The sequence below is a fragment of the Bos grunniens genome, chromosome 21, assembly GCF_055505025.1.
Source record: "Bos grunniens cultivar Pamir isolate PY7600 chromosome 21, Bosgru_T2T1.0, whole genome shotgun sequence".
In the NCBI taxonomy this organism is placed as follows: domain Eukaryota; kingdom Metazoa; phylum Chordata; class Mammalia; order Artiodactyla; family Bovidae; genus Bos; species Bos grunniens.
Genome location: NC_141185.1, coordinates 61,891,939 through 61,953,745, shown reverse-complemented (window position 1 = coordinate 61,953,745; position 61,807 = coordinate 61,891,939). Strand labels below are relative to the sequence as shown.

At 42.5% G+C, this 61,807-nt stretch overlaps 1 long non-coding RNA gene across 1 annotated transcript; it reads right to left on the bottom strand.

Moving 5' to 3' along the window:
- Nucleotides 1-24,904: 24,904 nt before the first annotated feature.
- On the bottom strand, nt 24,905-47,429 carry LOC147349804 (uncharacterized). The gene is made up of 3 exons (XR_015150206.1): nt 47,281-47,429; nt 46,755-46,884; nt 24,905-25,463 (listed from the first exon to the last, which is right to left on the bottom strand). It is a non-coding gene; the product is annotated as an uncharacterized LOC147349804 (long non-coding RNA).
- Nucleotides 47,430-61,807: the final 14,378 nt, after the last annotated feature.

Here is a 61,807-nt window from a genome sequence, read left to right as displayed (position 1 = left end):
TCAGAGCTCTCATCTCTCTCATCAACAAGAGATGACTCAGAGCTCTCATCGTCTCTCATCTCATCTCATCTCATCATCAATGGGACTCAGAGCTCAGATTGTCAGAGTTCTCATCATCTCTCATCTCATCTCATCTCATCAACAGGACTCAGAGCTCAGATCGTCAGAGCTCTTTCTTCTGCAGGAATGTAGCTAGGACTAACCTTGCAAACCCAGAGGACACCCTGGATTTCTGAGATAAATCACAAGATAGTGAATACCGAGGAGGAGAGAAATATTCTCTTATTCTAGGTAAGGCAGGATCTAGCACTCACCTTGTTTTTTGACCTCCATTTTATTTCCTCTTGGGTCTTCATTGTTTCCTTTCTTCTACTGACTTCAGGTTTTGTTTGTTCTCCATCTAATTCTTTTAGGTGGTAGGTTAGGTTGTTTGAGATGTTTCTTGTTTTTTGAGGAGGGCCTGTGCTACTATGAACTTCCCTCTCGGGGTTGTTTTTGCTGCATCCCATAGATTAACGTGGAGAAGGCAATGGCACCCCACTCCAGTACTCTTGCCTGGAAAATCCTATGGATGGAGGAGCCTGGTAGGCTGCAGTCCATGGGGTCGCTAAGAATTGGACATGACTGAGCAACTTCACTTTCACTTTTCACTTTCATGCATTGAAGAAGGCAATGGCAACCCACTCCAGTGTTCTTGCCTGGAGAATCCCGGGGACAGAGGAGCCTAGTGGGCTGCCGTCTATGGGGTCGCTCAGAGTCGGACACGACTGAAGTGACTCAGCAGCAGCAGCATAGATTAACGTGGTTGTGTTTTCATCGTCATTTGTCCTGAGGTATTTTCTGATTTCCTCTTTGATTTCATTGTTGACCCATTGGTTTTTTTAGTAATGTGTTGTATAGTCTCCATTTAATCATTTTTCTTTTAACTTATACCCCAAGCTGCTTCCCAGACGCTGCTAGTGGTAAAGACCCACCTGCCAATACAGGAGACTTAAGAGATGAGGGTTCAATCCCTGGGTTGGGAAAATCCCCCAGAGGAGGAAATGGTAACCCACTACAGTACTCTCACCTGGAGAATCCCATGGACAGAGGAGCCTGGCAGGTTACAGTCCATGGGGTTGCAAAGAGTTGGACACAACTGAAGTGACTTGGTACACGTATCCCAAGATACTTAAGTGGGAATATTAGCTCCATATAGACAAGGAAACTGAGGGCCTGGCAATGATAAATAACAAAGCTGTTTCAGATTGTAGAAACTACAATTGAACCATCCCCTCAGTAAATGGTGGTTGTTTTTTGGCATGTGGTAGTGATACACCAAATGAGAAAGAACAGTTCTAAAACAATTCTTATGCAGGAAAAGAAAAGACAACGGTCAGAATGCCACCTCAGCACTTGCTTTGCTCAAAGTCTTTTTACCACCTTACCTTTTTGTCCTTCCACATTCTCCAATGGGAAAGCCTGAGTCATGATAAAAGTTCAATAAGCCTGACACATTTCATAAACTATCACTTTAGTTCAGTCATTCAGCCATGTCCGACTCTTTGTGACCCCATGGACTGCCGCACGCCAGGCTTCCCTGTCCATCACCAACTCCCAGAGCTTGCTCAAACTCATGTCCATTGAGTGATGCCATCCAACCATCTCAGCCTCTGTAGTTCCCTTCTCCTCCTGCCATAAACTATGTTCAGCCTCAAAGCCTGAAGTGTCTTCAGTGACCATCAATGCTGATAGATATGCTTTGTTCATAACAGACCTCTCCATAAAGGAACTCTTGGGAATTTTGCTAGTGATTGGGATTTGATACATTTTTTTCTCTTGTACACAAAGACATCTGATGGTCCAACTTTGAACATTAACGTATTTAAAGTTTAAGTGATGGCCCATTTTCTTCTTTTTTCTTTATTCTGGAAGTTTGTACCCTTTCACCACCTTCACCCATTTCCCCCACCTCCACCCTCTGCCTCTGGCAACAACCAATCTGTTCTGTTTCTATGAGTTTGATTTTGTTAGATTTCACATATTAGTGAGATCATACAGTATTTGTTTTTCCTCTGTATGACATTTCATTTAGCATAATGCCTTCAAAGTCAATCTATGTTCTTACAAATGGAAGCATTTCATTCTTTTTATGGTTGTATATCATTTTATGTAAATATCTCACATTTTCTTTTTTAAAATTAATTTTTATTGGAGTATGAGATCAGTTCAGTTGCTCAGTTGTGTCCAACTCTTTGCGGCCCCATGGACTGCAGCACCCCAGGCCTCCCTGTCCATCACCAGCTTCCGGAGTTTACTCAAACTCCTGTCCACTGAGTCAGTGATGCCATTCAGCATAGTTGCTTTACAGTGTTGGGTTAGCTTCTGCTGTATAACAAAACGAATCAGCCATAGGTGTATACATTCCCTCCCTTTTGGACTTCCTTCCGTTTCAGGTCACCATAGTGCATTGGGTTGAGTTCCTTATGCTATATAATATGTTCTCATTAGCTATCTATTTTATACATAGCACCGATGGTAAATATGTGTCAATCCCAACCTCATAATCCCTCCCACCCACCTTCCTCCTTGGTGTGAGAGTGTATGCATGCTACGTTGCTTCAGTCACGTTTGACTCTTTGCGATCCTATGGATTGTAACCCTCCAGACTCCTCTATCCATGGGGATTCTCCAGGCAAGAATACTGGAGTGAGTTGCCATTCCTTTCTCTAGGGGATCTTCCTAACCCAGGGGTCAAACCTGTGTCTCTTATGTCTCCTGCATTCACAGGCAGGTTCTTTTTACCTCTAGTGCCACCTGGGAACCCCATTACTCCTTGGTATCTATACATTTGTTCTCTACATCTGTGTTTCTATTTCTGCTTTGCAAATAGTATCATTTATACCATTTTTTTCTGGATTTCACAAATACATGTTAATATACGATACTTAGGAGAAGGCAATGGCACCCCACTCCAGTACTCTTACCTGGAAAATCCCATGAATGGAGGAGCCTGGTGGGCTGCAGTCCATGGGATCGCTAAGAGTCAGACAGGACTGAGTGACTTCACTTTCACTTTTCACTTTCATACCTTGGAGAAGGAAATGGCAACCCACTCCAGTGTTCTTGCCTGGAGAATCCCAGGGATGGCAGAGCCTGGTGGGCTGCCGTCTATGGGGTTGCACAGAGTCGGACACGACTGAAGTGACTTAGCATATACAATACTTGTTTTTCTCTTTCTGACTTGTTTCACTCTGTATGACACCCTCTAGGTCCAGTCACATGTCTCCCGATGACCCAGTTTCATTCCTTTTATGGCTGAGTAATATTCCTTTGCATATGTGTACCATATTTTCTTTATCCATCCATTTGTCAATGGACACAGCTTTTTCCTTGTCTCAGATATGAAAATAATGGTGCAATGAGTATGGGGATACAGATATGTCTGCAAGTATATATGCATTTCCTTTGAATATATCGATTCTTGGGTTGGGAAGATCCCCTGGAGAAGGAAATGGCAATCCACTCCAGCACTCTTGCCTGGAAAATCCCATGGACGGAGGAGCCTGATAGGCTACAGTCCATGGGGTCGCAAAGAGTCGGACACAACTGAGCGACTTCACTTTCACTTGCATATATACTCAGAAGTAGAATTGCTGGATCATATGACTGTTCTATTTTTAATGTTTTGAGAAACATCCATACTGTTTCTTACAATGGCTTCACTGATTTAAATTCCTATCAACAATGCACAAGGGTTCAAAAGTAGATGTTTTTATGGAATTTCTTTGCTTTTTCTGTGATCCAATAGATGTTGGCAATTTGATCTTTGGTTCCTCTGCCTCTTCTAAATCCAGCTTGTACCTCTGAAAGTTCTCAGTTCCTGTACTGTTGAAGCCTAGCTTGAAGGATTTTGAGCATTATCTTGCTAGCATGTGAAATCAGTGCAGTTGTGTGGTAGTTTTACTCATCGTATGCAGAGTTCCAAAGAATTACAAGGAGAGATAAGAAAGCCTTCTTAAGTGAACAATGGAAAGAACAAGAGGAAAACAATAGAATGGGAAAGACTAGAGATCTCTTCAAGAAAATTAGAGATACCAACGGAACATTTCATGCAAAGATGGGCACAATAAAGGACAGAAACAGTATGGACCTAACAGAGGCAGAAGATATTAAGAAGAGGTGGCGGGAAAGGTGGCGGGAATACACTGTAGAGCTGCCCAATAAAGGTCTTAATGATCCAGATAACCACGATGGTGTGATCATTCACCTAGAGCCAGACATCCTGGAATGTGAAGTCAAGTGGGCCTTAGGAAGCATTACTACAAACAAAGCTAGTGGAGGTGATGGAATTCCAGCTGAGCGATTTCAAATCCTAAAAGATGATGCTGTTAAAGTGCTGCACTCAATATGTCAGCAAATTTGGAAAACTTAGCAGCGGCCACAGGACTGGAAAAGGTCAGTTTTCATTCCAATCCCAAAGAAGGGCAATGCCACAGATCAAAGGGCATGTGCATTTAAAATTTTGATGGATGTTGCAACATTACTTTGCAAAGATTTGATGGTGACTTGGGATGCTGACGAGCTATGGGATGCTAACCAACTGTTCCAAAGGCATTTTTAGATAGAACTTGATCAAGTGAAATTTGTTCAGACAGTAAGAGAAACACTGAACTAGAGGCTATGGTAGCAGGAAGACTAGGGAAGGCTGATGGTCTTTCTATCAGGCATAAAGGGGAGGAGTTTGTCCTGTAGGCCCCAAAGGCACTGAAACTCACAAGCGGATGAGACATACTAAGGCTTAGTGTGAAGAAATAAATATTTTTAAATATTTAAAAACTTGTTAATGAATTATAGTTGAATTACAATGTTAATTACCACTGTAGAGCAAAGTGACTCATTTATACATACATTCCTTTTCAAATTATTTTCCATTATGGTTTATCACAAGATATTGAATGTAGTCCCCTGTCTTTGCAGTAGGATCCTGTTGTTTATCCATTCTATATATACTGATTTGCCTTTGCTAACCACAAATTCCCAATCCATTTCTCTCCTACCTCCCACCCCAGCAATCACGTCTAATCTCTATGTCTGTGATTCAGTTTCTGATTTATAGATAGGTTCATCCGTGTCATATCTGAGAGTCCACATATAAGTGGTATCAATGGTATTTGTCTTTCTCTTTCTGACAAAATTCACTTAGCATGATAATTTCTAGGTGCTTACATGTTGCTGCAAATGGCATTATTTCATTTTTTTTTTTATAGCTGAGTAGTATTCCATTGTACTGTGTAGACCAAAATATTTGTTCATATTTTTCTATAACATCCCAAAACCCGAGTGAACTTTTTGGCCAATCTAATATGTATGTACCACATGTTCTTTATCCATTCATCTGTGAATGGATATTTAGCTTGTTTCTCTGTTTCGGCTACTGTAAATAGTGCTGCTATGAACCTCGGGGTGCATGCACCTTTTTCAATTACAGTTTTGCCTGCATACGTGCCCAGGTGTAGGAATGCTAGGTCATATGGCAGCTCTATTGTTAGTTTTCTGAGGAATCTCTCTACTGTTTTCCGTAGTGGCTGCACTTAGATTTTCCATCAATGATGGGCTTCCTTTTTTTCCACACCCTCTCCAATATTTATCTGTAGACTTTTTAATGATGGCCATTCTGACTGGCATGAAGTGGTACCTCACTGTAGCTTTGATTTCATTTCTCTAATACTTAGCAATGTTGAGCATCTTTCCATGTGCCCATTGGCCATCTGTGAAGAAATACTTTCTAAGGGTGTTTTCAAATGTTAAACTGTCTCCAAGGGAGTCAGACTGCTCTTACTATATGTGTCCAAGTCAAGGCTGGTTGCCTCTGGTCATGTGTGTATGTGAGTGTGCATATGTGTTTATGTGCACGCAGGGCAGTTGTGTAGAGGGGGCATGGATATCAGATGAGAAGTTGCAGTGGATGACTTTAAAATCCTAAGTGTCTGAGACATTGATCTAATGAATGAGTCTAAGTATAGAAAGTTATTATTTACGCAAGATAGAAGTTTTTGTTTGGCTGAGTTGCTCCAGTCTAAATACCCCCAGAGACTAGTTTTACTGTAATATTATGCTATTTATTCATTATTTTCATGAGCATGTATTGAATACCTTACTGAGAGGCAGAAAGAGGATAGAGTGGACAGTCAGACGAGGTCCATGACCACGGGGAGCATGCACAAGGCTGAATGACAACACACAGTCCAGGCAAAGGCTGGTAAAAATCTGTGTGTCTTGGGAGGGCACAGGTCATACCCTGTGTAGGATAGCGGGTGGGATTAAAATCTGAAGGCTGAGTACAGGAGAACTCCTTGGTGGGCATGGGCAGAAAATGCTGTCCAGAGACCCAGAAGTTCAGGGAAGTGAAAGACTCTGGTGTGGACATTTGAAGCGTGGCAGCTACAGGGAAGGTAGAGAAGAGTGTTTGCAGATGAGGCTGAGAAGGCTGGGGACAAAGGCTGAAGGACCTTGGGGACTTTGTTCTAGGAACAATGATATTTGAAGAGTTATGTAGTAAGATTTATGTCTTATGACTCTGGCATCTTGGCAGGGAGATGTTTTAGGGCAGGTTTCTCAGTCTCACTGCTACTGACATTTTAGACTCCTTCTTTGCTGTGTGGGTTGTCCTGTGTATTGTAATGATATTTAGCATCATCCTTGGCCTCTAACCATTGAATGTCAGTAGCATCATCCCAGCCTTCATCAGTGACAACCAGAAATGTCTCCAGACATTGCTAAATGTACCCTGGTGTGCATGTGTGTTGGGGGGAGGGGGGAGAAACATGAAATTGCTCCTGGCTGAGAACCTTTGTTGTAAAGACTAGATACCATGATGATCTGAATTGGAAGGAAGATCATGGCAGAAATGTGGATCAGAAGGGAACAGGTAGCATCAGCAGATCTTGGGAATGGGTTGACACAGAGAAACAGAGAGAACTGAGAGATGAAGCCCAGGTTTGGGGATGTGGCAAATAAGTGATGGATGGTGTGATTCCTGAGTTGTGGGACCCAAGACAAGTTTTCCAGAGAACATTATGAATCCTGTTTTGGAAATACTGTACTTAAAGTGCCCAGGGGACAGCCAAGTAGATAACTGATGGGGATGAGTCTATTTGGGGTTCAAGGGAGTCTTGCAAGGATTCTGAATTGGAGAAGACTTTTGAGAGCTGCTCTCCTATCGGTGGAGCTTCCCAGGTGGCGCTAGTGATAAAGAATCTGCCTGCCAATGCAGGAGATGTAAGTGACATGGGTTCCTCCGTTGGGTTGGGAAGATCCCCTGGAGGAGGGCTTGGCAACCCACTCCAGTATTCTTGCCTGGAGATTCTCATGGACAGAGGAGCCTGACAGGCTGCAGTTCATAGGGCCGCACAGAGTCAGGCACGATTGCAGCAACTTAGCACACCTGCAAGTCCTATAGGTGGTGGTTGATATTTCGTCATTACGCTCCTCCTGACTCCACTGATAACACTGTGCATGGTGCATGTTGGATGCCCAGGTGTTTGGGGTGCTTGCTGGGCCCTGTACGTAGGAGTGTGTGGCTAATTCCAGGTGCTCAGAGCTCCTGGCGATTCAGCAGGGCCACCCTGCAGGAAAGAGCTCCACATGACTTCCTGACTAAGGAGGGGCGGCCCTACCAGGTTGACCTTTCCTGCTCCAGGCAGCTGAAGTGCTTCTTAAGTGATGGCTGAACGGCTGAAGCTATTACTCTAACTGTAATTTGTAATGGCTCTCTAACGCTTTAGAGAAAGCTGGGTTTGTTGGGATGAAAGGTGACTTTTAAAAGTCAGTAATTATACTTCCAGTGAAAATGTGTCTTCGGCACGGTGCGTAACCATAGCATGCAAGGCAGCCAAGAATTCACTCCTGGACAGGGTTTATATTAATCATAGTTTCAATGCCCAGAGACCGTGTTCTCAGTAGTTAACCATCCTCTTTCCCCCTCCTTTAGATGTGGGCCTTGTAATCAAAAGAAAGACACACCCTTAACTATAACAGGGCTGCTGTACTAAATAAAAAAAATTATAGTTATTATACAAGGACTTCATACTGAGCAGGGTCAAGTAATAACACATCTGGTAACCTCCATTAAAGAACTGAGTTATGTTCAGCTTGTGTTTTAATTAGCCTGTGATAAACAAAGAATCAAAGGCCATTCCGCTCTGGTGGTTTTTATATTTACAACTGACTTCACCTGCACTTAGATACAGGTTTATGAAGTATAAAAAAGCGAGGAGTTCCAGTCGCGCTGTCTAGACCATTTACTGTAATAGATCAGTTAGGAGGCTGTATTTCTGAACTAGCCAGATGTTTACAATGCCTGCAGAGCTGCTCAGCTGCTTGGTTTACAGAAACGTCTTGGACAAACATGGTGTCATCTCCCAAGAAAGGATTTGCTATCAATACTTTCAGATTCCTCAGGAGCCTTCTCAGTTTGTGAAAAGGTATCTGAACGATGGGGTTTAGGAAAAGAAGTTGTCATCTTATGAGCTGAGAACTAAGTCTTCCTCAAGACTGAGAAAGGTTAGAGGATCCAATGGAAAAACATTTTTATAGGGGTGGGGAGTTCAGCCAAAAAAGACAGCTGCCTGGCCCACCTTGCCAAGTTCCCAGCTGAGATAAATACTGAGATGGTTTACGGGGAAGGCTCTAAGAAAATTTGTTATAAGTTCTTCTTCTGAACTTTAATGATCTCCCTGGTATGTTCCAACTCTATAATTCTCATGTAAAAGATTAATACACGTGTTGTACTCTTCAGCTTATTTTACAGCTTCATGGGTTGCGCCTGTGAAATTGGCCTGAAATAAGCATCTGCAGTGACCCTGTTCCTCTCTGTCCCCTGGGAGAGCTCACCACCATCTTCCTGTCTGTTCCTGATGGGTATCTGGGTCAGCTCCCAGGACAAGGACTGCGATAGATTCAGCTCAATGTCTGTTTTCTTCCTTTTAACCACTTAAAAAAAAAAAAAAATAGAAAACCCCTCTGTATTTTGAAGTATAATATACATGCAGAAAAGTGTGAAAAGGTCAGTAAGCATACTCTGCAGCTCCCACCTGGGTCAACAAGCAGAATATCAATAGCACCTCCAGAAACTCCCCTGAAGTGCCCTCACTTACTTTATTCCCCAGAGTAACTCTTCTGGCCTCCAAAAGAGATCTGTTCTGCCTCTCTTTGAAGTTGGTATAAACGGACTTTAACAGAACGTGCTCTTTCGTGTCTAACTTCTTTCACCAGCATTTGTGAGATTCATCAATGGTGTAGCATGTGGCTGTAGTTGTTCTTTTAAAAAAAATACTATATAATCTTTCTTTGCATGAATATACACCTCAATATACTTATTCATTTTACTGTTGATGGACATTTGTCCAGTTTGGGATCATTAAGCATCAAAAAATGGGCATTTTGGTACATGTCATTTGGTGCTCACAGGCACACATTTCTCTTTTACCTTGTACCTGAGTCGACCTCTGACAAATCATTCACCTTCTTAAGATCTTTATCCTTCTCTTTGAAATAAGTTAGTGAAGTCAGCCTTGACAGACGCGCTCTGCCCCACTGTCTGCGGTATGTTTACAGGAAGCTTGTACTGTCCACAATCGCATCCTTCTTCCTGTTTCCTCCCTGTTGCATATGTGCGCAGTAGGCTCCATGGAGTCAGGGGAGCCACATCAAGGTTGTTTCTTCAGGCCAGTAGTTCTCACGGTGCGGCCCCCGCCTCTGCAGCATCAGCATTACCAGGGAGCTTGTTATAGATGCGCATGCTCAGGCCTTTGACCTACACGATCAGAGGGTGGGTCTGGAGTCCAGTGCTCTGTGTGTTCACAAGCCCTCCAGGGAGTTCTGATGCCCACTCACATTTGACGACTGCTGTTTTAGTCAACTCTTCTTTCCCATTACCTTTTTACAGCTTTAACATAGTACAAAGCACTTGGTAGGAAATGCATTCATTTGCTATTCATTTATTTACTCAGTACTTGCTGGGGACCTGCTAAGTCCTGGGTAACATTGGGCTAAACACTGGAGTTGGGAAGGTGCATTCTAGACGGTCCTGGCTCTTAGGGAACCCAAGATCAGCCAGTGGATGTGATACTGTAGATAGATGCATGGAGATAAGAGAAAAAGGACTGATCAACTCTTCCGGGGAGGTTGAGGAACATTTCACTCAGGAGGTGAGACGTACACTCAGATAGGTGTAGAACTAAATCATTAAATGGCATGCCCTTAAGTGAGAACTAATTAATGCTGGCACACTGCTCAGTTCAGTTCAGTTCAGTTGCTCAGTCATGTCTGACTCTTTGTGACCCCATGAATCGCAGCATGCCAGGCCTCCCTGTCCATCACCAATTCCCAGAGTTCACTAAAACTCACGTCCATCGAGTCGGTGATGCCATCCAGCCATCTCATCCTCTGTCATCCCCTTTTCCTCTTGCCCTCAATCCCTCCCAGCATCAGAGTCTTTTCCAATGAGTCAACTCTTCGCATGAGGTGGCCAAAGTACTAGAGTTTCAGCTTTAGCATCATTCCTTCCAAAGAACACCCAAGGCTGATCTCCTTCAGAATGGACTGCTTGGATCTCCTTGCAGTCCAAGGGACTCTCGAGTCTTCTCCAATACCACAGTTCAAAAGCATCAATTCTTCAGCGCTCAGCTTTCTTCACAGTCCGACTCTCACATCCATACATGACCACTGGAAAAACCATAGCCTTGACTAGACGGACCTTTGTTGGCAAAGTAATGTCTCTGCTTTTGGATATGCTGTCTAGGTTGGTCATAACTTTCCTTCCAAGGAGTAAGCGTCTTTTAATTTCATGGCTGCAGTCACCATCTGCAGTGATTTTGGAGCCCAAAAAATAAAGCCAGCCACTGTTTCCACTGTTTCCCCATCTATTTCCCATGAAGTGATGGGACCAGATGCCATGATCTTCGTTTTCTGAATGTTGAGCTTTAAGCCAACTTTTTCACTCTCCACTTTCACCTTCATCAAGAGGCTTTTGAGTTCCTCTTCACTTTCTGCCATAAGGGTGGTGTCATCTGCATATCTGAGGTTATTGATATTTCTCCCGGCAATCTTGATTCCAGCTTGTGCTTCTTCCAGCCCAGCGTTTCTCATGATGTACTCTGCATATAAGTTAAATAAGCAGGGTGACAATATACAGCCTTGATGTACTCCTTTTCCTATTTGGAACCAGTCTGTTGTTCCATGTCCAGTTCTAACTGTTGCTTCCTGACCTGCATACAGGTTTCTCAAGAGGCAGGTCAGGTGGTCTGGGATTCCCATCTCTTTCAGAATTTTCCACAGTTTATTGTGATCCACACAGTCAAAGGCTTTGGCATAGTCAAGGAAGCAGAAATAGATGTTTTTCTGGAGCTCTCTTGCTTTTTCGATGATCCAGTGGATGCTGGCAATTTGATCTCTGGTTCCTCTGCCTTTTCTAAAACCAGCTTGAACATCTGGAAGTTCATGGTTCACGTATTGCTGAAGCCTGGCTTGGAGAATTTTGAACATTACTTTACTAGCGTGTGAGATGAGTGCAATAGTGCAGTAGTTTGAGCATTCTTTGGCATTGCCTTTCTTTGGGATTGGAATGAAAACTGACCTTTTCCAGTCCTGTGGCCACTGCTAGCAGTCCCTTAGATATAGAAATGCAATGTCATCAGTTTTTAAACCCAGATGATTGGATCGTTTGTTGTTGTTCAGTTGCTCAGTTGTGTCCGACTCTTTGTGACCCTATGGACTGCAGCACTCCAGGCTTGTAGCCACCCATTAAATATGTGTTGGGTTTCTGAATGAACCGGTTATATTTGTCTATGCATTTTTGGTCCTGTGTTATATTCATTCAACATGCATTTATGGGGCACCTGCTGTATGATGGGAACTCTGCTGTATGCTGGATTAACGAGGTGAGTGGAAAGAGAGCTAATTAGCACAGCAGAAATAGACAGTCTTCATTTCCTGAGACCAGGAGTTGAGGCCATTAAGGTGAAGTGTTTGAACGGCGGGCAATGGTAGTGATTACGCTGTGGTCTTGGCTGGTCCCAGAAAGCGAATTCAATGCATCTAAGTGGTCAGATCAGTCTAGATGGCTGTGGAGCTAGAAGAAGCCTGTGTTTAATCTTCTTGTATGAAAAAATGGATCTCCTTGGTCCTTCAGGCTGTTTTATAAAGTTTAAAAGTTCTTTCGATGGCATGACAGAACACATGGATGCTCACATAGATTCAGGGCACAACGCTTCATTATTTGTAGCTCAAGACAAGAGAAGGCTGCTAGTCAGGCCATGCAGGGAGTTGGACCTGGGGGTGGGGTACAGCAAGGTGGGGTACAGCGGGGTGGGGTACAGCAAGGTGGGCTGTTGGGGCAGGCGTGGCGTGGCCAGTTGGGTGCGGTTAGCTTGGTTTCTCATGCTCCATGTAGACTAGCCAATTTGAATAATCTGTGGGCTCTGGGGTAGGGGGCTACTGCTAATCATCTGGTGCCTGAGTCTCCCCAGGGGAACAGGTGTATAGTTCCCTATTCAGCCAAAAAGGCCCAATCAGGGCAGTGATTGGTGTGTGCACTCAGCTGCTCACAAAAGGGATCCAACTGACCGGACTCTATCTAGCCAGGGTCTAAAAACTTAAAAGTCACAATAGATGTTAAAGAAAGAAATCAGGGGAAAGTTTGAGAATGACAAAATCCTATTTTACTGCAGCAGAACACTTGTTCAGCTTTGAGGTGGCTGTCGCCAGCATTTCCATCTGTCCTTGTCTATATAGTGGGTTTTTTTTTTTTTGTTTATTTTCATAAGGGAGTAGATTTGGGAATTCAGCATCAGGATGAGTGAGGTAACATTTTCACCTCCATGACAGGTAGTATGTCTAGCCTGGTGAGAGGGATGATGTGTTAACAATAAACCCTGCAGATCCTGTTTAGTTATTCCAGTTGAAGTTACCAGTGATGGAAGATGGTTCTCAGAATAGGCGTGGCCAGACGCTCCTGACGTGTGTTGTCAGTAATCGGCACATTGCATAAGAAGTGTCTGTGATTATCTGATGGGACTCCTGCACAAAACTTGCACGCCCTTTCTGGAGAATAGATTTATCAGAGGCGAGTAACCACTTAAGCTGTCTAAAAGATTCCAATTAATGTTACTGTGGCCTGTCAAGCAGTATGGTTTTTTTTTTTTTTTTTTTTTTTTTTTCTGGAGTGAGCCAGAATAAAATCTAGTGAGGCCTAAGAGAGGAGTCAGGTCAGAGATGAACTTCTGCTATTTTGGAGCCCACTTTTTTCCCCCTGGAAGTCGTATGCATGGATTACAGCAGTGGGGGCTGGTCTCTCTTAGAAACCTGCGTTGTGAGCTCTGTCTTCAGAAGGCGACTTTTCTCTTGAGCTCTTACTGAGCCATGAGGATGTCTGAGTCTGCTGCTCTGAGTCTGAGTCTGAGCTGGCTGTGTGCAGGAGTGCACACAAACAAAGCTGGGCTGTTGGGCTAGACACCTGGGAAGAGCAATTAGGTCCATCCCAGCCTGCAGACAACCTCTTTTCCCAATAAAGCTTACGTTCTGCCAGAGCTGTCCTGAGATGCAGACGTGAAGTTCATTAAGAGAGACTGAAGAGCATCCATATTTAAAGCACTGGTTGTCCCAGGACGCACAGGTAAAGTGGTGGGCTGTTATTCTTGGCGGCTGTGCTGTCTGAAACCTCAAACAATCCTTTCATATAATCTGGGTGCAGTAATTCATTGTTTATTTTTTTTAAAAAATTTCAACTTGCTTCTACATTAAAAAAAAAATACCACAACTACTGTGCTTATTTTAGCGAGCTTCTTTTCTAAAAAGACAAAAATCAATATTCTCCCTTGCACGGCTGATGTCCTGGGGGATGAACTACAGGAATCATTGTTAAATTGCTGCTAGTCAGTCTGTGTGAGAGAAAAGGTCAATATTTTTCTTTTCTAGAAAGAAAGCCCTCTGCTTTCCTCTTGGGGGACAAGAGAATGCAGCAGTGGTAAATTACTGGATTCTGTGCCCACATGATTGCTGGGGAGAATTCTACTCCTTGAATGAAAATACCCCTCCTCCGCTACACGTCTTGCCTCTCCCTTCTCACGCTCTTAACCCAGAAAGCAGTCCCTTTGGCCCAGGTCACTTGCTTGTCCCTGCAGAACTTCTCTGTGAGGACTTCCCCAGCCCCTCAACCGAATCCTGTAAGAGGTCAATTCTACAGGTCGTCTCTGAAGAGTTCAGAACTAAAATGTCATTGTGATCAGTAAGGATAGCCTGGGTTATGCGGAGGTAACAAAAAATCCAGTCTTGGTTACTTAAAACTGCTGAGTTTAATTCAATTTCTGCTCATACTCCTCATCCACTGCAGGCCAGCAAGCGCCTCTGCTCCTTGGAAGAGTTCAGAGATCCAAGTGGAAGGAGACCCTCCCCAACACTGACCACCGAAGTGGTGGAGACGGAGCAGGATGAGCTGCATGCCAACCCTAACGCTTTGCCTTAAAAGACACACATCACATCTGGTTATGTTTCATCAGCCAAAACAAGGCATAAGGCACACCTACCTTCCAGATGCCCAAAAGGCAGAACAAACTTGAATGTCTGTGCAAAGCCTTGGCGATCCCTGTGGTCACCAATCCAACACTCTGGAAAGTCGGAAAGGCTCTGAGAGGCCGTCTCCTCCAGATTTCCTCCTGAGGGAGACAGCTTTCCTGCAGTTCGTGGATTGCCCCCTGGTGCTCAGCCTCAGAGACTGCAGCGTCTCTGGAGAGGTGGACTCACAGCTGCTCTCACAGAGCCCATCATGCTCCGGGGGAGCCCTTGTCCAGCAAAAGCGGCTTAGAGCCAGAGCGTCTGGAGCTTGGTCTTGTTCTCTGGCCATGTTACCCTGCCTATGCAGCTCACCATGCTAAGTCTGTGTTTCTCCTTCTGTAAAATAGGAGTATTATTTTATTTAAATTTGAATTGACGATTCAATGAGATAAGTTCTATGAAGCCCCTCTATGGTTGTCACATAACCAAAGACAAAGGCTTGCTCCCTCCCTCTTGTTCCTGCTGTGGGATTGGATATATTAAAACTTCTCTGCTCATTGTAGATAGTTAAAAAAAATTAAAAAAAATTAACTTGACTCTAAGCACAATTAAAAAAATACCAATATTTGAGTAGAAGTGGCTGTGGAAAGTGTTTGAAGTCCAAGGGCGTAAATATTTATAAATTGTTCAATTACAACAGACATTTATTTATTTAAAAATAGATGGATTTTTACTTTTATCTTTTCTCTGCTTCCAGTTTCTTGCCTGGAGTGTATCCATCTCCTTCTTTTACTCTGAATTGCTTTTCCTGTCTCCATCTCTCTTCAGTGTTCACGGACAAAAGTGGCCTGCATTTTCTCAGATTGTAGCATTTATCCGTGACATTGCAGACAATATGAGTGCCTGGGCATTGTGTTTGAAAACCACTGTGTTCGCCCTTGCTTTTTGGGATGAATGAGTACATGGCATCTTCAAAGTGTCCATCAAGGTCTCTAGCACTTAGTAGGTCCTCAACGTATGGTCACTCTTCTCCCTTCCCCTTGGGTCACCTTGGAGGACAGTTCTCATGGCTGGAGCTCAATATGCTAAATGAAATTCAGAAACAGGTTGCTTGTCAGTGCCCTTCATAAAATATTACCGTCATTTCGGACAAATGTCTCAGAGGACATCTGGCTATTCCCTGTGAGTTATGATGATCTAGCAAAGCAATGGCTATTTGAAGAATGGCTAAAGGCATTCAAGAACAGTGGGTAAGCAGAAACTACAACAGGGTTGAGAGAGTGCTAGGGAGGAAGGAGGCAAATAACTCTCTGACTTTAAAATACATAAGTTGATATAAATAGTACTTTCCTTCAGACATGCTTTGTTGAATGAATACAGTGTTTTACAACTTCACTACTTAATTGGACAGTGAATCTGGAGAGCTACTCTGAATTGCCACTTTAAAAAGAAACACAATACAATCCCACTTTGGTGAATTACCTTACACTCTATCTTCTGCACTGGGTGATGCCTTTTGGTCTGAGTTCAGCCCTCTCATTTTCCAGTTGAGAAGGTGGGCCCCCAGAGAAGACACAGAAATTCAAATTTGGAAATAGGCATCCACTCAGATTCTCTCTGTCCTTCCCTCTGAAGTCAGATGTAGACTCTGGGGCCGGCTGGGGAGTACACTGAACAGAGTTCCCACAGGTGAGACTTCCTTCCGTCTGGTTGTTGGGTCAGGATGGGAGGCTCCAAAATGCCTTTCCTGGGAAGATGGTGGGACAGAGAGATGAGACCTTCCTGAGATGACCTCCTGACCTTCCAGTTTTGCCCTTGGGATCTGCTTCAGCTCAAGGCGGCCTTGTTCCCTTCAGATGTATAAACATCCTAGATCTGAGATTTTGATCAAGAGGCAAAAGAACATTGGATGTTTTTAATTCTTGGGCTGGTAGGTTTCAGGAGGAAGAAAAAAAACTCATGCTGAGTGTTCTTGTATGAAACTGAGGCCATAAAAATTGAATATGTTTGATGTTGAAACTCACATTCTGGATTGATATTCTTACTGTCAGAGACAAGGACGAATGTCTCTCGTTTGTTCCTCTGTTTTCCATTTGCTCCCCCTCCCCTCATCTTTTCTTTTTCTTTTTGGAAAAGGCGCTAGGATAGGACGCCTTCTGCTTATTGTAGGAATTTGCCTCGAACTTCAGGTGCAAACCTTCCTTGACTTCTTTCTCCGACCATATGGAAGGATAATGTCTCACTCTCAGCACTCAGAGGGCCTCATATCAGTGTTTCCCTGTGAAAGCCTGTCACCTTTAATTCTGCGTAATAGGTGAGGCTATTCAGGTAGCATTTCCCATTGTAGAATATGAACTCCTCCAAGGATGTGTCATCAACCGATTTATCCTTGAATCCCCCACAGTACAGTGTGTCCCCTTAGCAGTAGCTTAAAAATGTGTTGAGAAGCATTTTGTCAGACACTATTGTTAGGTTGCCCCAGATTAACAGGTGGGCTGTGCTGAAGCCCATGCAAATCTCAGCGGGTGGCCTTCACTCCAGGGAGACGAGGGTAACGTGCTTTGGAGATAACAGATCTTTCTTCTGTGGTTCTGACCAATATGGCTGCTGTTCTGTAGAACAGTGTCCGGCAGAACAGCGTCCGCACACGGCAAGACCTGAACTAAGTGCACGGCACACTTGGAAAAAATGTGCAAGAAACCAGTATCTCAAGGTGAACCTGGATGAGGCATGGCAAGTTCGGACATCGGGAGGTCACATTAGAGACTGCCAGGGTGCAGGATGGTAAGTATTAATAGTAAGCTGCCTGTGGCGTGGAGGTGGCAGGGGGCCCTGATTTGTAGCATTTGCTGATTTCCATGGTGTGAGTGCTCTCAACGAGGCTGGCTTCAAGGTCAGCGGCTTTAGAGCTGAGAGGAGATGCAGGTAATATGAGTCTCCTCCAGCACACCCCAGACTGACCTTATTCCTTTTCGGGCCCACAGACCCAGCAGGGTGGTGGGGCTGCCATGAAGTCAAGGCTGTGTGGGGTCTGGGGTTTCGGATGACCTCGTTTTCTGTGGCTCCATCAGGCTATCCTTCTAGCAGGTAGGGCTAGTATTTCCAAGTTTATGATTTTCCCAGTCATGAGCCTTTCTTTGGACCATATTAATTCTGCTTGTTACTGATATGGTGCCTTGGATGTCAGAATTAACACCTAAACACTTGGAACTGAAAGCTGGCTGCATTCTGAGCTCAAACAGCTGGTAGCAATGCAAAGAAAAAAAAAAATCAGTTGCATCATGCTTTTGATGTTATCTAGCTTTATAGAATTTGAATACTTCTAAAAGCCAAATTAAGTCCAACTGGTCTGGGTATGAGATGGCAATAATATGGGGATAATTAAAACTGTGGAAATCCCCACCTAGAATGGTTGCTTATCTTCATTCACTTCCATGTACACTATCTGGATGAGCAAAACTGCTTGGGATTGTTAAATTAGAAATTAATCTCAGAGTATGAAATGTGGAGTCAGAGAGACCTAGATTCAAGATCTAGCATTGTGACCTTTGACCACAATAATAAGCATTATTGTGCTTATCTACAAAGATGGGTATGATGATGATAACAATAATGATGATGATAATAAATTCTTAGAGCAATTATGAGGCTTACATAAGGGAACGCGTCCACGTTGTTCAGCACATACAGCGTCCTATATGTTGAACTGGTGATGACCGAGGAGCCTGAGATGCTTCAGTAACACCAGAAGCCTCGTGATACTTTCCTGGTTAGTGCTGCTTTGGTGCTTTCTTTAATACAGACGTTCATCTTTGTGAAGCAAATTATATTGTTTGAATTGATGCTTACAAAATCCTGAGATATAGACACTTACCTGATTTATTGCCGTCCACTAAACCAATGTGCTCACTGCAGGTTGTTTGAGTGTGAAGCTGGGATGTCCGCTCAGTGTTCTTCATGCCCAGGACTGACCCCTGCTGCCCCAGAAGGTGGGAACTGTCACAGCACAGAGACCACTTGGCCCAAACTCTTCCAACCAAAGCAGCTGCTCTTCAGGGAAGGATTGTCATCTGAGGATGTTTGGGAGGTGAAAACCACAAGTTGACTCCGAGGGCGAATGAATAGTTATTATTGGTGATTGAGGATGACTTAACACTGCCTTTTCCTTGAGTTGCATTTTTTCCTCCAGCTGTCCATCAGTGCCCACAGCATATACTTGTGGGGTGTCTCTACAATTCTATTAATTTGATCACTGTGTTCTTTAATCGTATCAGGGGAAATTTGTACTGATATCTACTGATTGACAAGAAAATCAAATCAACCAAAAGCCAAATTAAAATGTAACTCATGTGGCACAGTGGCTTTTCTCCAAAGAGCACAGTGTAGAAACCTGATCCACATGACCTCAAGGTCAACATCAAGGTCAAGATGAACAGTGATTAGTCATGTTGATAGTACATATCCTTGATATGATGTGATGAGAATGGCACTTTCCCGCTGTGATTTTCCTTCCAGAACACATAACTGTTCTCTAAACATGAGGAAAACAGCAGACATCACAATTTGGGTGTATTTTAAAAAAATACCTGGCCAGTATTTCTCAAAACTGACAAGGTCGTCAAAAACAAGGAGCGTCTGAAAAAGTGTCCCAGGTAAGAGAAGCTTAAAGACACATAACGACTAAATGTAACGTAAGATCCTGGATCAGAAAATGAGCATTAGGTAAAAAGTAAGGCAATTAGAAGGAATTTGGTTAATACTGTATCAATATTGGTTCATGAACTGTGATGAAATGTGCCACACTCATGGAAGATACTAGCAATAGGAGAAACTGGATGAGGGAATATACAGACTCTAAACTTTGCAATTTTTGTATGAATCTGAAGTTATTCTAAATTTTTAAAAAAATCCATTGAAAGTAGGCAGCTCAGCCTTGAGGCTTGTTTCACTTATTCACTTATTCATTTATCTATTTTTGAGAATAAAATTAAAAGTCATAATTGTGGCTATAAAGCTATTCAAAGAATTGGGAATTCTCTGATGGTCCAGTGGTTGAGACTCTCTGCTTTCACTGCCGAGGGACCAGGTTCAATCCCCGGCCAGGGAACTAAGATCCCGCAAGCCCCAGACAAAGAAACAAAAACTATTCAAAGAATAAAGAGGTGAAAATATAACTCTTGATCATATACTTTTGACCATCCAAGGGGAGAGATGAGAATGTGGAGGGAGAATGAAAATGCTGTGAAAGTGAAGAGATGTCTGGAGAGATGGCGGGAGTTGGGGCAGGAGATGGCCATAGACTGGAAATCTAGCCCGGTGCAGAGCAGAGGCTCAGGTACCAAATCCCACTTGAAAGAGAAACATAAAAAGCTACTGGGATAATGGAGACAGCAAGGTTTCCATCTTGCACCTAGTCTGTTCTGGCTGCTAAAGTAGAGACACATCCATTGCCTTTTTACAGCCATAGTCTATAGCTTTATTGGCTGTGGGACTGAGGACTGTTTGTCCCGGGGTCGGAAGTTCCACCTTGCTACATCCCATAGGCTCTTTCAAAATAATACTTTATCAATATAATAATTTAAAAAATGACTTTGTGTAAATAAAACTTGCCACACACAACATTATGACAAAAATAATAATTGACTGGAAGTTCAGCTGTTGCCTAACAAAATTTACAGGAAGTGAGAAATGAGCATTTTAGTGCTTTCCAAATAGCCTACTTCAAACCCAAGTTTATGCACTTAGTAAATGAAGAGACCTTAGCCATAGATAATAATTAGTTTACATTCTTGATGGTGCCAGGAACATCTATGGGCCTGAGTTTTGCAATGCCTCTAAGCATCTTTCACCTTTCATTTGGGGACAAAATACCATATTGGTCATTGCCTGGCAGGACTTTAGCATGACAGCAAGAGCTGGTGAACAGACAAAAACGCCAGCAGAATTACACTTGAATTTGTGGCTCTGCTGCTGCTGCTGCTAAGTCGCTTCAGTTGTGTCTGACTCTGTGCAACCCCATAGACGGCAGCCCACCAGTCTCCCCTGTCCCTGAGATTCTCCAGGCAAGAACACTGGAGTGGGGTGCCATTTCCTTCTCCAGTGCATGAAAGCGAAAAGTGAAAGTGAAGTTGCTCAGTCTAGGTGGTGGCTTTATGTGTTAGTCGCTGTACGTGACTTTTGCTTATCTATCGTGAGTGCTTGCAAAATAATTTGTATTTGAGCACTTCCTTTCCTGCATCATTTTTAGTTTACTGGAGTTTCTCGTTCTCTTTTCTCACTGAGAAAACAAACATATACCCTTTGTATCATGTTTCTTGACTTTCGGCTGCTGAATCACATTGTTGAATAAAATCACCTAAATTTTCTTACGTTTCTCCAAGCATGGTAGGACTTCCCTTGTCTTTGGATCAATTTCTAGCTTGTTACACAGCATGGATGCCAGGGGTTCATTTTGTTTCATCCAAAGTTAATTCCTCTGTTGTTTTAGATCCTAGTTTTCTTTCATCCTGCCTTTGTTTTCATTTTCCTGAAGTATCTCAAACAATTTTAAAAGATTTTATGTGTTTTTTTTTGGGGGGGTGTCTAAAAAATTATTCATTTTATTACTCCTGATTGACAGTTTGGATAATATGGAATTCAAGGTTTGAAATAACTTCTTTTTATAACTCTTAAAGGATCTCTTCATTATCTCCTAGCAGTTAATTTTTCTGATGGTAAGTCTGATGCCAATCTGATTCTTATTCCTTTGCAAATAAACTATTTTTCCATCTCTCTAATAGTTTTTAAGACTTTTTTTTTAATCCTGGCATTCTGAGATTTGTTTACAATCTTTAATTCACTGCTTAGCATTCAATGGGATCTTTTAATCATAATCCTATTTCTTTGGTAATTTCTAATTGTTTTGATTAATTTTTTCTTCCCTATTTAAAAAAGTTGTATCTTTTGAACTTCCTGGATTTACCTGTGTTGCTTTTTATTTTGCCTTAATTCCTCTTTTTGAACAATTTTATAGAGATGTCTTTGACTTTATATTTCAGTCCTTTTTTTCCTGTTTAAAATTCATGATATTTATAATTTCCAAAAACTCACTTAGTATTCCTACTTTCGTTTTTTGGATTTCATAATGGGACTTTTCCCTGGGATGCTAACAGCTCTCTTCTATTCCCTGACTTCTTCTTTCCCCTAAGGTTGAAAGTTATATTTCCTCATGTTGGTTTTTCTCATTCATGCTAGTTTTTTTTTCCCCCTCAAATATCTACTGATGTTTGCTGTTCTCATTCATGCTACTTTTTTTCCCTTCAAATATCTACTGACTCTTGGCTGTTTACTCATATTTGTCAATGAAAAGGTATGTTGGTAAGTGTATCAGCTGGCTTGGCTTTCCTAGGTTGTTGATCACTTCTGTCTCTATACAAGGGCCAGGGTGACTACAACCCACCTTCCCGAGGGTAGGCAGGTTGACAGGCTGATGTCACCTTCTCTGTGCACCCCTCCATGCGACAACATGGGGGGCTTCAGTGTGGAGACACATCACCCACCAAAGAAGCCCTCATATTCTCCTGGCCAAGCCTTCATTTGCTTTAGAGTAGTCCCTAGGTTCATTCTGGAGGTAACAAACATTGCTTCCAATGGCCTAGAAATTGACCCGGAATGTCACAGTGCTTAAGGGAGGGCTCCTATCCCCCAGACCTATTCTCCCATGCTCCCTTTTCCTCTTGTTCCCTAAGTTTCTTCCTCTCAGGAAAACTGGCTCTAACCTCTCCTCCAGTTGACTTTTGCACTTATTATGGCAGATGGGACCTTCTGAGATATATATACATATATATACATACACACACACACACACATATATAATCAATATCTAATTTTAACCAGCCTAATTTCTGTGTCTTAGAGTAAAGTTTATGTTTTGCTGATTGCCTTACCTTTCAACCCTTAGTATCTTAACACAGTCCTGGATTTATTTCCTTTTTTCTACATCGGTTCTGTACTTTGAATGGGAGATTTTTGTGGAAGTGAATGTAAATGAGTGTGCTCTGTCTACCATATGGAACCAGAAATCCTTTTAATTCATTTTTAATAGTACAGGTGGGACCAAAGCATCCAACTCTCCTTGGACTGTGAATAAGAAAATGGAAAGGGGCGTTCACTGAATACTTTAATCAAGAGAAAATTCTTATCATGCACGTGTGCTAAGTCACTTCAGTCCTGTCCAACTCTGCGACCCTATGGACTGTAGCCCCCCAGGCTCCCCTGCCCATGGGATTCCCCAGGCAAGAATACTGGAGTGGGTTACCATGCCCTCCTCCAGGGGACCTTCCCCATCCAGGGATTTGACCGACACCTCTTCTGTCTCTTGCATTGGCAGGTGGGTTCTTTACCACTAGCATCACCTGGAAAGCCCCCAATCCTTATACAGTGGTTAAATGAGGAAGTTTAATTCCAGGCCCACTACTCCCTAAGCTGAGGGCCTATGGGCTCATTTCTTAAAGGCTCCCTGACTCTCTTTCCTCATCCTTATAATCAGAGATAAAACCAGTATCTTACTTAAGGGATGGTATGAGGGTTGAGAAAAGGCCCCGTGCCTGACACGCAATGCACTATCAGCAAATGTGTACTCTATAATGTGTGCCTTCTCCGATGGCTGTCTGCAAAATTTTTGTTGAAAATGTGCAAGGTTAAGTCTGATATAGATATTGTTTATATCTCCACTTCAACAAAGAATCATACACAACTGGTCTGAAAAATGGCATCTTAAGTGACAAACCACAGGTTAACCATGAACAAGGCTGGAAGGGACTGTCAAGCCTAGCATATGCAATCAGCTGATTTCTCCAAAGAAGAAAACATGACCCAAGAAGTAGGAGTTGGTGACCATGTTTCAGAGCCCTCATCTGTATCTGTATCCAGGTCTCCCAATTCTCCATGGAAAGGGGCAAAGGGCTCCTAGTTTTTGCCAGGCATTGCTCGAGTCTCCTTTAACCCTCCCAACCAAAAGCTACTTCTGCTACTTCTGTATTTTATTGAGAGAAAATTGAATGTAGTAGAGAAGCAGCTTATGTGGGGCTGAGTCTTAAAGTCAGCACGGAGAGTGAAAACTACATACTGTTGAGTCATCCTGAATCTCCTGCCGTGAATTGCTACAGTGGAGAACAATATATTAGACCACCCATAAATCCAGCAGATGTCCTCCATCCCACCTTGAATCAAACCACTATTTCTTCAACCAAACATCAGATAAAGCAGTGGACTTGCAGTTAGCAAGGTGTGATGTATGGGGCAGAAAAGTAAACTTTATCACAGGAATCTCTTGGTTGGAAGAGCAGCCTGAGATCTCAGCTGAGGATGGCAGAGTTGTCTGGTCTGTGTTCCTGTTTCTCTGGGACAGTCACTTACTGAATGAAACAGTGGGCTTTTCATTAAACCTTTCATTAAAAGGGTTATTACCTTTTAATTCTCTTTCTTTTTCATGGATTCCTGCAGTTGAACTGTGAAGTTCAGCTAGTATAGGATGGAAGCCCCCCGCTATTTGAATAAGTTACACAGCTGGAGGACAGGAGGTTTGGGGATTTGTACTCGTCCTCCGAGGTCCAAGCTCTTTTCCTGGGCTCCTCCCTATGGTCCCAACGGGGACTGCTGTTCTCTAGTTCACCATGCTGGGCTAATTTAGTTCAGTTTGACATTCAACACACATGGCTTCTGTTTTCTGCTATAAATCTCCAGACGTTTTATGGACCAATAATGTCCAATGTGTACATGGACTGTTCTGCTGCTTGGTAATTACCACTGACCTCTTTCCAAGACCCTTCTCCATAAAGAGGCCACCTCTTTGGGGCAGCTCTGCCATCCCCTTCTCTCCAAGGCTGTAGGTGGAACAACCAAGTTCTTAATTAGGCAGCCTGCACAGGGAAGCTTGGTGTCAGATTTCCAGGTCAGCCTTTGATAGAGGGGTAATCAGGGGAGGTGATGCATCGACTTTGATTAAAGAGCTGTGATGAATCAAGATAAAATTGACATTTAATTTCTTTCGGACGAACTAATCTTGTAGACCAAACTTAAAGGTGAATTGTCTTCTGTTTTGGTCTGTGGGGCAGGGGCAGTTGTCCATGATGGAAAAGGTAACCCTGAAAAAAAATTGCTATAATTTCTTTCTTAAATCGCTGATATTTAATTGAACACGGGCTCATGGGGTGACTTAGTGGAGTTAGAATTCCTCCCAACATTTTTGTCCTAACAGAATTCCACCCAAATCTTTGTAGCACTCAAGAACAACTTAAGTGCGTGCCCCTGCTCTCCACTGGGGACCCTATCCATGAGGGACCCTCAGCACTTCTTGAGCATCTCATTTACTGCCATACACGCCTCACTCCTTAAGTCAGTGGGAAAATGATCTGTTGTAATTCAAAAGACAAAAACAAAACTAAATCAAACCAAAATAAAATCCTGGGTGTACAGCAGCACAGGTAGAGTAATGATGTGCTTTGAAAAAAACTACCACAAAATGTGATTTTTTTTCCTAATTGGACTGATACACGTTTTCAAAGAGGAAAGAACTTCAAGAGATAATTGTGCTGACTTTATTGTCAAATAAAAATAATAGGAAAACAGTAACTCACCAATCAATAAACTAGGATATTGTTAGATATTCTTAGCATGCACTAGCGCGCGCGTGCGCGTGCACACACACACACACGCACACACACGCACACACACACATCAGTGCCCTGAAAACCTCCAAGGTGAAGTGACTTATGACAGCAGTGGGTTCTCAGGCTTTGGTTGGCTTAGACGTGGCGAGGGCAGGCAAGGAGCTCCCGGCGAAGTAGCAGCCTCTTATCAGTAGATGGGAGTAGAGCAACGCGGATGGACCGCCAGGCAGCCAGGCTGCAAATGTTGCCCGGATTTCAGCCTCCCCTGCTCTTTTGGCGATACTGCAGGGAACAAAATGAAGACAAGCGGAGCTGGTGAATCAGATAAGAGGACTTTTAAACCCTTGTCACACAAGGACTTGGGAGATCGAGGCAGTAACGTAGGCAAATTCAGGAAACTGTATTTTCTGCTAAGATGTGCATTTCATTTTGCACTTTAATTTGCTTAGGAAATACAATAGTTGCTTTTTGCTTTAATTCTCACATTCTTATGGTGTGTCCTCTCTTTCTCTTCCCTCTCTTCTTGTCTTACTCTTTTCCTCTTAATATAGCTACAATTCCTTTCATAGTCATAACATCCTTTTTGGAGTGAAGTATAACTAAAAATTTTTAAATGGCTATCAATGTTTCTTGCGAAGTGTCTGATTATGAAACTTTTTCTCTAAAGTACGGAAGGAAATGAAGTCATAAAATTTCTAGTATAACTTTTCTATTTTCTTTGGAAGAAGATCAGGTAGGATTTAAAGTATTGTCCTGGTGTAGTTAAAATACCATACCCTAGCATAGATATTACATATATAGAACCAATAAAAATATATAATAAATTTGGATATAAACTTGCAAATGCTCCTCTGTTCTTGGCATATTTGTTAACATGAGTGAGTATGAAGATTTTCTTTTAATTAATTCATTCATTTTTCTTTATCCCCATTTCTTGCTTTCATGCCAGCCATCACCCTTGTTTCTTCACAGGCAACTATGCTCATGTAGTACGTATACCTACATATATATATATGTATATAGAGTATGTGTTCTTAGAAAATATGTATTGCTGCTTGCGAGCATGTTTTCTAATTTACATTCATGATATTGTGCTATGGACCTCATTCTATTTCTTTTTCCACTCAGTATTCTGATTTAAGAATCTATCCACGTCGTCACTTATACCTCCAGTCTCTTGCCCCCAGGGGCTGCAAAGGATTCTAGCTATCAAATGATGCATTTCCATTCCCTCATGAGTGGACAACTAGATTGCTGATAATTATCCATGTTCCAAACAATACTGTGATGAACATTCTTACTCCTGCCTTCTTGTGGACTTGTGTGCCTCTCGAACATATGCCAAGAAACAGCATTGCTGTGTTGGTGGATATACCATAATTAATTTGATGGCTCCATTTTGTGTTCTTACCAGCAGCTCCCTATCAGACACCTCTGTATCCTTGACTATAAATTGTCTAGAGAGCAGGGAAGTTCTCTCTGCTTATTCAGATATTCTTTTATATTCTTTGTTAGACTTGAAAAACATTATTCATAGAAATATTGTATATTCCTGAGTAGATTTCCAGATGTTTTATAATTTTTTCAATTATTGTGTCTTTTCTTTAAAGATATATTTTCTGGTTGTTTATTGCTGGTGTTGGCAAATTCTATTAATCTGTAAACAATTTTGCATTTAGCAAATTTTCTGAACAACCTTAGTGATTCTGATAGCTTATGTGTTGATTCTATTGTATTTTATTGGTAAGGATTTGTATTTTATTGCCTGCAAATAACAATACTTCGCTTCTCTATCCTTACACATTTTACTTATATATCATTTCTCAAAGTATTATGCTAAATAGTGACAGTAATAATGGGAATTCCTGTCTTGTTTCTAGTCTAAAGGCAATGTTTGCAATTTTCCCATTAATTTTAATGTTTGCTATAAGTTTCTAGTTTTATATATGTATATGCTGCTAAGTAGCTTTAGTCATGTCCGACTCTATGCAACCCCAGAGACAGCAGCCCACCAGGCTCCCCTGTCCCTAGGATTCTCCAGGCAAGAACACTGGAGTGGGTTGCCATTTCCTTCTCCAATATATGTATATATGTGTATATATATATATATATATATATATATATATATATAACACACACACATAGTCAATTTAATGAAGTTCCTTTCTGTTTCTAGTGGGATAAGATACATTTCTGTATCTATTGACATGATCATATGATTTTTGGTCTATGGATTAAATTGATAGATTTCTCAAATATTGAAATATTCTTACATTTGGGGGAGGGATGTTTTGGTGATAGCAAAGTAGAATGACTCTAATAAGAAGTTCTCAGCAGTAAATTTCTCTCATACACTGTGCTAATTTATTTTGCAAGTTACATTTATTTATTTATGCCTTTAATCAGTTAATATAGCTTGTGATTTGTCTGTATCAGGCCTTCGATTGGATACTGGGGATATACTTTTCATCAATATTGAGTCTAGAAAGTGAGTGACTTGGCCCTACGGTATCTGGGGTTTCCACTGGCTCTCAAGTCCATTGGACGAGAAGCAGTAAAGGCTATGTTGACTTTTGTCTTGGCCATAAAAGGTAGGTTGTCAGTTCTTACTGCCATTTAAGAAGGTGAGGGTGGGGGGAGGGCTAAGATGGAAAGCAGGTAGCCTTGGGAAGTAGGAGCTGAAGAAACTACTTTGCATATGAGCTAGGCATCCATTCAGGTTCACGGCCAATAGTATATGGACCAGTTGCTGGATTCACCAAGACTTTAAATAAAAATACTGTGATCTCCTTGTTTATTGCTCAATTGCTTTGGTCACTTTGACACAGTTACAAACCAATGAGAATGATACGCAAGCCCATTGCAAAACAAGTGTTAAAAAAAAAATCCCAACTGAAAATTACTGAAACAATGAAAATAGAACTGATTCTTAGCCAAGTATTTTTTTTTTCTGAGAAAATATCTTAACTTAATGCATACTATGTCCTTGAAGGGAAAAAGGATGCGTTGTGAAAAAGATTCCAGCTTTGAATCTGAGCTGTGAACTGCAGATGCAAACTGCATGGTCACTGGAGGCCCACAAGGAGGAAGTATTAGGTGGCATGTGGTCAGGGTGCTCCTGTCACTGAAAATGGTTTGGGAAGAAATAACAACTTAGGATACCTGAGATGAGGTAATTGGGTTTTCGGCTCCCTCCTCTCACCTAATTGAATGTGTGAATAATCTGTCTGCACGATGAGCTCATGCCCACGGCTCTTCTCTCCGGCATTTGTATGCAGTGAGCATGTGCATGTGTGTGAATTCACACCAAATCTCACAGGCTCTATTTTCCTGCAGTGAGATCTCTGTACCCCCAGAACAAAATGAAAAATGGCTTCTTAATCGTGATAATCTTCGCAACTTTACCATGCAGTCTCCGGTTGTTTTCTCTGACCTGTCATAAAAGCGGGGGATGAAGATGAGGCGGTGACCATTCAAGGGGATTGTTAAGGAGCGTCTGCTGCGTTGGTATATGTGTTGCACTCAGCAGGGGCCACTTGATTATGTATAACTGTAATATTTGCCTGTGTGTCTCCTACCCCGACATTTGAGACATTGATTTTCTTTCAGCCACTCCCCTATTGTGAGGCTGCTAAGTATAGGCTAGACTCTGATCCTATGGGAAAATCTCTCCGTGGTCCGAAATCCTTTTAAGGATTAGCATCTCAACTAATGTCATTGCATATTTCCATATGAGCTGAACTAAACTACTGGATCAATTTGCCTTAATAATCTGTGATTTCCTCCCACTTTTCAACCTTACCATGTCTGCAGCTTTGAGCAGACTTAATATACCCTAGAGGGTGAACATGGGGGAAGTCAGGATGCATTTCCTGGAAAGGCAGCTTTATATCAGAGTCTTAAAGAGGACTAATGAAGAGGGGGAAGGGTGCTGAAGGCAGGGGCATAGAAAGGGCAATGACTTAAAGATGCAAGGGCAATGGCCCATTTGGAGAGGTGAGGGAAACAGCTTGGTAAAAAGATGGGAAGCAGCAGAGTGTGGGGAAGATGGGGCGGGCAGACCATGCGTTTAATGTCAGCTATTGTCCTAGTTGACTCGGAAAGCCTCGGCAGTGTTTTAAGCCCTACCTTTGCACACACTTTGGCTCTTGCAGCTTTCTCGTCCTGTGAATCTGCCTGGTTAGCTTCTGTTTTTATCGGAGGTTAGCTTAAGATCAATTTCTCCAGAGTTAAAATATGTATCTAAACTTGGGGCATTTGTCATTCTTTAGGTTAGAATCTTTCCTCCCTTATCACCTCTTATTTAGGCATACCCCTGCAATAGTAACTTTACCTAAAACTGATAAGTAAATAAATGCCCCTAAGGCAATGGCACCCCACTCCAGTACTCTTGCTTGGAAAGTCCCATGGATGGAGGAGCCTGTTAGGCTGCAATCCATGGGGTCGCTAAGACTCGGACACGACTGAGTGACTTCACTTTCACTTTTCACTTTCATGCATTGGAGAAGGAAATGGCAACCCACTCCAGTGTTCTTGCCTGGAGAATCCCAGGGACGGGGGAGCCTGGTGGGCTGCCGTCTATGGGGTCGCACAGAGTCGGACACGACTGAGGTGACTTAGCATAGGATTCTCATAACATTAAAAAAACGAAGATCATGGAATCCGGTACCACCACTTCCTGACATATAGATGGGGAAACAATGGAAACAGTGAGAGACTTTATTTTCTTGGGCTCCAAAATCACTGCAGATGGTGACTGCAGCCATGAAATTAAAAGACATTTGCTCCTTGGAAGAAAAGCTATGGCCAACTTAGACAGCATCTTAAAAAACAGAGACATTACTTTGCCAACAAAGATCCATCTAGTCAAAGCTATGGTTTTTCCAGCAGTCATGTGTGGATGTGAGAGTTGGACCATCAAGAAGGCTGAGCACCGAAGATCTGATGCTTTCAAACTGTGGTGTTGGAGAAGACTCTTTAGAGTTCCTTGGACTGCAAGGAGATCCAACCAGTCCATCCTAAAGGAAATCAACCCAGAATATTCATTGGAAGCACTGATGCTAAAGCTGAAACTCTAATACTTTGGCCACCTGATGTGAAGAGTCAACTCATTGGAAAGACTCTGATGCTGGGCAAGACTGAAGGAAGGAAGAGAAGGGGACAACAGAGGATGAAATGGTTGGATGGCATCACTGACTCAATGGACATGAGTTTGAGCAGGCTCCGGGAATTGGTGAAGGACAGGAAGCCTGGCATACTGCAGTCCATGGGGTCACAAAGAGTCAGACACGACTGAGTGACTGAACTGAACTGAACTGAATTGATAATTCTCAAGTTATCAATTTGTTAAAAGTACAGGACTCCAACATCCTCAGACTGCTGTTTTTCAGTTGCATTCCTGAAATCCACAGTCATGAGTCATGGTGATGGTGTCATACCTCATGAAGGTCAAGAGAAGAGTTAGCTTTGGGGGAGAATGCTTCTTCTGGCCAAGATGGAATGACGTGGACTTGATTTTACCCTCTCACCCAAAGCTACTGAATTTACCTTTGAACTCTATGGTAATTCAATTATTCTCACCAAGGACTCAGAGTATGTGTGACTTAGACTCATGGTAACAAGATCAATCATGAATTTTGGATTGTATAACTTTTTATGGCTTATCAAGCATGATACTATAATGGAAGGGGGCTTCCCAGATGGCTCAGTGGTAAAGAATCTGCCTGCAAGGCAGGATATGTGGGTACTATCTCTGGGTCAAGAAGATTCCCCTGGAGGAAGAAATGGCAACCCACTCTAGTATTCTTGCTGGGAAAATCCCATGGTCAGAGGAGCCTAGTGGGCTACAGTCCAGGGGGTCACGATGAGTCAGACATGACTGAGCGACTAGCATGCATGCACTGTAATGGAAAGAGCATTGATTTACAAAGAACTCTAGGTTCTTGGGAAAGGCAGAGCATGGAAAGGAGAACCAGTGTTTGCTGAATGCTTCTTATGTGCCAGGGATATGAGAAGCACCCCCCATGTATTATCTCATTCACTCCTTACTAAAATCTTGTGAGGAATGAGTTATTGTTTCTGGGCACGGAAACTGAGAATCAAGGGACTTGTTCAAAGTCAAACAATGATAAAGGCTCACATTGTGCCCACTATTCTACTGTACTAAGCTGAGTGACGGTGGTGCTTTTTATTTTCCTAATTTATTTCAGGCCAGTTTGTAAATAGACACACAGAGAATAAAACATTAAATGCTCATTGAAAGCCACGATCTTGTCTCATGCATTTTTGACTCCCTAGAGCCTATGTCAGGACCTGTCACCTAGTAGCTGGGAATCTGGAGAGAAAAAGAGAAAAGAGGAAAAAAGAATAGAAGGGTAAGACCCAAGCAAGAAAAGGGGTATAATTAACCAAAAAACAGGCCATAAGAAGACCACTGTAATTGAGCACACAGTTTCACGAGGCACTTCTTGCTGGTTAGTGGAACTGAGATCATGTTTGACTTCATCCATCAGTCAAGACCAGGATATCACGATTCCTGCTTCTGTCTGACACGAAGTAACATGGACTGGATTTACCCTCTAGTTTGAAATAACAGAAAAAAAAAATCAGACAAAATATATGAAAAAGTGGTTTTCAAGATATTAGACATTAGGCCTGAAGGACAGTGATCCCCAAGAGAGGGAAACAAACCAGGTGGATCCTATAGTTGCTCCCAGCTTACTGTCTGGAGAGTTTCTGGGTTACTGCCCAGGGAGGAAAAATCCAGGTACTGCCGGGGTTCTTTCTGAGTTGAGGAGACGGAGAAGGGGACATAGAGGTCAAGAGTTTATGGGGTAGAGCACCAGGCAGGAGAGTATTCTGGTGAGTCCCTGCTGAGTCTTCAGCTGTGATTGATCTGCACTCGTGTGGGAGGAATCTACCCAAGGCTATGGAAACAGAAACCAAAAGGGATTCGTATGAACAATCCCCAGGACTCCCATAGGGCCCAGAACAGTTCCTTTTACCACCAGCCAGAGTGGAAAATCTCAATAGTATACTAGACATAATATATAGTATTCATAAGAATTCTGTCTTATTCAGTGCATCCTAAGTGGGGAAACTTAGCCCTGTACTAAATGTTTTATTTTGAAGTAACAGAGCTGGCTCAATACAGTAAAATTTATAATATCTGGAATCTACCTAAAAATTACCATGCATAAAAAGAATCAGGAAGATATGAACATAATGAGGAAAAATAAAATCAATCAATCAAAACTGTTGCAGAAATAGCACAGACAACAGAATTACCGGACAAGGATATTTAAACAGTTGTAATTGTATTCCACATATTCAAGAAGCTAGAAGAAAGAGTGATCATATTAAGAAAAGATGCAGAATATACAGTAAGTCCCCTACATATAAATGAATTCCTCTTTGAATGCACTCATAAGTTCAGTTTGTTTATAAGTTCAACATTGCTTAGGTACCCAACTAACACAATTGACTATACAGTATTGTGTTGTAATAGATTTATAATACTTTTCATGTAAATAATACATAAAAAACACAAAAAATAGTGAAAAAATTAATCTTACAGTACCTCGAAAAGTAGAGTAGTCTAGTACAGCAGCTGGTAGCACTGAATTGCATTCTGAATGGCTACTGCAGTACCATTCTTTGTTCAGGTTTTGTGCCTCAAAAACTAACCATGCCTCTTCAAAGAGAATTCCCATATTATTTCCTGCATTGTGAATCTCTTATTCTTATCTCTCTTCCTCTTTTCCCTGGGCTTCTAATTCCATCAGGTCTTCATTAGTAAGCTCATCGTATCATACAAGGAGAGTCCACTGGCGATGTCCTCTTGCAGATCTAGCTCCAGCTTCTTGCTGAGGGTTGCTAAGTTGCCACGTTTCTTCTTTAAGCCTTCATGAAACTCTTAGATTCCTCTTGAGTCAGAGTTACACTGAGTGGGACTTGAAGCTGATGTCGATCCTATATCCACACATTGAGGAACTTCTCCATCTCTTCCATCATTTTCCATGCTACTTTGATATTATTGTCAACAAAACTGGCACAGAAGACTTCACATATTCCATGATCTTGTCCTTGTTCTTTAGAATCATGCCGATGGTTGAACAGTTCATGTCATAAGAATGAGTGATGTCAACAATCTTTTCGCCTCACTCCACTTTCTCAATGATTTTCACTTTTGTTTCCATCGTTATCCCTTGGTGCTTTTTTAGCAGTACCAGCTACACTGCTTTTACACCACTGCTTTTACACTTGCTTTTGGACATCCTGGACTTGAAATAAAGATACTGTATTCTATACAGTACTGTAAAGTACACAAAAGCACAACCAGTTGTAAAAGATGCACACATGTGACAATGTGTGCCAAACACATGAGCTAACTTATGTAATAGGACATGTGAACACATGTTGCAACTTTGAAATGTCACAACTTGAGGAAGTTCAGTACTTACTGTATGAAAAGGCCTACAGTATATGAGATGAAGAAATACACTGGATGAAATAACAAACAGATTGGGCATCAAAGGAAATATCCATGAACTTCAGAACAAAGCAATAGTAAACTATTCAAAATGAAACATAAAAAAGATTAAAAGAAAATGAACATCCGTTAGCCTTGGGACAAAATATAAATGTGAAAATATAAAATATAAATGATTGTAGGAGAGTGAGACAATAGGTATAGGAAGAAACAATGACTCCAAATTTTCCAAATATGATGAAAATTCTAAACTCACAGATCCAAGAATCTTAGCAAACCCAAAGCAAAAAAGCATGAACAAAATTACACCAAAGTACATCATAATCAAATTGTTCAAAAGCAGTGGTAAAGAGAAAATTCTAAAAATGATCAGAGGAAAAAAGACACACGACATACAGGAAAACAAAAGATAAGAACGACAGCAGATTTCTCATCAGGAGCAATGCAAGTCAGAAGACACTATATCAACATATTCAAGGTACTGAAAGAAAAAACTGTCAAGCCAGCAAAATGGCTTTCAAAAACAAAGATGAGATGAAAGCTTTTTTAGACATAAAGCACAAAAACAACGCATAATTAGCATACTTTCCTACAAGAAATGTAAAAGAATATCTCTCAGGCAGAAGGCAAGTGATACTAGATGAAAGTCTCAATCTATACAAAGGAATGAAGACACTCAGAAATGCTGACTACATGGGCGAATATAAAAGGCCATCTTTTTCTTGTCATAGAAATATCTTTAAAGGATAACAGCTCAGGGGGAAAATAAAATATGGCTTGGAGTTTTAACAAATGTAAAAATATAATGTAAAACAACAAATGATACAAATGAAATTATTTTGTTGTAAGTTCTTGGGGCTTCCCTGGTGACTCAGACAGTAAAGAAGCTGCCTGTAATTCAGGAGACCTGGGTTCAAACCCAGGTCAGGAAGATCTCCTGGGGAAGGGAATGGCAACCCACTCCAATATTCTTGCCTGGAGAATTCTGTGGACAGAGGAGCCTGGTGGGCTACGGTCCATGGGGTCTCAAAGAGTCAGATTGACTAAGAAGCTAACACTTTCACACTAATTAGTGAAGCCTAAGGATGGAAAAAGATGTATCATACTAACACTGATTAAACAAAAGCAGTGGAGTGGCTACAGTAACATCATATAAAACATTTTTAGAGCAAACACATATTATCAGACTTAAAAGGTCATTTAATGATGGTGAAGTTAATTCATCAAAAGAACATTTCTAAATATGTACTTAATAACAGAGTTTCAAAATATTTGAAGAAAGCCATCAAAGGACTCCTTCCTTGGGCTGTGGAAAGCATCATCCCTGCTGTGCTCTCTGACACCGCACAGCTCAGCCTTCTCTTAGGGCATCATGACAGACAATGCCTTGAACTTCACTGGTCAAGTTCCTGTAATCATGTTGTTGAGAACTTTGTACATCATCCAAAATACAGTTAATCCTTCTGGAAAGGACCTGAAAAGTACGTTTTCTCTAGCTTCAGTATCAGAAATACATGCATTAAAAAAAAATAACAGTAGCCAACCTTCCTTAAACACATATTATTTACATATTTAATAGAACTTCCTTATTGCTTTACATGTATTACTTCATTTAATTCTTTCAGAAATCTAAGAAGTAGATGTTACTGTTTTATCCATTTGATAGATGGTGTATTTCTTCTCCTTGACACTGATTGCTCTGACTTTTGAGACTTGACCATTTCAAGTGCATAGAATTTTGTTATTTATATTTTGCAAACTATACTCATGCTTATCCTCAACTTTTCTCATTTTCCCTTTCAGTCAGTTCAGTCGCTCAGTTGTGTCCAGCCCTGTGCAACCCCATGGACTGCAGCATGCCAGGCTTTCCTGTCCATCACCAACTCCCTGAGCCTGCTCAAACTCATGTCCATCAAGTCCGTGATGCCATCCAACCATCTCATCCTCTGTCATCCCCTTTTCCTCCTGTGCCTTTAATCTTTCCCAGCATCAGGATCTTTTCCAGTGAGTCAGTTCTTCACATCAGGTGGCCAAAGTATTGGAGCTTCAGCTTCAGCATCAGTCATTCAATGAATATTCATACTGATTTCCTTTAGGACTGACTGGTTTGATCTCCTTGCAGTCCAACGGACTCTCAGGAGTCTTCTCCAACACCACAGTTCAAAAGCATCAATTCTTTGGTGCTCATCTTTCTTTATGGTCAAACTCTCACATTCATACATGACTACTGGAGAAACTATAGCTTTGAATAGATGGACCTCTGTTGGCAAAGTAATATCTCTGCTTTTTAAGATGCCATCTATATGGATCATAGCTGTTCTTCCAAGGAGCAAATGTCTTTTAATTTCATAGCTACAGTCCCCATCTGCGGTGATTTTAGAGCCTAAGAAAATAAAGTCTGTCACTGTTTCCATTGTTTGCCCATCTAATTGCCATGAAGTGATAGGACTGGATACCATGATCTTTGTTTTTTGAATGTTGAGTTTTAAACCAGCTTTTTCACTCTTCTCTTTTAGTTTCATAAAGAGGCTTTTTAGTTCCTCTTCACTTTCTGCCATAAGGGTGGTGTCATCTGCCTATCTGAGGTTATTGATATTTCTCCCTGCAATCTTGATTCCAATGTGTGCTTCATCCAGCTTGGCATTTCACATGATGTGCTCTGCATATAATTTAAATAAACTGGGTGACAATATACAGCCTTGACGTACTTCTTTCCCAATTTGGAGCCAGTCCATTGTTCCATGGCCGCTTCTAACTGTTTTCCCTTTACTTCATTTTCCTTTTACTTCATTGCTTTTATTCATTTAAAATTATTTTTATCTAGCTATATAGTATGAACTGAAGCAGTATTTGAGTCAATACCTAATAATCTTTATTAGTCTATTAAAAAAAAGACACAAACTGAGAGACTAACTTTTTCTCCCATGGGAAGGTTATATATTTGCTAATGACTAGTGTTTGCTCAACATTCAGAAAACGAAGATCATGGCATCTGGTCCCATCACTTCATGGGAAATAGATGGGGAAACAGTGGAAACAGTGTCAGACTTTATTTTTCTGGGCTCCAAAATCACTGCAGATGGTGACTGCAGCCATGAAATTAAAAGATGCTTACTCCTTGGAAGGAAAGTTATGACCAACCTAGATAGCATATTAAAAGCAGAGACATTACTTTGCCAACAAAGGTTCATCTAGTCAAGGCTATGGTTTTTCCTGTGGTCATGTATGGATGTGAGAGTTGGACTGTGAAGAAGGCTGAGTGCCAAAGAATTGATGCTGTTGAACTGTGGTGTTGGAGAAGACTCTTGAGAGTCCCTTGGACTGCAAGGAGATCCAACCAGTCCATTCTGAAGGAGATCAGCCCTGGGATTTCTTTGGAAGGAATGATGCTAAAGCTGAAACTCCAGTACTTTGGCCACCTCATGCGAAGGGTTGACTCATTGGAAAAGACTCTGATGCTGGGAGGGATTGGGAGCAGGAGGAGAAGGGGACGACAGAGGATGAGATGGCTGGATGGCATCACCGACTCGATGGACGTGAGTCTGGGTGAACTCCGGGAGTTGGTGATGGACAGGGAGGCCTGGCGTGCTGCGATTCATGGGGTCGCAAAGAGTCGGACACGACTGAGCGACTGATCTGATCTGATCTGAGTGTTTGCTGCAACAATGTGGGAGGCATATATCTGACCCTACTCCTGTGCCTTTGATAAATGCTGAGGGCATAGTCTAAAGTAGATATTTGGAAGGTGTGTTTGTCCGCCTGGAGTAGCTGACATCAGATGGAAGTTCCAGACAACCAGAGCCCAGGGGAAGGGTGAGTTTACTGGGGGTCACTCAGACTGCCTGGATGACAGCTTCATCCATAATCTGAGTGGTTGGTGCATACAGATCTTCAAACCATCACCACTGGGATAAATCAAGATCAATGCGAGAGTATCCAGGGTTCAGAATTCCAGTGAAGAATCTGAATCCTGAGATGCAGAAAAAGATGGAATCTTTGGAAGTCAGCATCAGGCACAAGTCAGGAAAAATAACTTGAAGTGGGATAAAGGAAGAAAATGGCTTAGGACATGGGCTATGTGCCAAACACAGGTATCTGTAGCTTGGTTTTTGTGTGTGTGTGTTAGGTAGAGATGAGTAATGGGAGGGGTGTTCGATTTGGGGGATGGTGTATGGAAAAGTTTACTTCTTTAAAGTGCAGAGTGAGGTACAGAGTGAGGTACCCCAGACACACAGCTACCTGGGGCCTGGGCTTCCCTGAATTATAGATGAAAGAGTCAGAGGAATGGGCACCAGTTCCTGGCAGGGCCTCCGGACTTGGTCTCTGCTCCTGTGATGTGAAATGGGGATACCAGTCTCTTTTTCTCACAGCCAGGAGGAGAGACTCATGCTCAAATGAGAGGATGCTCCTGAAATACTCTGAATACTGAAAAGGCTTTATTAGCAGCCAGCTTGTTTTGAGAGTGGGAACAAAGGAAAGGAGGATCTGGAGCTCTCAAGTGGTGAAGGAATTAGGTCAGTTTCAACAACTTTACTTCTGATTTGCTGAAATCAGACATCTTAGGTAGAGATACCTGGAGAGCCACTGAGAATGGATGAGATAGCCCAGGGCTTATTTAGTACCACTGCAAATCTTGTGAGGCTTCTCAGAGCGTCCTGGCATTGCCCAGGTTGGGGGCAGAAGGGCAGCGAGTGGGGAAGGAGGGAGGGGAAGGACTGTGTTGATTATAGCCCCTGGTACTTCTTCCTACAGAGCCCTATAGCCTGCATCTGCTTTACACACTATGTTTTATTTAAAGATTTCATCTGAGTGAAAAGTCCCAAGGCTTATTAAAAAAAAAAAGACTGAAAGCAATGCTTCTAGAGGAGTATTCTAAGACACAGCAGGGCAGAGCAGGTGGAAGAATGAAATGAATCCCCTCTGTTCATTCAGGAGCCCAGGTAAAAGTTACGGGAAAACTTGTAGGTTTTGGATAAACTATGAACTCTGTTTGCATGAGGATTAAGGATATTGTTTTGATAATCAATCAAAGTGTAGGTACTGAGTGCTTTCTATAGCATTTATCTTTCAGTTAACATAAGCCAATTAAGCAATATGAACAGTAATCAATACACAATAAAGTTCTAGCCTCAGCTCTCAATCCCTCTTCCCTAGGGACTAAGGAAATGCTTAACGAGGACTTTTGTGTCCTGTCTGGATTTCCTTGTCTCATCTGTAGGAGTCCTACCACCGTCACTCTGCATATTGTGCAACCTCTCTACGGGGCAGGGAGTATTCAACATTCAGGCTTTAACTGGGCGTCTTCACTGACTGCTTCTTCTGCCCATCTTGTGCTCTTCACTGCAGAGGATCCAGAAAGTTACAGCTGCCTCCCATGCATGCTGAAAGGCAATGGCACCGCACTCCAGTACTTTTGCCTGGAGAATCCCATGGATGGAGGAGCCTGGTAGGCTGCAGTCCATGGGGTCGATAGAGTCGGACACGACTGAGCGACTTCACTTTCACTTTTCACTTTCATGCATTAGAGAAGGAAATGGCAACCCACTCCAGTGTTCTTGCCTGGAGAATCCCAGGGACGGGGGAGCCTGGTGGGCTGCTGTCTATGGGGTCACACAGAGTCGGACATGACTGAAGTGACTTAGCAGCAGCAGCAGTGCCTGTTTATTGCTGCAGATAGGCGTTGGGTTTTCTCTAAGTGCTTCCCTGGTGGCTCAGACGGTAAAGAATCTGCCTGCAATGTGGGTGACCCAGGTCCAAACCCTGGGTTGAGACGATCCCCTGGAGAAGGAAATGACAACCCAGTCCCATATTCTTGCCTGGAGAATTCCATAGACAGAGGAGCCTGTGGGGCTAAAGTCCATGGGGTTGTAGAGTCAGACATGATTGAGTGACTAACACAAGCTGTCAAAGTGCTAGAGTTTCAACCCAGCCTCTTGCCCTTCCCTAGCTGCCCTCACATGAAGCCCACCATGACAGTGGGAGGTCTTTTTTGCCCCTGAAGTTTTGGTATCAAGAGTAGCTTCAAGAATGTGTCAGAATTGGAAAGGGAGAGACATCAATTGCACCAAAGTTAGTCATTCATTACTTTGATGTGTGTTTTGAACTTCTGGCTGATTCCAGACATTGTGCTGGGGATAAAGGGATGAATTCAACAGCAAGGTCGCTCCTGCAACAATGGGGCAAATGGAAGTATTAGTCAGGGAGTAGGTGGTTAGGAGCTCTAGATTGCTTCTTGTAGAAATCATCTCATGGTAGTTTCAACTCTGGATGAAGCCTCCTAAGGAGTTTTCTATTAACCTATCTGCATTGACTTATTTGTATTGTAAGTTACAGATCACTTTGCAAAATACAAAAATTCTATACTGGTAGAAAGAATTCTTTATTATATTAAAACTTAACTCAGAGGTGATGATCTACCAGACCAGTGGACTACATTGCCTATGGATCAAATTTGCTGCAGATTATTTCATTTGACTGACACAGTATTTAATTATTTTCTCATTAGAATGCTTTTAGACAGGCCATAAACTCTGTGCTTTGTCACAAGCCCCACCGTTCCTTATTGTTCTACCCCTAACTATATTTATTTGCCTTCCCTAACTGCAACCTGTAGATATTTGCATTTACAGCTTCTGGAAGACACTTTCCAAGTCATGAGACCAAGACAAGTAAAATTGTTGAAAAGCTGTAAAATTCTAAATAGATGATTTAATGATTTAATAAATATCTATTGAGTATCTATCAGGTGTCAGGGTCTGTGCTGATGTACAATAGGGATTTAGAGAATAATAATATAGTATGGTAAGTGAAGTAAGCTACAAAAGTGTCATCAGGGGCCATGAATTCTTCAGTGAGTCTTATGGAAGGCTTCACAGAGGATGCTAGTGAGTTTGGGACTTGTTTGTACATATGCCTTACTGTAGCTATATCTGCAGCTCATCATAGGATTTTAAGCATAAAAGTGACATCAGTAAGGTAAAAAAAGATAATATCAATAGGTGGGAGAATTAGAGGAGATTGAGACTAAAGGCAAAGTTATCCAGTAGGAAGTGTATTCTTGAATAATGTAGAATGAAAATAAAAGTTAGGGGGCCTTCTGGGGTGTCATAGGGTGTAGACACAAGCAAAAACCTTGAGATTGTAATGAACACAGTAAGTTCTCAGGGCTCTGAGGAAAGCAGCTTGTGAAATGGTTATGTCTAGAGAACTGGGAGACATTGTGGAGTGGGATTCAAGGTCCAGGAGCTGCACAGAGAATCTTGAGTCATTTTTAGTATTTCTCCATATTGCTCAATGTCTTATCACACTGGCTCTTTCTTGGAGGCTCAAACTCTCTTTGACTCTTCCATATCATCCCTCATACTCACCATGTTCAAGCTCATTCAAGGCCATTGACTCTACTTTCAAAATAAATCCAGAATCTGGCTTCTCTTCCCCATGTCCACCATGATCACCATCACCACGACCTACTCTCTATTGTCCGAAGCAAGTTCCCTCAGGGCTGAATCTCTGTTCCTTTAACTCCCCAGGCTGTGCACACAGCGGATCCTGGGTGCATAGCACATTCTCACTCAAGACTTGCATCTGATAGGTGCACCAAGGGCCTTGGGAAATGCAAGTGTAATAGGAAAAGTGATAACTAAATTGAGCTAGTTAAGCTCCTAGTCTAAAAGCTCTGATACTGGAGAGTAAGTTTGCTGGGGCTGAGAGAGGGCAAGGAAAAGTAACTACTATGTTTAGAGACCTGCCCTGGAGTCTCCAAATGTACAAACTCCAGAACTGTGTTGTCTGGTTTGGTAGTCACTGGCTACTTGTAACTATTTAAATCAGATAGAATTAAATACAATTATAAATTCAGCCCCTTGGTCATGCTAGTCACATATCGAATCCTCAGCGTGGCTAGTGGCTACCATACTGGATAGCACGTATATCGACAATTTCTGTCATAGTAGAAGGACTTCTTGGACATCACAGACCTAGAGTCAAGAGACAAGGTTAAAACTGTCTTGATCTATGGTAAGGAAAATGCCTAGAAGAAGGGATGTCTCTGCAGTGGTTATCCAGATTACCATTACCACTCTTACCATAGTTGGGTAAGAGCTGATTATTATGTTGAATAGCAGCCAAATACCAGAATCAGGTCTGTCTTTGATGAAGGCAGGTGATGACACTGATCATAGGCTGAGCTCTTGAAATGGGAGCCAGAAACCAGGGGAGCTAGTTGGTCACCTAAGGGGCCCCGGTCTCACTTAGGCCTGCAGGTAGACATATACCAGCCTTAGGAGAAGGAGACTCCCATTGGGAAATGGGGATGACAGCACCATCGGTGCAGGGCCGCTGTGAATGGTCATCTTTACGGGACTGGAGGGGGCAGGTGCCCGCGCGAAGTTTCCCCAGCTGTTACAGCGCTCCCCTCCTCATCTCTGCAGAGCCTCTCACTATTTGGGGGCGAGACATGCACTATCACCTCCCATGTTACTTCCCTGTAGATACAACATGGGAGTTCTACCAGGACGCCGAAAGGTCCCTTGTGGTTTGCTGATGGTCTGCCCAGCTCCTCTTCTGGATCCTCCTCACGCACTGACAGTGTCCTGGTCAAACTAACATGGAGAGGTAGACTTTCTCTCCCTTAGCCGGGGAATGTGACACCCGGAAGGGTGAGTGACTGGCCCGAGGCCACAGAGCAGGGACGCGCTGGGAGCTGGGCGTCACTCTGCTGATGCTAAGTCCAGGGTTGACTCCACTCGGTGGTGGTTTCCCTGTTTGTGTGCCCATAAAATTCATACGCTAAACATAAACTCCAATGTTGGTATTCGGAGGTGGGGCCTTTGGGTGGGAATTAAGGACTTAATAAAGGAGACCCCAGAGACCTCCATTCCTCCATGTGAGGGCCTGAGAGAACTAAAGCAGGAACTGAGCTCTCACTAGACACCGAGTCTCCTGGCATCCAGAGCTGTGAAAAATAAACGTCTGTTATTCATGAGCCAGCCAGTCTACGGTACTCTGCCAGGGCAGAGCAGCCCAAACAGAACACCTCCTGTGGTAGGTTTGAGGATTCCAGGGTTGACCAAGGAAGAGAAAGGACACAATGCATTTCAGCGGGTGAAGCCTGCACAGGGTTGTGTAAGAGGGGCGATTTCTTCCGGAGGCTGTTCTGCGGTCACCACCCTGAAGGAGAACAGGCAAGGAAACTCTCAGGGGAGAGGGAAATAGGAGAGTCGTCTTTCGTGTTCAGGTGATGCTGAGTAACAGCAAGGTGGGAAGTCTGAGTCGGAGAACTTTGAAAGGAAGCAGTGGTTTGGGGTCTTGTATAGTTACAGAGCCTGTCTTATCTGTGGCTGGAAGATGGTTCCATATGGTGCAGTTTCACAGGGCGTGTGGAGTAGGTGGGCTCTAAATAGCTAAAGATATGTTTGTTTGAACTGTGTTTAAAATAACCGAATGTGTATGATCTCGAATATAGTCTATGCGATTCTCCAGGCAAGAATACTGGAGTGGGTTGCCATGCCCTTCTCTGGGGGATCTTCCCAACCCAGGGATTCAACTCACATCTTTTAAGCCTCCTGCATTGGCAGGTAGGTTCTTTACCACTAGCACCACCTGGGAAGCTCACTGATTTGAAGAAGTAAACAGTCTGGGGGCAGTTTTAGGATGATACCCAGAGACTGTCACTGGCCCATTTAAAAGTACTCTCCTAGATAACAAGATCACTATTTGTGGTCCAATTTCTGTATCTACAATTTTTTAAAACATAGGTTTCATTTTAGTTACTATTCTTTCTTTTTAGAATAACTTTCCTAATGAGGATGGGCTTCCATTTACCTTTTCAAAAAGACCTCTAATGCAATAAAGATTAGGATTATACTAAAATCTCTTCACTGGTGGCACAACTGGTAAAGAATCCCCCTGCAGTGCAGGAGACGTGGGTTGAACCCTGGGTTGGGAGGAGGAGGGCATGGCAACCCACTCCAGTATTCTTGCATGGAGAATCTCATGGACAGAGGGGCCTGGTGGGCTACAGTCCATAGGGTCACAAGAAGTCTGACATGACTGAGTGATAAGCACAGCATAGCACAAAATCTCTTCCTGAAACTTGGCTGGCAACTCCTGTAGCGTGTGGGCTTCTCTCCTAGCTCAGTCGGTAAGAATCTGCCTACAATGCAGGAGTCTGCCTGCAATTCAGGAGACCTGGATTTGATTCCTAGGTCCAGAAGATCCTCTGGAGAAGGAAATGGCAATCCACTCCAGTATCCTTGCCTGGAAAATCCCACGGACAGGGGAGCCTGGCAGGCTACAATCCATAGGGTCGCAAGAGGTGTACATGACTTAGTGACTAAACCACTTAAACCACCACCACCTGTCGCGTGTTTCTCACTTTCTATTTTAAACTAGGGATAATTTTCCTACAGCTCTTATTTCTGCTTCTGGACTTAAGGATAGACACTGTGATTTCAGTATTTCTGATTTCCTGCGGGGCCTAACATCAGTGTTATTTGAAGAAAAGTAAAGAGGGAAGCTGCTGGCCACCTGTCAGTATCCAAAACCTCCCTTCCATGGAGGTGGGTTGGTAAGATGGCCCGTGAAGCCCTTGTATACTCACAGACTTCAGTAAACACAGAACAACCCACCTCCTTCTTCAGAGGATGCTCTAAGTGGAACACTCCTAGGCACCTATGTTGTTTCCACCTGTCACACTGGACTCAGCCAAAGGATTTGATGTGGCAGCTGACGTGATCTCAATGACCTGCCCACAAGCAGGCCGTGGGCCCACGTATTTGGATCATCATTGGCATGCCCCCTCCCAGTCTCACGTTTCAATCTTTCACTTAGACATGCTTCCAATAGAAAAGTTTATGGCTCTGATGGCCATTCAACACCTCACACATGCCAGGTACCCGGTAAAACCCTGAAGCACACATCACTGATGCCAAACCCCTGCAGAGCCCATGGGTGTGGAAGCCTTTCCATCCCTTTTCTTGCAGGAAACAGACTCTAGCCTCCATGGCTTTCCCTGAGCCCCAGAGGGCAGAGATGCAAACAGCTGCTAATTTGGGAAGAGAGGGGTTGCAAAGACAAGGGAGGAGCAGCCAGGAAATGACAGTGCAGCCTTGGGGCAGGGTCCTGGTTCCACCTCAAGGGATACATTTAAGCTTTAAAACACAACAAATGGAAGATGTCTGCATTCTTCATTCAAAAGAAACTCATCAGGATTACCTGAGACCAGATTAGAGGAGTGCAGGCCCTGCACACACGGCAATCTTACCAGCAACCCTACCCTTGTACCCTTGTTGCTATTAAACTCCTCATCAAATTCTCCTAGGTTGGGACACACAGCTTTTTGAGAGCAGGCATCCACCGTGTCCACCTTTGCCTGGCAAAGAATAAATCTGTCCTTTTCTGCTTCACACAAAACTCTGTCTTCGAGATTTGACTCAGCACTGGTGCACAGAGGCTGAAGTTTTGGCATTATGACTCCATTTTAACTCTGGGAGATCCATTATTATACCTGTTTTTTAAAAAGTAGAAACTGAGGTCAGAGGGCTAATGAGTGGTAGAACAGGGACACAGATCCAGGGGTTTTGACTTTAATATTCTAGTTTTGGCTATTTAGTTTTTCAAGTACACTGTAAGTACAAGTGCTCTGTTGCTCAGTCATGTCCAATTCTTTGGACCCCATGGACTATAGCCCGCCAGGGCTCCTCTGTCCATGGGATTCCCCAGGCAAGAATACTGGAGTGGGTAAGCCATTTCCTCCTCCAGGGACTCTTCCCAACCCAGGGATCAAACCTGTGTCTCTTAAGGTCTGCCTACATTGGCAGGTGGGCTCTTTACCATTAGCGCCACTTGAGAAGTCCTTCAAGTACACTCTGTACAGACAATGAGGTCTGCTTGCATTTGTCCCCATGGCAGGTATGGTATTATTACCTGTGTTCTACAGGTGAGCACCCTGAGGCTGGGTCAGGGAGGCCTGCTGATATTCCCAAGGTCAAGAACTAGAATGGAGTGTTTCCTGGATGAGAACTTTCATCTCTCTGAATGTAATTCCTTTTTTTGTTCTACTCCGCTACTCTAAGTGTGAATAAGCCCTGTAATCAAAGATAGCCTTCTGAAGAAAGTGTTTGAAGAGATCAGTGGCTTTTTAGTAGCTGGGGTTGTTCCGTGGTAACTTTCAGTTTTGTGTGCTGCTCCCTGACGTGCTGCTACCCTGGTCCAAGCCTTTGGTGAGTTTCTCAGAGATGCTTCACTCCTGCTTATAGGTGGTCCCATAGGTGACACATTGGCTCTGGGGGCTCTGGGGCATGGTTGACAGGACCTTGATGTGGTCCCGTTGGTGCCCTGGGGAATCTTAGTTTCTGCCTCCTAAGAACAGAATGACCTGGTGAATTTCTTTTACCTGGTAGCTGTTATTATTATTATTTTTTTCACCTATAAATCCAGGAACCATGGGCCATGACTTTGAAAGTTTTCTCCTGCTTGGAAACAATTTATAGTAGTATTTACCAGTGCCTCCCACACGCCATGTCAGTGCTCTCTGCATACCAAACTACCATTTTTCTTTATTATCTGACTTCTTCTCATGATCTCAGTTGTATGATCTCAATATCAGCTATTACTTTAAGAGCAGTAGTAAAATCTCTGTGCAAGGCACTATTTGAAGGAGCCCCAATGATGAGAGATTTATATTTTAAACCAATTGCTCATCCCATTTAAAAAGAAAAAGGTGTTGGCCATCCCCACATAAGATACTGATGAGTCGGATTAACTGTCCTAAAGTGCTTCACCAATTCACTTCCATGTAATCGTGAAGCAGAGAATGGAACTGCTGTAGCATTTACAAAGCTGACACCAGGCATATTTGAACACGGTGAGATATGGTATCACTGGGGACAGAAAGTGAGTTTAGTTAATAATGAATGGCATATCCCATAAAATACCATTACACAGTGTTCAAGGCCCAAGAATGATGACATAATTATTAGGAGACTGGGAGATTAAGATATAATTTAAAAAAACATGACAGGGGAGGGTGTAATTGGGGAGACAAAATACACAGGAAGTTTGTAATTTACATGTCAAAATACCTTTTTCATGTTTTGATTGGATTAGACGCTGCCTTTCCACTCCATTTATCCTGGCTTCAATTAGAGGCAGCCGAAATGACATCTCACGTTCATATTCTTGACACACGCTGCTCACAGGCACTTTCTAATTCTAACCGACAGGAAGGGGGAAAGGGAAACTCAGTTTTGCCTCCGTCATGCACTTCTTACTTAACCTCTCATTTGTTTCCAAATGAGCCTGTCACTGCGGTTCACATGGCTTTGCGCGTGGGCTGCACCCCCTGCTCTGGTGGAGACTCCCGTCATCAGTTGATGTGCTCTGACCCCCAGGCGTGCGGGGAGACTAAACCCAAGCAGGGGTGGATGGCAGAGGACCGCTGATTCCTTTTTGAACAGGACAGGGCGAGGACATATGTTGAGAAGCCATGGAGATGTTATTAGCATTATTTTTTTTCACAGCATCAAGCATAATCTCTCCAAACCAGAGGACACGGGGTAGCTAGCAAGCTCCTTTTTTCCCCTTTGTTCCCTTCTTACTGGGTTTTACCTGGAGACATCCATGCATTCAGCGGGGGATAAATCCTGAGATTTTCATTTGCCTTGGATCCCTGGCACCTCCTCTCAGAGATCTAACAGCACAAAGCCCACCTGAAAACCATCAGTGAGATATTCAGGCTAACTGTCTTGCACTTCAGAGATCCTGCATCTACCAAGCTGAAGGCATCAGGTACCCAGAGGCATTATAATTACGTGCAAGATGGAAGTTATTATTGATTTCTCATCTGTTTGATGGAAGCACCTATGCTTTGCTTTTATAATCTTGATGTTTTTCTTTATAGTGGCAGCAATGACGCTGCTATATCTAGTTATGTTTTAGTATATATGGTAAAAAGTAGCCTATTAGGACCTTACATATCTCAGGTGACTGATGAACATAGCCTACTGATCCTCCTCCTCAAGTGTTTGGCTTCTGCTTTGAGGAACAGACTTGCCTAAAATAAACGCCAGGCCAAATAAATGCCATCTGGTAGAAGCAAGAGTTTCTTTTCTACCAGCTGCTCCCTTGGTTCCCATTGCCACTCATACTTTCTGATCCTTGATCAACAGTTTTAAATTGCACATTATTTATTTGGGTCACTGAGAAAATGCTTAAGATGACCAAAATAAATGAGCCTTGTAATAAGGAGGCGATATCCTGGGAAGGCAGCAGAGTGAGTAGAGGTTCAGATCCCTGGCTGCAAATCCTCTGCTGCCATTGGTGCCATGTTGGACTAGATACACCCACCCTGAGCCTCAGTTTCCCCATCTGTAAATTGGACACTGTAGAGTACCTGCCTCACACTGTCTAAATGAGGGTTAAATGAAATAGATCATGTTAATGCTTATCAGGGAGCTTGGTATAGTGAAGTACTGGTGAAGGTTAGCAGTTACTTGTTATTTGGCTCCAGTCACATTTTCTGACCATTCCTGCTCAGTCCTTCTGCTCTCTGAGCCCTGGTATTGGGTCCTGGCTTCATCCTGAGTCCAGTGGCCAGCCTCCAACAGATGGCTGCTGTTCCTGTAAGAAAACTTTTCTCTTTTTCTGGCTCAAGTTCCCCATTTTATGGCTTCTGGTCCTGTTGGGAGACCCATGTCATGTGATAATAGAAGTAGATCCCCAGAGAAAATGGTGTCCATTCAGCACTCTGTAGCAATGTTACATTAAATCAGGCTTGGGAGAGTTTCTGACCTCTGACCTCAGTTTCTACATTTTAAAAAACAGGTATAATCATGGATCTCCCAGAGTTAAAATGGAGTAACTCTTTGAGATTTCTCTGCCTAGTTAAGGAGGTGCAGGGTTTGCTGTTCTTGGGATGCACAGATACCCAACTGTCTCCAGAGTTCACATACCTCCTACAGCTAGAGTGAAGAAAGAGACAACTCAAAAACTTGGTCCTGAAAGCAAACCTTCTACCCCTTAGACTGAGAGCTGGTCCCAAGCTCCCTACCATCTCCCTATCCTGCTTTAGACATCATGGGAAAAAGTCTAATACTTGAGCTAGATAAGATCTCAGATCTCACTACTTCCCCGGGCAGTGAAACAGTCAGTCTTAACCATCAGGTCGGGCATGACCAGAAAGGGAATTTTTTTTTCTGGAATTCTGTGCAGTGTGTGACGAATAAGGAGCAAGGAATCCCTTTCTGGAACTTTTGCTAAGATGAAACCACTAAGCCTTATACACAGTGTCATCATGTAATATACAGCTCATATTAGTAAAATGCAGCACAAAGCACTTACACTTATTTGATTAAAAAAAAAAAACTGTGAAGATGGTGACATGGAGGCTATTAATCCATTTTAAAGATAAAAAAAATTGAGGTTGAGGTGATTGCCTTTCTTGAAGCCATGTAGCTAAAAGGTGGAAGGGGCCACCTAGGATTCCTGATTCCAAATTCAGTGTCATTTCTGTTAAATCTCTGCCTTACCACCTAAGTCATCAGACTCTTTGTACTTCTCCAAACTCCTACCTAGGCAACAGAGAATTCCTTAAACCTGAGACCATCTAGCTCCAGATTTGGCCCAAAGAAAAAAGTCCCCTGAAGCCTGAACATGTGTTTTGTGTGGGTGTGAATCTCTTTGAACAAAGGCTTAAGGCTGCATTATTTAATTTTTTGTGAGTTTACTTTTTCTTTCTTGTTTTTTTTTTTTTTAAATTGAAGGAGATAGTGTGTGTGTGCTAAGGCACTTCAGTAATGTCCGACTGTTTGAAACTTTATGCACCGTAGCCCACCAGTCTCCTCTGTCCTGGGGATTTTCCAGACAAGAAGACTGGAGTGGGCTGCTGTGCCCTCCTCCACAGGATCTTCCTGACCCAGGGATCGAATCCACATCTGTTGTGTCTCCCTCATTGGCAGGTGGGTTTGTTACCACTAGTGCCACCTGGGAAGCCCTCAAAAGAGATCAACCAACTATAACATGTTGTTTATTCTAATAAAGTTCGAATTCTCTACAGAAAAGGGATGTGTTTTAATCTCATGTAAAAATGTGAATATGGTGAGTATTGCGAGCCATTTGGTTGATTGTATTAGAAAATGAATGACAGGAAAAACTTGGTTAAGGAAACATTGTGCAAAAGTTGAGGGGCCACCCCCTCCTTCTCCCTTAGACACTTTCTTGGGATGATTTACTTAAATCTATTTACCTTGATATTGTAGATAGCACTGGAGAAAAAGCTCTTGGATTCTTGAAGAGCATTCACATGCTGATCTTGAAAACCACATTGAGCTCAGAAGTGGAGTCCATGTCCAGCCCTTACCTGTCCAATCAATGAAGCTCAGAGTTCGTATCACTTGTCCACATGATTCTGAAGAGCTGGAGTCAAAATTGCCTGGGGTCACAGCGCATCTCCTTTACTCCTCAGCCTCCAGCACAAAGCCGTCTACAAGGGCTGCAGGTTGTCACTTTGCATTTATCTGGGCAGGTGTGGTGAAAAGGCTGGAGAAAGAGAGGAGGAAATTTTATTAGACATGATTCCCCAGAGAAATAGAACCAATAGGAGATGGGTCAGCTTCTATCATCTGTTATCTATCTACATCTTCTGTCTTCCATGGTTACCTGTGGTTATCATAACTATCTATCTACCTATCACCTATTTGTCTACTGAGACTGGTTGATTTTCAGGATTTGGTTCACACAGATGGACAGGCTGGAAGTTCAGGGAAGAGTCGATGCTGCAGTCTTGACTCTGAAATCTGCAGGCAGGACACTCAGGCAGGGTGTCTATGTTGCAGTCTTGAAGCAGAACTGCTGCTGCTTCTGGAATCCTGAGCCTTTGTTTTTAAGGCCTTCAACCAATTGAATTACCTGTATTATGGAGGGTAATTTGATTAAAATGTTAGCATCTAGACTAGAGTTTGACCAAACAACTGGACCATAGCCTAGCCTAGTTGTCACGTGATATAAATATGGCAGGGAAATTCCCAAAGTGATCAGTGAAGGACCTCAACAGTGCTTCTTTCATCCAGCCAAGTTTTTCTCCCTTTTGCTAGAGAAGAAAACAGAAAGAAAGGACAAACTAATGGGGAATGGGAGGCCAAGCTGGATGAAAGTTTTTCACAATCTCCAGCTCTTTTTCTCTCCCCCTTCAATTTGAAGCTCAATCACTAGAGAAATGCATCCGTCATTAACTGTTGGGAGCTGCCTACTCATACTCTGCCCAAATTGCAATTGAAGGCTTTGCTTACACTGGAGAAATTAAATTAGAGCAGATGACACATATGAGCAGCATTCCTGATCGGCCCATAGTTCTGTCAGTGATATCCTGTGTGTTCAGTGCTAAGTTATGCTCAAAGGTTTGGAAGCACCAAATATCCCACAATGAAAATGACTTGATGCCTCATCAATGATAGCGGAGGCGTGTGATAAGGTGCCTGGAAGAAAAGGCACAGCTCATTTTCTAGAATTAGGAAGATGACTGAGGGCTGCCAGTCTGGTGAAACACACTAATCAAATTAGATTAGCTTTTTTTCATTTATAATGGGCATCAGTGAATTTTCAGAGAGCAAAGAACAAATGTTAAACTCACTTCTATCACTTTAATTTATATTTCTGACTGTATTTAATTCAATGAAAGCTAGGGTGCTCACTGCTTGGTTCACAATCCTGCCCCTTTTTAGTCTCCATTCTCTCCATATAGAATCTTATTCAATCCCACTGTTTAAACGTCACCTCAGTGCTGGTGACTCAGCCGTTTGTATCTCCAGGTCTGGGAGCACTAAACTCTTACTGAACTATCTATTAGACATTTCTACTGGGTCTATGTTTATAGTCATCTTAGACAAAATAGTGCAAACAGAACTCTTTTTTTAAGCTTTATTGAGGTATGCTGCTGCTGCTGCTAAGTCACTTCAGTCATGTCTGACTCTGTGCGACCAATAAAATTGTAAGCTATTTAACATGTACAGTATGATGACTTGATACACATATACATTGTGAAAGGATTTGCTGTATTAAGGTAATTAAGAGAAGGGAATCCTGTCACATACAACAGCAAGGTTGAATCTGGAGGGCATTATGCTAAGTGTAACAGTTCAGACAAAAAAAGATGAATACTGCACGGTATCACTTATATGCAGAATCTAAAATCAAACTCATAGAAACAGAATAGAATGGTGGTTGCTAAGAACTGAGTAATGGGGGGAATAGGGAGACGCTGGTAAATAGGTACACACTTTCGGTTACAAGATGAATAAACTCTAAGGATCTAATGTATAACTCTAATGTATAACATTACGTTATAGTTGATAACCCTATATGATATTGACCTTTGAACAACATGCAGGTTAGGGAGGCCAGTTCTTCTTGAAGTAAAATGTCTGCCCATATTCCATATCTGTGGTTCCACATCTGCAGATTCAACCAACCTTGAATCATGTAGCACTGTGGTATGGACTGAAAAAATCCCATGTATAAGTAAGCCTGTGCAGTTTAAACTTGGGTTGCTCAGGGGTCAAGTATGATTGAAATATGCTAAGAGAGTAGAATTTAAATACTCACATGAAAAACAAAAGTTAAATATTTGATGTGATTGATGGCTGAATAATATTCCATTGTATGTATACACCGTATTTTTGTCGATCCATTCTTCTGTTGACTGACATTTTATTTGTTTCCATACCTTGGCTATCAAATAGAACTCTTCTCTCTTCCCCATTACCTATATCTCCTCTTGCAAGTTGTGTTACTGAGTTCAAGCTCATACTGCTTGCCTCATGACAGACCAAATACATTGAGAGAGATGAGCTGTTGAGGCAAGGAATAGCCACTTTATTCAGAAAGCCAGCAGACTGAGAAGATGCTGGACTACTGTCCCAAAGAACCATCTTTCCAAGGTTAGAATTCAGGATTCTTTTATACTAAAAGGGGAGGAGGTGTGGCTGGTTGTTGCAAACTTCTTAGAGAAGGAATCCTTTGTTTTTGCAACTGTAGGTCTGGTCACAATATTCCTGTAAACCTCCAACAAGACAATTGTTGTTTTCTGTTCTGCAACTTTTATCTTACATAAATGGAAAAGTGTTATGCTTTGAAAGGTCAGAGCCTTGAGAATGGGCTATTATGTATATTTCAGGCTATGGCAACTTTCTTTTACAAAGCTGCAGAGCCAGCATGACTGAGCACAGGCAACCAAGCACAAGGGGGTAGAGTTAAAGAAGCAGATCTAAAATGGAGTCAGGTTTGTTCTTCTTTGTAACAGTTGTATTGTGGGAGAAGGTCAAGGCAAACACTTTTCATTCTCCATTTATGTCTGAGCTGAATTTTGTTAAATGAGTAAATATTCCTGAATTGTTTTTGTATAGGGAAAAACATTCTCACATGCGATGCTAGTCAGGTTGTATATCTCTTAGATGAGCATTCTCAGTTAGTTGAAACTGCCCCAGTCACTTCAGTTGCGTCCGACTCTGTGCGACCCCATAGACAGCAGCCCACCAGGCTCCCCCGTCCCTGGGATTCTCCAGGCAAGAACACTGGAGTGGGTTGCCATTTCCTTCTCCAGTGCATAAAAGTGAAAAGTGAAAGTGAAGTCGCTCAGTCGTGTCAGACTCTTAGCAACCCCATGGACTGCAGCCTTCCAGGCTCCTCCATCCATGGGATTTTCCAGGCAAGATTACTGGAGTGGGGTGCCATTGCCTTCTCCGTCAGTTGTTGCTACTTTTTACTTTTAATGGTAATTTGCTAATGTTTTCACTTTTTAAATTTAGTTCGTTGTGTGTTTTGTTTAACTCCATGATGTATGGTGATGTTTATTTGTAACAATAGCGTTTTTTCCCACTGTAAAGTGGGCTTGGTAATGTCAGAAGGTTATCAGCATTTTCCTTACTTAAGGTGGCTTTAAACATCTTAGAGTCTGCTCAGTCATCTTCCATGTCTTGGGGAATTGTCTTTGGCATGGACCACACCCTTTATGTTGGCATTAAAGTTTTCTTTGAGAATATTTTAACTTATAGATATAGGACTGGAGTCCTAGGCAGAATACAAGGTACCATCTCATTTAAGATAATTTTGAAGCATTTTCTTAACTTTTAGATTAAAAATTTTGGTCTAATTTTATCACAATGATGTGTTTAATGAAGTAAGAATGTATATAACTGTTTAAAGGTGTCCTTGGCTTTGTTCATACATTTTATTTATGTGTGCACACACATACAGAGCATACAACATATCTCAAGAGACTTGCTTGGATGCTGACCCTTCTTTTTTTCCCCAGTCTATGAGAAATCTCATAATTACTCCTTCACTTTCTTCTCCAGAATTAGGCTCACTGCTTGTATTTCTTTGATATTAAGGAGTTCAAATTCTTTTTCATATATTCATTGGCCATTTGCATCTCTTTTCTGGTGAAGCATGTCCATATTCTTTGTGCTTTCGTGACTTCTTTTTCTCATTTATAGGTAAGAAATTTTTTTGTATTAATGTCAGAAACCCTTTGTTAATCATCATACCACACACATTCTGTTGTTGATCAGTTGCTCAGTCATGTCTGACTCTTTGCAACCCCACGAACCTTTTAGCATGCCAAACACCCCTGTCCTTCACTATATCCCTGAGTTTGCTCAAACTCATGTCCTTTGAATCAGTGATACCATCTGACCATCTCATCCTCTATCACCCCCTTTTCTTCCTGCCCTCAATCTTCCCCAGCATCAGTGTCTTCCAGTCAGTTCTTTGCATCATGTAGCCAAAGTATTGGAGCTTCAACTTCAGCATCAGTCCTTCCAATGAACATTCAGAGTTGATTTCCTATAGGATTGACTGATTTGATCTCCTTGCAGTCCAAGGGACTCTTAAGAATCTTCTCCAGCACAATTTGAAAGCATCAGTTCTTCAGTGCTCAGTCTTCTTTATGGTTCAACTCTCATATCCGTACATGACCTACTGGAAGAACCATAACTTTGACTATGCGGACCTTTGTCAGCAAAGTGATGTCTCTGCTTTTTAATACACTGTCTAGGTTTGTCACAGCTTTTCTCCTAAGGAGCAAGTGTATTTTAATTTTTTGGCTGCAGACACCATCTGCAGTGATTTCAGAGCTGAAGAAAATAAAATCTATCACTGTTTCCACTTTTTCCCCATCTATTTGCCATGAAGTGATGGAACTGGATGCCATGATCTTAGTTTTTTGAATGTTGAGTTTTAAGCCAGCTTTTTTACTCTCCTCTTTCTCCTTCAGCAAGAGGCTCTTTAGTTTCTCTTCACGTTCTGCCATTAGAGTGGTATCATCTGCATATATGAGGTTCTTGATATTTTTCCCTGTAATCTTGATTCCAGCTTATCATTCATCCAGCCTGGCATTTCACATGATGTACTCTGCATAGAAGTTAAATAAACAGGGTGACAATATAATACACAGCCTTAATATACTCCTTTCCCAATTTGGAACCAGTCCATTGTTCCATGTCCAATTCTAACTGTTGCTTCTTGACCTGCATACAGGTTTCTCAGCAGAGAGGTAAGGTAGTCTGATATTCCCATCTCTTTGAGAATTTTCCACAGTTTGTTGTGATCCACACAGTAATTTACCATTTTATTTGGGGCAAAAACTTTAAAAATTTCTCTTGTGAGAAAATTTCAAAAAATATAAAAGTAAGGAGAATAATTTGCAAATCCTATGTGGCCATCGCTGGCTTCCACAATTATTGACAGATGACCAGTCTTGCTCAATCTTATCCCCATATCCACCCATTTCCAGCTCCCTGAGTTATTTTGAAGCAAATCCTAGACATCAGTCTATTTTATTGGTGGCATTTGAACATATACATCTAAAAGATGAAGCTTTTTTTTTTATATACACAATTACTTTATCACTATCTCACCTACAACCTAACAATATTATGAAATATCTATGTTCAGATGTCCCAGATGGTCTCATAATTTTTTACAGTGTCTTCATTTGAATTAGGATTAGAATCATACCCTCATTACTACTGATTTTATGCCTTTAAGTCTCTTTTACTCTATAGACCTTCTCTCTCTTGCAGTTATTTAATGAAGAAACCAGGTTGTTTGTTCTACAGAATTTTTTATTGTCTGGATTTCTGTGGTTGTGCCCTCAAAGTATTTTTCAGGTATTGTTCTAGATGTATATCCTGTAAACTCATAGTCAGATCTAATGATCTGAGGATATCCAGGTTATGTCTGAGTGTTTTTGCAAGGCTAATTCACGTATCTTGTTGGTGCTTCTGTCATGAGGCCCCTTTCTTATAAGAAAGGCAAGAAAGGTGTTTGATTCTTTCCTTTTACTTGCCTGTTTCCAAAATGAGGTAGTTCCCTACCATTCTCATAAGGCAGTCAATAAGTATTTTTTAAAACTTGACATCAATATGAATTCATGAATTTAAGCATATTTGAAGGGTTTGAATGCATTGTAATTATTATTCTTTTTGGACATAAGCATGACAGTTGAGGATAATCATCCAATCTACAAACCACAGCTGTTTATACCATTTGTTATACATGTCTACATGGTGGTTTTTGAGAATTTCTTGAAGTAACAGTTATAATTCTTCTATCTCATCATTTAAAATCAAAATTTGGAGACAGACTGTGTGTGTGTGGGAGGGGGCACTGATTTTTTAAAAGTGCAAAATGAAAGAATTCCATATATCAGGTTATAAAAGCAGCTTATTTCTTTTTAAAGTCTATTTTGATGATACAACGTAAATTTTAAAGCTTGTATTCATTTGACTCTCCAAGCAAATAATATATAATTTGGCATTAAACAATTTTTTTGCCCTGAAAAATCATGCTTTAAAGATGCATCCCTATACTCTTCCCCATTTTTCAGGATTTTTAAAAATGAACCTTTTATTCTAATTCACATTCTATAATAAGGCCATGAGGTTTTATAATTCCATATTTTTACAGATATAATAGAAGTGAATGTATAAAGCAGTAACATAAGCACCCATAGGTCCATCATTAAGGTAAAGAACTAGAACTTTGTCAGCGCCTCGGGAGACTCCTGGTACCCTTTCCCTGCCCATTCCTTTTACTCCACCCATCCCCAATTTTGTGTCAATTATTCCTTTATATTTTAATTCCCTCATAATGTACCCAGAAACAACGTACGGCTTTGTTTTGAGTATCTCTGTGGCCAGCACAAAACAAGTTATGCAAGGAAAAGGCAGCATTGCTGTTTCAGAAGAAGATGGGAGATACAGAATAGTAAGACACATAGCTCCTGATTTCAGTCTGGATTCACTGACTCTAGGGGTTTGCAGGACCCTCTCCTGGGAAAGTCAGCAGGCAGGGTCTTGAAAGCCCTGGGAATCAGAGATCATTGGTCTGGGGATCTGGAAGAGCAGGCACATGTGTCTCACACTGGCGTCTGCTGGGAATACAGCCATGGGGAGTGGGTGGCTCTGGGCTCTTCAGTGGGGTGAAAGAAGGATGTTTTCAGTAACTCCATGGGCATGGGGCACTGAGCAGGTATTCTGGATGAGTAAAGGAGAGGTGACGATCTAAGCCAGGTTCTTTTGTCTTAGGGTTGCAAAGCATTGTGACAGCAGTGATTTTACTAATGCTAACCCTCACCTTGCCTAACTCTTGAGTTGCCCACCACTTAGAACTGGACATGGAACAACAGACTGGTTCCAAATAGGAAAAGGAGTACGTCAAAACCGACCTCCTGCCGAGCTGGTCTCTGAAGTGATTCACACAGAATTAGCCTGCATCTTTGCATTAGTGGGCAGGTAACTGCTTTCTGAAATTCAGGCAGCATTCAGTAAGTTGGAGGAAGATATGAAATGTGAAAAAGACGTCCAGGGTCAGGGGTTTGGTGACTTGACAGGTAAGATCGTAACACACCAAGAGGAACTGAGGACAGTGAGACCTGTGTGAAGCTTTTAGCAGTCACTCCCAGCAGGTTCCTGAACAACCCATTCGTGACTTAGGAGTGCATTCTAGACAGCACTGGGGGGCTGCTCTGAAAGATGCTGACCCCGCTGTGGGCTGGGCCAAAGGAGAAGCTGAAAAAACATCCCGCGTTTGTCTGAATCCTAGTAAGCTTCCCACGAATGATTTCCTGAGGTTTGGCTTATACACCGGGAAGGATGCCAAAGCTGGAGAAGGGGAGTAGTGAGAACCTTGGTTCTGCTGCACTGTGGAGGGACGGGCTAAAGGGGGAAGTAGTTGAAGTCCCTAGAATCATGCTCCCCAATTCCATACTTCTGTAGCCACATTTCTCGAAGTGGAGAAGGAGCTTTCCTCTGCCAATCATGTAGCAGACCTAGAGTCCCTGACCTCGGAAGGTGACACTACTGGCCAAAAGTGTAGAAGGATCCACAGGGCTTTAGCTGAGTTCTTGGGTGACAGGTACGTGCTGATGCCCTGTGAAAGCAGTCTTTGTGTGAAGATGAGGTCGCTGATGGAGGAAGACCTGTCCTCGGCTCCAGCGCTGGGACAGTCCTGGTCTGGATGGGATATCGAGCTGAGCTGCTGTGACAGTTCTATTTTCCATTAGCCAAAACAATTAAATAAAAACAGATTTTGGATTGCTTCAAAAAAAAAAAAATTTTGTCACCCTGCTTATTTAACTTATATGCAGAGTACATATTGTCACCCTGCTTATTTAACTTATATGCAGAGTACATCATGAGAAACGCTGGGCTGGAAGAAGCACAAGCTGGAATCAAGATTGCCGGGAAAAATATCAACAACCTCAGATATGCAGATGACACCACCCTTAAGGCAGAAAGTGAAGAGGAACTAAAAAGCCTCTTGATGAAAGTGAAAGAGGAGAGTGAAAAAGTTGGCTTAAAGCTCAACATTCAGAAAACGAAGGTCATGGCATCTGGTCCCATCACTTCATGGGAAATAGATGGGGAAACAGTGGAAACAGTGGCTGGCTTTATTTTGGGGGGCTCCAAAATCACTGCAGATGGTGATTGCAGCCATGAAATTAAAAGACGCTTACTCCTTGGAAGGAAAGTTATGACCAACTTAGATAGCATATTCAAAAGCAGACATTACTTTGCCAACAAAGGTCCGTCTAGTCAAGGCTATGGTTTTTCCAGTGGTCATGTATGGATGTGAGGGTTGGACCATAAAGAAAGCTGAGCACTGAAGAATTGATGCTGTTGAACTGTGGTGTTGGAGAAGACTCTTGAGAGTCCCTTGGACTGCAAGGAGATCCAACCAGTCCATCCTAAAGGAGATCAGCCCTGGGTGTTCATTGGAAGGACTGATGGTGAAGCTGAAACTCCAATAGTTTGGCCACCTCATGTGAAGAGTTGACTCATTGGAAAAGACTCTGATGCTGGGAGGGATTGGGGACAGAAGGAGAAGGGGATGACAGAGGATGAGATGGCTGGATGGCATCACCGACTCAATGGACATGAGTTTGGGTGAACTCCAGGAGTTGGTGATGGATAGGGAGGCCTGGCGTGCTGTGATTCATGGGGTCGCAAAGAGTCAGACACGACTGAGTGAATGATCTGATCTGATCTGATAAGTGAGGAAAGAGAAATAAAGGAATTTTACAGGCTTTCCAGGTACCCTACTCCTTGTGTGGCCTACACATTTTTTCAAGGTCTCCTCCTCTGGGGAATTCTTCCCAACTCTCCTAGTGTAAATTAGTTGTTTCTTAACTGCTACAGCAGAAACACATGTTATAGATCCAAGAACTCTAAGTAAGAAATTGCTGATTTGGTGTGGGGAGTAGGAGGACGGGGTCAGGGAGAGGAGGAATGTCAGAGAAGACTTGATTAGGGAGCTCACACTCGAGCTCCTCTTTTCCACCATCTGTTCACCCAGCCAGCCATCTAGGGCCCATTGCCAGGAAGGATTCTGGAGCATCTTCCTAAGTGATCCTGAGATAACTTTAGCTGAACAAGTGCTGGAGAAACTGTTCTCTCTGGAGCTGACCGTTGTCCGTGCTCTGTCTTCTGGTTATCACTGGAACACTTGCCATCGCTGAGCTATCTCATCCCCTGAGACTCAGTTCAGGAGTTCCTCCTCCAGGAAGTCTTTGCTTACTGAGGCCCCACAGCACCATTCTTTGGCTGGATTTAACGCTAGTATCAACCAGTATGGGTTAGGGTATGCTGTAATAACAAACACTGCCAGCATCTCAGAGACTTCAAGCAACAAGACATTTCTTGCTCAAGCTTATGGTGCACAGCCATGGCCAACGGGCTGGAGGTGCTGCTCTGAATCTTTCTGGCTCAGCCCAGCTGGCAGGGCTTTATCTCTGTGCCTTAAGAATTGCCAAGGCGGGCACTGCTTTTACAGCTTCAGCTGCAAGTGACACGTGGCACTTCTACTCACATTTCTTTGCAAAGCAAGTTATAAGATCACCACTGTCTTAGGAGAGAGGGAAGAAGTTGTGCCCTGAAGGGGAACAACTGGAAATCTTTGGTGTGCTGTCAGATGACCCAGAATGGCCCTTTTCTGTGCTTTGAATGTCCTGTGCCTGTAACTACCCCAGGCCTTGCACATTAAATATATATATATATATATATATATATATATATATATATATATATCTTCCTATACATTCATCTCCTCCCATAGCCCTAAGTCTACTTAGGGCAGGATTTGTGGTGTTGTCATATCTGTAGTAGTAGTCCAGAGGGTGAGGGAAGCTTGCTCAAGTCTGATGGTCCTTTGGACACATTCAACACCATATTTAACACCTCTTCCCCAAGTGGCCTCTCTAGACTTTCCCAAGGGCTTCTAAGTTACCTGGCTCATTCTTCCTATGCCCTGGGTGAGAGCAGTTGGGTGATCTGAATGCTGCAGGTCAAGAGCACCTTGTCTCTTCTGTTCTGAGTGAAGCTGTGTTTTCATCTGAACCCCAGGACCTTGTTCTCAAGTTCCTCAGAGGATAGGAGGGCAACTGAGAGCCAGTCCTTGAGCAGTGCAGGCTCTACGGGTGCCTAATATCCACACACCCATCAATCTGGGCTCAGGATGCTGGTATCTGCCTCCTACTCCCAGGGTTGTAGCCCACACCCCAGAGATCAGAGATGCCTGATGGCAAATAAAGCTCTATCCATATGTGGATAGAACTGTCTCAGAGCTTGGCCTCACAAGGTCCCTGCCCATCTCACACAGGGAATGCTGGGAAGTCAGCCATTGGTTCTGCCAGGAGATCACACGCTGATGGGACAGCCTGTCAGCTTTTCCCCTCTGGACCCCAAAGGCAATGAATGGGGGCAGCTGGCAGCCCCCACCAAGCCCATAAGCTTGGCTTTGGAGCTTCTCCAGCAGATGTTCGGCCTAGGGTGGAGACCCTCCCTGAACATGGTTCTCCTTTGCTTCTCAGGAACAAACGCCAGGGGAATCTGGGTCAAGACTCCCAGGTCCCGATCTGTGTCAGGAATGCTGACCTGGGCGCTGAATCCTGTCTGTCAACCAGTGCCTCTGAAGAAAGAAAAATAGAGGTTCATGATCTGAAAGAAAGAAAATGAAATGGGCCAAAGAAATTTTGTTCATAAGTCAGATTCCTCATAGATGAAATAGCCCAGAGAAAAGATTCCTGTCCGTTAAAAGATGCAGTGTGAGGTTTTTTTTGATGTCAGTGATAGAGATTTGATTTCTCTTTATTTCTGTCTTCCCGTTGCTGCTGGCTCTCCCCTTATTGTCTTAAATATGGGTTGCCAGAGTCAAATAAATATGCAAGAGGAAGAGTATACATTTTGGGGAAAGTAATGATTGTTACACCTTAGAGCAGCTTAATGAATACATTAATAAACAATCCTTCACCATGATTCTCCCCTAATAGCCGTCAAAATCTTTGTAAACCTACAGCACAATACATAACATCTTGTTCCAAGATTTGCTTTAAAAAAATCAATGCATACCTAAGTTATTTGTGTCAAAACTCATTTATTTTCACAATAACACGGACTGTCAAACCTGACATCCTGCTAATAACATCCAGCGCATTTCCATATTATTCAAACATTTCCTTTTATGAGATGAGGACTTACACATGCGCAGCGCCCTGCTCGCCATGCACCAGGCGTCTGCATATGGGCTCAGTTCATGCAGCCAGAGTGGGGTTACCTGTGGCAACTAATTATGCCACCATCTA